This window comes from Hordeum vulgare, chromosome 4H (assembly GCF_904849725.1).
Source record: "Hordeum vulgare subsp. vulgare chromosome 4H, MorexV3_pseudomolecules_assembly, whole genome shotgun sequence".
NCBI lineage: Eukaryota > Viridiplantae > Streptophyta > Magnoliopsida > Poales > Poaceae > Hordeum > Hordeum vulgare.
Genome location: NC_058521.1, coordinates 310,285,459 through 310,357,547, shown reverse-complemented (window position 1 = coordinate 310,357,547; position 72,089 = coordinate 310,285,459).

Sequence of the window (72,089 nt, the reverse complement as noted above, 5' to 3'; positions counted from 1 at the left end):
AACCGCCTATAGCATGAGTAGCATGGAAGATATTGAGAACTCTTGGTCATTGCGTTGATAATGAAAGCATGCCGCCCAAAATTATTATGTCTGTTTTCAAAGCTTGAGCTCTGGCACCTCTGCAAATCAATGCTTCCCTTTGCGAAGGGCCTGTCTATTTATTTTCCTGTTGAGTCATCCTCTTCTTATATAAGCACCAATTAGAGAACACCTCTGTCATTTTTATACTTTGCTTTTGATTGATATTGAGTATGACTATGACTGGATCTTCATTGCTATGAATTACAGTGTTTAGTCAGCCCTTGCTCTTTGAAGGTGCTCTGCATTTGTGTTTTGCGGTCTCAGAAAAAGCAAGCGAAATACCACCTATTCATATTGCTTCATGCTTGTTTTGATTGAATTGTTGGTATTTGAAACTCATTATTATTTGCTCGTTAGCTTATTATGCCATTGATATTAGTTTACCGTGAGACCTTTGTGTCACTTGCTTATGTGGTTAACATTTGATCTTGCTGAAATTCTGGTTATGATTTAGACATAGTTGCAACAACAAGATCAAACAGAGTTTTGTCAAAGTTTTTCTTTCTCTTTCAGTTTGTCAACTGAGTTGCTTGAGGACAAGCAAGGTTTTAATCTTGGGGGAGTTGATACGTCTCCATAGTATCTACTTTTCCAAACTCTTTTGCCCTTGTTTTGGACTCTAATTTGCATGATTTGAATGGAACTAACCTGGACTGACGTTGTTTTCAGCAGAAATGCCTTGGTGTTGTTTTTGTGCAAAAATGAAAGTTCTCGGAACGTCCTGAAAATTTACGGAGAATATTTCTGGAAAATATGAAAAATACCTGCGCAAAGATCCACCGGAGGGGATGGGCCAGTGGGCCACAAGCCCTGTAGCCGCCACCCCCTGGTGGCGGCTAGCAAGCTTGTGCGGCCTACCTGGCTCTGCCGCCCCCAAACTCAGCTCTATAAATTCACTTTCGTCCCAGAAAAAATCAAGAGAGAAGATTTTGTTGCGTTTGCGATACGGAGGCGCCGCCACATCCTGTTCTTCATCTGGAGGGCAGATCTGGAGTCCGTTTTGGGCTTCGGAGAGGGCAAATCATCGCCATCGTCATCATCAACCTTCTTCCCTCTCCAATTCCATGAAGCTCTTCATCGTTCGTGAGTAACCTATGCGTAGGCTCACTGGGCGGTGATGAGTAGGATGAGATCTATCATGTAATCGAGTTAGTTTTGACGGGGATTGATCCCTAGTATCCACTATGTTCTGAGATTGATGTTGCTACTACTTTGCCATGCTTAATGCTTGTCACTAGGGCCCGAGTGCCATGATTTCAGATCTGAAATTATTATGTTGTCACCAATATATGTGTGTTTTAGATCTGATCTCGCAAGTTGTAGTTACCTGCTATGTGTTATGACCCGGCAACTCCGGAGTGACAATAACCGGAACCACTCCCGGTGATGACCATAGTTTGAGGAGTTCATGTGTTCACCAAGTGCTAATGCGTTTGTCCAATTCTTTATTAAAAGGAGAACCTTAATATCCCATAGTTACTTTTTGGACCCCGCTGCCACGGGAGGGATGGACAATAGATGTCATGCAAGTTCTTTTCCCTAAGCACGTATGACGACACAAGGAAGGCATGCCTACATCACATTGACGAACAGGAGCTAGCCACATATCTCTCCGTGTTATAACTGTTGCATAATGAATATCATCCAAACAAATCACCGACCCATTGCCTACGAGTTTGTCCCACTGCTGCTATTACTTGTTTTGCTCTGCTGCTGTTACTACTGTTGTTGCTGCTATACTTGTTTTGCTCGGCTGCTGTTACTACTGTTGTTGCTGCTGTTACTTGCTACTATTGCTACTTTCTACTGATGTCACTACTGCTGTTCCTTGCCACTGCTGCTACTCGTTACACCGCTGCTACCTGCTACAATACTTTTTCTCGCACCGTTGCCGGGAAAGAATATTTCCCGTCCACGGGCAACTTCTAGCGCCATTGATACAACCGTTAGGAATAGTCTGTTGTCAACAGATCATTTCTGGCACCGTTGTTATCATACTACTTTGTTGTTGACACTTTGCTTGCAGATACTAATCTTTCAGGTGTGGTTGAATTTGACGCATTCAGCTACTAATACTTGAGAATATACTTTCACTTCTCGTCGTGTGAACCAACAAATTTGGGTTGAATACTCTACCCTCGAAAACTGCCTCGATCCTACGCGTTGGTGGGCTATTGCAAGACAATTTCTAATAATTGAGAAATCGAGAACAACATTTTTCTAGCCATTGCCAGGGATCTGCTAACATGCCCCAAAATGGAAAGAAGCGCATATAAGCGTTTCGCAAGCACAATAACATAGCACATACATAATAAAGGAATGAAAAATAGGGAATCGTTTCCCATCTCATAGATAATATCAGAGTTTACATCACACATTTATTCATACAAGGTAGTTCCGCTACAGACTACATAACATGAGAAAAGGCTATGCTAGCCTGCATGCTTGCCCACGATCATGATCACGCCTTAGTCTTCTGGATAGTTCACGTACAGGCGGTCGTTCTCCTCATCGTACTGCCACGCCAATTGTGTGCCATTGAGATCACCTGTGTCGGACATACCTGTACCTGTTGGTGTGTTGAAGTAATCTGTGAGCCACAGGGACTCAGCAATATTTGACCTCGATACCGAAACAAGTCAAGTTATTAGGTGTGGAAGGTCCAGTGTTTAGGTTGCAGCATCCTAAGCATTTATGGTGGCTAACTTACCATGAACAGATATAGATGTGGTGGTCTACGCTAGCGATCAAAGTCTAGCTGATCACTAAGTGATCCTGAACAACTACTTATGTCAAACATAACCCCACCGTGTCCCCGATTGAAGAGAGGTCTTCGAAGGGGACAGTCACGGTTACGCACACAGTTGGCAGTTTTATTAGATTAAGTTCAAGTTATCTATAACCGGATGTTAACAAATATTCCAAGTTGCCACATAACCGCGGGCACGGCTTTTCGAAAGATTAAACCCTGCAGGGGTGCTCCAACTAGTCCATCCCAAACGGTCACGGGACGCAAAGTAATCCTCTATCACGAATCTCGTGATCTCGTCTGATTACTTAGAGGAAAACCTCAACTCTGGGGAGAACCAAAGCTTCTCCGGGATTCCTATACGCAAGATATATCGCTAAGGTAAGACAAGACTAGCAGGACCTCCCGTCGTGTCGACGACCCCGATAAGAGCCATGTATCTCATTCTTAGGACACGACGGATGAGCACAACGTACAGTGGCCTCATACACATCTCCCGAGTTGCCCCGGGTTGGCCCCGCACACGACTCTAGTTTAGGCCAAAACTAATGAAGAGCACTGGCCCGGGTTGTTGATTAATTCCTCGGGGTAGCTATTCCCTATGCTGATTATTATTAAGTGATTAGTATATTAAAACCAATGTTAGGTCATGCCGGACAAGTCTTAACACTACACGATTTATTAAGGGGGTCCCCATAACAACCCCGAATGTGTTAGGAATGATCAATATGGAATCAAACACCGGTAGCCGAAAACTATGGCGGCAATAACGGAACAAAACACCCGGAAAAAGGCTAGGCCTCCCGTTAGTACCAAGTATATAGGTGCATTTATTAAATAACAGATTTAAACATAATGATATCAAACTCATGTTATCACATGAGACAATTGCACGTGCAACTAGTAAAGCTAACATTAGAAGCTCAGCAAGCCTACTTAGCCATTCAATATTTGCTAGGGGGGGAAAGTGTTTGGGTTTCATGGCAATATCAGGAGGCAATTAATTCAGTGGTAGGCAGCGAGCATAAGATGAAGGAAACGTGAACCTAGGCACAACAAGACTAGAGATGGTATCAAGGTCATGTCATCTTGCCTGTGATGTCTTCAGCTTGGAACTGCTCTTGTTCGTCCTGCACGTACTCTCCCAAATCCACGTAATCGATCTCCGAGCCCGATGCTACCCAACATAAAAATAGCATCCAATGAACAACAGGACAACATGATGCAACAAGCACATGATGCATGAGATGGAAATGATCATGCATCTCTATTCTAATCACTTGCATATGCATGAGAAGAAACTACAAACTTCTGGACAGAACTTCACCTAAGCTATCTTGACATGCATGAAGATGACATGATCAGATGCATCATGCGAAAACGATGCAAAAACATATAAAGAACGTTACGAACGGAGCTACGGATCAACTAGAAACAACGAAACAAGAAATGGAGTCCTACGTATCAATCCAACACAAACACACTCCAATGGCATACTACTGGTATTCCCAGGTTGCCAAATCACCAAACAAACAAGTATAGATGGGGTGGTGCGAAGAAACTCACCAAACCATCAACTATGCACTCACAAGCATCAAAACAACAAAACTATACATTCTGTCCTAAACAGCATCATAGTTGTTTGAGAGCTACATGCGAAGCACCTACAGACACACAAATGTGCCAAAGAAGATATGTGGCAAAAGCTATTCAAAAGTTCTACAAGCATGAGTAAAAAGAAAATACAAAGGAGTTACACACAGAAAGATCTACAACTGCTAACTTGGACAAAAATAACAGTTTTCACGGAATTAGTGAAATTCTCAGATTCTCACTAGCTGTTTATGCTCTGAAGCATTTTGACAGCACCCAAAACAATATCTACAGGAAGCCAAATGGAATGAAAATTGACAGAGAGCTAGAAAACACAAAATCTCCAACTTCCCAATTGATTGCAGGGGCTGATTCCCAACACATGAACGTTTGCAAGCACAACTACAAGGGAAGAAAATATCAGCAGTTTCTCAAACTTAGTGAAAATCACAGGTTTTCACTAAGCTGAAATTTGAGCCACATGCCTACTTTGACTAATCATAACTTGCACATATAAATTCCTAAGCATATAACAAAACCACCATGTTGTAGAGGGGTTCACCCCCTACTGCCACAACAAGGAATTATCCTCTTAGGCTCATCACATCACATGGAACCAAGCTCTAAACATTGAACAAAACAGAACAATGACATTCCCAGAAAGTGTTCCAAAGGGGAATCTGATTCCACCATTGGATTCCTATGATGATTCTACCCCAAAACCATATATAATACCTTGGTACTTTCATAGAACAAATGGGCACAAAGCTAAGAAGAAAATCTACATGGAATCACATGATGCAAATAATGCCATATCATATGTGTTGCACACAAGATCATCACCTACTCATGCACTTGCACATCCCCACAACGCCAATGGTGACATGAGGATTTAGACCTCATGTATGTGTGCCATAGCACATCACCGAACACACCACATACATCAAGCATACAAAGCTAGCACCTACACATGCTATCATCTAAATCACACACATACTTACACCACTATCACTAACACACACATACATGCTTGCACACATGTTCTCATCAACGCAAATCATGCCTTGGCATGTGGGTGACACACACACACGCATGCACACACAAACATCACATGATCACCTACACACACACACACAAGAATCACTAGTCCTACACACAAAGTATGTGGGGGGAGGAACCCACACACACACACAAGCTCATGGGTGCTTGCACCACACAAGCACTCACCTCATACATCAACTACCCAAACTCTTGGGTGATGCACCACACACATACATCTCATGGGAGCTTTCTCACACACAGCACTTGCACTCAAATTCCTACACATGCATCACTACACATGCTAGCACAATAACTAGAGACAACCTGCTGGTAGGAGGCAAGCAAAAATACCACACATGCTGTCCTAGCACACCACAGCAACTAACATAGCAAACAAATGAAGAACGATAGAAAGGAATAGGCAAAAAAAGGTATGGCCTGGTATTCGAACCCAAGCCCTGCTGGTCTAACACACTACCACACACCACCGCACTACACTTCTCTGGCTCGACAGAACAGAGAGGGTATACAGGATAAGCTTCTTCTATGTGCTATTGTGCCACAGAAATAAATAGCAAAAGGGGGAGTGTCGCTGCAGGACTCAAACCCACGACCACCCATATGCGCAAAACACCGCCTACCACTACGTTGTTGCAATCGATCTTAACAGAGAGGGGAACTCTGCTCTTTTGAGCATCCCCTCTGGATCCAACACAACCCCGACGGTTGCCAGAACAGGGGAAGCATAACGCGGGCGATCTACTTCAAATTGAGCACGGGCTCGTCGCTGCGAGGAAGAGGGAACATCCCTGGTTCCATTCCAACACTCAACTCTCCACGAGAAGGCCTACACCTACTGCTGCAACAAGAACGGCGGCGCCGACGACAGGGAGAAGAACGGCGGCGCGGCTACGAGTTCCTACACACGATCTGCGGACAGGGAAGGGGGAGGAAGGTGCTGATTCGTCTCCATCGTATCTATAATTTTTGATTGTTTCATGCCAATATTCTACAACTTTCATATACTTTTGGCAACTTTTTATACTATTTTTGGGACTAACATATTGATGCAGTGCCCAGTGCTAGTTCCTGTTTGTTGCATGTTTTTTGTTTCTTAGAATATCCGTACCAAACGAAGTCCAAACGTAATAAAAACTTACGGGGATTTTTTTTGGAATATTTATGATTTTTGGGAAGAAGAATCAACGCGAGGTGATGCACGGAGGGCCCACAAGCCCTGTAGCCACCACCAGGAGGTACGGCGGCGGCTGGCAAGCTTGTGGCCACACCTTAAGGAGGTTGTAGCCATTCTTTCGCCACAAGAAAGATAATATCCGTAAGAAAATCCTATTAGAGTTTCAGCCCAATCAGAGTTACGGATCTACGAGAATTTATGAAACGGTGAAACACAGAATCTTGGAGCGCAGAAACAGAAGGACACAAAGAGAGAGATCCAATCTCGGAGGGGCTCTTGCCCCTCCGCCTCCATCGAGACCATGGACCACAGGGGAAACCCTTCTCCCATCTAGGGAGGTGGTCAAGGAAGAAGAAGAAGGAGGGGGTCTCTGTCCCCTCTCTCCCGGCGGCGCCGGAACGCCGCCCGGGACATCATCCTGTGACGGCGATCTACACCAACACCTCCGTCATCTTCACCAACGTCTCCATCATCTTCCCCCATCTATATTCAGCGGTTCACTCTCCCGCAACCCGCTGTACCCTCTACTTGAACATGGTGCTTTAGGCTACATATTATTATCCAATGATGTGTTGCTATCCTAGGATGTCTGAGTAGATTATCGTTGTCCTATCGGTGATTGATGAATTGCTATGATTGGTCTAATTTGCTTGTGGTTATGTTACTGTCCTTTGGTGCCCATCATATTATCGCGCGCGTGGATCACACCATAGGGTTAGTTGTATGTTGATAGGACTAAGTATTGGCAGGCTAGAGTGACAGAAGCTTCAAACCTAGCATAGAAATTGATGCATATTGGATTGAAGGGGGACCAATATATCTTATTGCTATGGTTGGGTTTTACCTTAATGAACGTTAGTAGTTGCGGACGCTTGCTAATAGTTCCAATCATAAGTGCATAGAATTCCAAGTAAGGGATGACATGATAGCAGAGGCCTCTCCCACATGATACTTGCTATCGATCTAGTAACGAGTCAATTGCTTAGGTACAATTCCACAACTCCTACCACCACTTTTCCACACTCGTTAGACTAACGAATTTGTTTCTTTTTCTAACCAGCCCCTAGTTTTATTTACGTGTTCTTTACTTTCTTGCAAGCCTTTCATGTCACTCCTACAAAGTACTTCTAGTTTCATACTTGTTCTAGGTAAAGCGAACGTAAAGTGTGCGTAGAGTTGTATCGATGGTCAATAGAACTTGAGGGAATATTTGTCCTGCCTTTAGCTCCTTGTTCGGTTCGACACTCTTACTTATCGAGAAAGGCTACAAGTGATCCCCTATACTTGTGGGTTATCAGGTGCGTGCTCACCCACTAGACGAGGACGTTGTGCCTGCCGGAGAGGAAGTAGTGGAAGAAGCCGCGGCGGAGGAGATCGTCGGCGAGGAAGAAACCCGTCATCGATGTAGGGGAAGCAGACTCGATCTGCTCCTCCTAGCCGCGGGAACGGAACCTCTTGTCGTCCTGCGTGCTCGCCGAAGGCTTAGGGAGGACGCAGGGGCACGACAATGACGGCGAGGAGCTCCTCAAGGTACGGCCATGGAGGAGGAGGGGCTTGCTGACCTGCTGCCGACGAGGGAGAGGGATGAGGAAGAAGGGGAAAGAAGTGGCGGCGGCTAGGGAGGAACCCTAGGCCACTGCACGGACGTCCAGGTTAAATAGAGGGGCGAGGGAGCCACCTCGACGTTCGTGAGACGGCGTCGCTCTCTGTCTCGCCTCTCTCTCTTTGACGAAACTGACGCAAGGAGGAGGGAGGAAGACACCGTCTAGAGGGAAGGCTGCCGCGCAAGAGGAAGAGAGTTGGGCCGGCCAAGAAGAGGGAGCCCACTTGGATGCGCCAGAAAAGAAAAAGAAAACCCACTGGCTTTTCTATTTTAAAACAAACAAAGAAAGAAAAACACAAGCAACACTGTTGACCCTAAAAATAAAACAAAAATGCTCCTAGTCATAAGGGAATTATGACCCATTTAAATAAAATGTAAAAGGAATTTTTTGGAGCCTTTAAATATTTACAAAACAGAATTAACTACACTATTTTGTGAATATTTGCCCCTCTCAAACATGGATTCAAAACACTTTAAACCTAGCATCACATCCACCACAATTCTCACTAAAACGTGAACATTTTTGAATCAGGGATGCAGCAAGTGAAACTTGAGCCTTGAGAAAATGGAGAGGGGTTTTTTAAACCTATTGCAAACTAACATAGTTGCTCCCTACTTTCAAACAACACCCCACATGACTTCACATATCATCATCACATGTCACACCACATACTTTGATCACATTAACCCCAAACACAAGAGACATGGAATGATAAGGATGCATGCATGCAAAGGGGAACAAGACATGAGCACATGAAATACCACATGGAATATAACTCTCATTGCAATGACAAGATGGACCCACATACAGAAGGTTCCAAATAAGGCAAGTTACACTCTGGGCCATTACAAACTCTCCCACACTACAAAAAGATCTCGTCCCGAGATCTAGGACTGAAAGAACTCTAGGAATTTAGAACGGAGGTGATCCTCGCGTTCCCAAGTGGCCTCTTTATCGGAATGGTGTGACCACTACACCTTGAGAAATTTGACAAACTTCTTGCGGGTCTTGCGCTCTGTCGCCTCGAGAACCGCAACTGGATGCTCATGGTAGGATAGGTCGGGTTGAAAGTCGATGTCTTTAAGATGAACAGTGCGCTCGGGAGTCTTGAAGCACCTCCGGAGCTGAGAGACATGGAACACGTCATGCACATTTGCAAAGCTTGACGGAAGCTCAAGCTGATACGCAAGGTCACCTCTCTTGCCAACAATTCTGAAAGGACCCACAAAACGAGGCGCAAGCTTGCCTTTGATGCCAAAGCGCTATGTACCCTTCATAGCGGACACCTTGAGATAGACGAAGTCATGGAGCTCATAAGACATGTCACGATGCTTTCTATCCTAATTGTCGTGCGTATAAGTCTGACAGTAGATGTATGGGGTACGAAAGGATGGGCAGAGCCTTAGCTACGTCGAGGTTGTATGAGTTCAGGCCCCTCTATGATGGAGGTAAAAGCCCTACGTATCAGTGCTCTTGGGAGTTTGATGTCGAGTGGAATATGGATTATAGTGAATTTCTAACCCCTGCACCAGTGGGGAAGGGCGACTTATATAGAGTGCGCTACCCTTCACAACGGTTCGGTGCATAGGGGTGGAGTAGTGGCGATTAAATGTCTACGTTACAGGTAACGTATGCCTTAAATACTAATAAAGGTACATGAAAACGTATGACCGTTGCTCTCCAGGGGGGTTACGATGTACAGAGTGGAATCCAGTCGGTAAGTTTGATATGCTCCGAATGCTCATCTCCGACTGGATGATGGAGGAATCGTCACCGAGTGGATGATGGGAAGTCCTTAATTCAGTCGGAACTAACTAAGGGCCTTGTCCCTTATGAAGGGTAGTCCTTGGGTAGGACCTGTAGGGCAGGCCTATGACCCTACCCTAGGGCTATAACCCCATCATTAGTCCCCGAATGGATCGGGGTTGGAACGACGAAGCGATGCTCCGAGTACGGATCCGACTGGTATGGATGCGACTTTGGCGTTGTTTGCCTCGATCCATTTTATCCTCTTGACCAGTGATCCGAGTGGATGTATCTGTGAAACGAACCGTCAGAGACCGAGTGCTTTCATGGAATCTTTTGACGTGACCGGTCAACTGACAGCAGCGGATTTTCTGGGATCCTCAAATTTCGGTTGCCGCGCGCTCAGCGGGGATGACGACATCGTCATCGAGTAGTATATGCCGCCTCAATTTCCGTGCCTTCATCTCCTCCACTAATATTGCAGCAACCGGTCGGGGGATAAGATTTCGGGGCCACCTGCTAGTGACCCAGTCGGAACCTTATTTAAACCTCTCCAGCGAGGGTTTCTCATTGCACTCGCCTGATAACTCGCACTCGCCCCGCTTCTCCCGTGGCTTCCTGCGCACCCCAAGCTCCTTCCTTCTCCTCCTCCTCCGTGGATCTGCAGCCTCCACCATGACGAAGGGACAGACGAGCAAGCTCGAGGCACGGTAGAAGAAGAAGACGGCGGCTCCCGCTCAACGGCGACAGCGGGCACTGCCGGCGGGTTGGATCCAGGGGGATTTCCTCCCCTCCACAGTGATGAAGAGTGACATGCTGGAGCTGGTGGAGGAAGGCCTGATCGAGAACAAGTCATGGAGCCTGCCGGCGGAGGGCGAGACGGAGCCGGCACCTCGGGAGGATGAGCACGTCTTGCTGCTCAGTCACGTGTACCGAGGCTTCTCTCTGTCTCCTCATCCCTTCTTCAGAGGTATAATGAACCTGTTCGGGGCGCAGCTCCACCATTTTCCTCCCAGCGCAATACCTCATCTCTCTGCCTTCGTCGTGCTTTGCGAGTGTTTTATCGGTTGCCCTCCTCATTGGGGGCTCTTTAAGCACATCTTCTCCGCTAGATCCCAAACCATCAAAAGACTTAGCCAGTCGGACGACAAAACTCATCTCCTCCAGCTCTGTGGAGGCTTAGGCTTCCAAAAGAAAAGCAAAAGTAGCTATCCCGCTCTTCGGTTGTCTGAATCCGTTAGGAACTGGCAGTCGACTTGGTTCTACTGCCAGGACGTCGCTTGTCCGAATGCCGCAACGGGACTGCCCCCTTTTAGCTTCGACCGACCGGCTCCACCTAGGCAGCTTGCGCTCACGAAGATGGAAAAGATCCAGATTCAGCCTCTGGTCGACGCGCTGGTAGATGTCGTCCGCAAGGGAGTCACCGGCATAGATTTGCTGGATATTTTTCTGGGTCGGCGTATCCAGCCTTTGCAAGCTCGACACCATGCTATGTGGCACTACACGGGGCCTGAGGACTCCACTCGGCTCACCCCGAGTGCGTGACCGAGGAGGTTGTGACGGCGTGGGTCCGCGGCATCACAGGCGCCTCCGATAACCCAGAGGAGCACGGCGAGTGAAGCCCTTCCGCGCGGACAACCCTCCTCCGAACGAGGTGAGTATAACTTGTCAAGTGCTCACAATTGTCTTAAATTTATCGCTTTTTCTTGTATCATTGTCTGACGTCTGACGTCGTCGACTGTATCTCGTGCAGGCGTGGACCAACTGGTTTTCTCCCGTCTCGAACGGGAATCCAGCTGAGGAAGAGGAAGGCAGCCAGGAGGGCAGCGTGGAGAGCGCCGAGTACGTCTCCGACAGTGGGGAGACGGAGGAGGAGTCCGAAGAGGAGGAGGGGGAAGATGAGGAGCAGGGCTCGCCACCGCCACCACCAGAGCCTCGAACAAAGCGCCACCACGAACCCGTGACTCCGTCGGCTCGTTCAGCGGCCCCGAGTGCCCCGTCAGCTCCCGTGACTCCGTCGGCCCCTCCAGCGGCCCCGAGTGCCCCGTCTGCTCCTCCCGTGGTTCTGAGCGCTTTGCCAGCTACTCCCGTGGCTCCGAGTGCTCGGAGCACAAAGAGGACCAGGGACGCTGCTGCTGAGCCTGTGGGCCACCCTTCCAAGGTGGCCAAACCGAGTGGATCCAAACCTCGGAAGGTTTGCCGCGGATGAGGATCACCGTTCCCGTTGCCTCAACGTGAGTGTATTGTTCTCCTATCTTCTTTCAGTATTTGATTGAACTCATGTTTATTGGTCGAGTGGATTTTACTCGACAGAGCTGCTACCTCCGCCACTGCTTCGCCACGCCAGGAAGACGATCCCATGGATACGGACAACGTTGCCACATGCGAGCAAGGTACGTCGTGACGACTCCGAGAGCCCAAATTATTGTTTCGCGAATTCTGTCTTTGATCTTGCCCTTTGTTCTGTGGTCTCATGTTGTTCAGTCGAGCTTCCTTCAGAGGTGATTCACGTGGAGGAGGACGACCAGAAGAGGTCCGAGCAAGCTGCAGTGCCTGTCCTTGAGGCTGTTCCATATGCTACTACTCCCGCCATGGACGCGCCTCCAGCCGAGACGATGTCGTCGACTGAAATGGCGCTCATCGCTGCTGAACCGACTGGAGCAGGACTTGGGATGCCCAAGGAGTCTCTTGTGGTGCCAGGTCCATTGACCGTCCAGTACGACGCCCAACGCCTCACGGAAGATCAGGTGGGAGCTACCAAGGGGGCCATGGTGCAAGCAGAGTTGATGGCGGGTGATGCCAAGAGAGCGTACGACTCCATCGCGTCTGTGTACAAGCGAAGCTTGGAACTCCGGGAAGATATCCGAGTAAGTGGGCTAGTAAGTATTTACTTTCCTCTTGTAACCCAGTGGGTGTTTAAGAAATATACTCGGATGCAGTATGATTATTTTGCAGTGGGTTCACTCTTAGTGAACCCAGTGGGTGTAGTCCCCGAGACTTGTGTCAAGTGCTTGCACCGGCAGTTGTCTTTATATACATTTTCTTTAACTTGATCAGATCAAAACTAATCTATTCGAATGTTACCGGTGGGGGCACTCCGAGTGCACCTACTGGAAGTAGTCCCCGAGAGTAATCTTACTCAGGTCGGGTAGTAGTGGCCTCATAGGCTTGTTTTTGTTATTTAGCTCAATAGGGCGCACCTGATTGAGCTTCATGGCAGTGGGGTCACTCTTAGTGAACCCACTAGGTGTAGTCCCCGAGGCCGCTGTCGACTGCTTGCGTCGGCAGGGGTCTGAAGAACTTCGAGCTTGTATTGTTTTCCTTCGCGCTGATTTGTAGAAGACTTGTGAGATGGGATCAGCGTACAAGGCTCTGAAGGCTGAAAAGATTCAGCTTGCTGCGCGGAACTGGAGGCAGTTGGTCATGAGTTGGCTGGTGTGAAGGGCGCTCTGGCTGAACGAGACAAATCCTTGGAGGAGTCCCGTGAGGCAAACAAGGCATTGGTGGCCGAAATGGAGAAAATGGGCAAACAAAGAACCGAGCTGATGGGACAGATGAAGGTGATGAACAGGCGGTGCATATCACAGGAGAAGTACGTCAGTGACTGGGCAAGGAAGATGATTGCGCTTCTCGGTGGTAAGTTCTGTTTTTCCGAGTGCTTGTTGACTGTGTATTTCATTCTGCGCTTACTTTCTGCTCGTCTTGTCTTTGCAGATTTTTGTATGGATGCTGAGGCTGAAGCAGCTGACGTTGAGCGGTCGGTTATTCCGAATGTTCCACTCGGTAAGGACGCCAATCGAGACATGCTCCGAGCGCACATTCGCCTGGGCAAAGTGGGACCTTTCATCGGTCGACTGAGAGAGGTCGTCGGCCGAATCGACAAGGAGCTGTGGCCCGAAGACAAGTCCCGGCAAGAGATGGAAGGGTTGATGACTCGGCTGGAGGATGTCCCGAACCGAGTGCAGGCGTGGAAGAAGTCTGCTGCTCGCTGTGGTGCGGACATGGCGCTGTCGCTGGTCCGAGAGCACTGCAAGAAGGCTCGCGAAGAGAAGCTGAGGCGCTGCAGGTTGCCAACACCAAGAAACTTCGATTCGAAGATTTCATGGAGACCTTCCTTGAGAGCGCCACTCGCATCGCACACGGGATCGACCTCGACACTTTCGTGGAGCCTGCCAGGCCCAGTGCCAGTCCTGACGACGCTTGAGAAAACTTTTACCTCGGTATGCCGAGTGTTACTTGTATCAAACTTTGGCCACTGGTGTTGGCCGTCACATTCGTGGTTCGGTGTGGATAAACTTGATCTACACCGAACCGACTATCTTTAAACCAACCTTGCATTGGAACCGAATATTTTGCTCTTCCTTTGCCAAAGAATTGTTGACACGATTTTGGCTCGTGGTTTTTGTTTGGCGTTTCTTCGTGAAGCCAATGGCAAACATGTGGAGCATGTAATTGTCAGTTGTCTTGACATCTGCATTAGCCTCAATGAGGGTCTGCAAAGCCTCCGAGTGGATCTGGAGGATACACTCGAAGTAATCTTTTTACTTAGGCGATTCTGGATCGCAGTTAGGTCTCCGAGTGCGGCGTCTCATGCGCACTGTAGCGAGTTGATACTCATGTCGTTGTCAGTTGTCTTGACATCCACATGAGTCTCAATGAGGGTCTGCAAAGCCTCCGAGAAGATCTAGAGGATACACTCGAAGTAATCTTTTTACTTAGGCGATTCTGGATCGCAGTTAGGTCTCCGAGTGCGGCGTCTCGTGCGCACTCATAGCGAGTTGATACTCATGTAGTTGTCAGTTGTCTTGACATCCACATGAGTCTCCAGGAGGGTGTGCTAAGCCTTCGAGTGGATCTGTAGGATACACTCGAAGGAAGCTTTTACTTAGGCGATTCTGGATCGCAGCTAAGTCCCCGAGTGCGGCATCTCGTGCGCACTCGAAGGGAGTTGGTACTCATGTAATTGTCAGTTGTCTTGACATCCACATGAGTCTCAATGAGGTTCTGCTAAGCCTCCGAGTGGATCTCTAGGATAGACTCGAAGGAAGCTTTTTACTTAGGCGATTCCGGATCACGGCTAAGTCCCTGAGTGCGACGTGTAGAGCACACTCGGAGAAAGTTGGTACTTAGGCGATTCTTGATCGCAGCTAAGTCCCCGAGTGCGACGGTTAGTGCACACTCGGAGAAAATTAGTACTTAGGCGATTCTTGATCGCAGCTAAGTCCCCGAGTGCGACGTTTAGTGCACACTCGGAGAAAATTAGTACTTAGGCGATTCTGCATCGCAGCTAAGCCCCCGAGTGCGATGTTTAGTGCACACTCGGAGAAAGTTTGTGCTTAAGCGACTCTGGATCGCAGCTAAGCCCCCGAGTGCGACGTTTAGTGCACACTCGGAGAAAGTTAGTACTTAGGCGATTCTGGATCGCAGCTAAGTCCCCGAGTGCGATGTTTAGTGCTCACTCGGAGAAAGTTAGTACTTAGGCGATTCTAGATCGCAGCTAAGCCCCCGAGTGCGACGTTTAGTGCACACTCAGAGAAAGTTAGTACTTAGGCGATTCTGGATCGCAACTAAGTCTTTTTTTCTAAGACCGGAGTCTGCGAACGTGGAAGAATTTTGAATCTGCAAAAACTCAATCTGCTTTGTATTACTTCAATGATACTTGTTCTTTACATTGCTTCAGTCGACGGTCATGTGTAGAAGCGCTTCAGGAGATCTCCGTTCCATGCTCACGGCTCGTCCGTTTCCCTATCAAGGTTGTAGAGTCGATATGCTCCGTTGTTCAGCACCTTGGAGATGATGAAGGGTCCTTCCCAGGCGGGAGCCAACTTGTGAGGTCTCTGCTGATCCACTCGGAGCACGTGTCGCGCGTGGAAACGCTCCAGATCTTGTTGATAAATGGTTGAGCGAGTCAGTGCCATCTCGCGCTCCTCCTCTAGAAGATCCACTCCGTCTTGCCTTGCTTGCTCTGCTTCAGCTTCGTAGAAGAGTTCAACTCGTGGAGCGTTGTGAAGCAAATCACTCGGAAGGACTGCCTCTGCTCCGTAAACGAGGAAGAAGGGGGATCGCCCTATAGATCTATTTGGGGTTGTGCGGAGACCCCACAGCACCGAAGGCAGCTCGGTGACCCATGCGCCGGCAGCATGTCCCACTTCTCGCAGGAGTCGAGGCTTCAAACCTTGCAGAATAAGTCCATTCGCCCGCTCTGCTTGCCCGTTTGTTTGGGGATGCGCCACAGATGCAAAATCCACTCGGATACCTTGGCCTGTACAGAAACCTTTGAATCTGTCCGAGTCAAAGTTTGTGCCATTGTTAGTGATTATGTTGTGCGGCACCACGAATCTAGACATGATTTCCCTGACAAACTTGATGGCTGTAAGGACGTCGAGCTTCTTGATGGGCTTGGCTTCAATCCACTTTGTGAACTTGTCGACTGCCACCAATAGATGTGTGAATCCCCCTTGGCATGTCCTGAATGAACCGACTGTATCTAATCCCCACACTGCAAACGGCCAAACAAGAGGGATTGTATTCAACGCAGATGTTGGCTTGTGGGACTTGTTAGAGTAGAACTGACAGCCTTCGCATCGGTCGACCATATCCTTTGCCATTTCATTCGCCTGCAACCAGAAGAAACCGGCTCTGAATGCTTTGGCGACGATTGCCCTTGAGGAGGCGTGATGACCGCAGGTTCCCGAGTGAATCTCTTCCAGGATTAACTGTCCCTCTTCAGGGGAGATGCATCGTTGAAGAACGCCTGAGACACTTTCCTTATACAACTGGCCATCAATGACAGTGAACGACTTTGACCTGCGGACAATCTGTCTGGCTTGGACTTCGTCTTCTCGTAATTCTTGCCTCAGGATGTATGCAATGAACGGCACAGTCCAATCGGGGGTGATAGCAAGAATCTCCATGATCAAATCAACCACAACAGGGACTTCGACTTCAGTCGGATCTGTCGAGCTCTTTGGTTGTACTGGTTCTTCTGTGAAAGGATCTTCTTTAACTGAGGGAAGGTGAAGGTGCTCGAGGCAGACGTCACTCGGGACTGGTCTCCGAGTGGATCCAAGTTTCGCCAATTCATCAGCTGCTTGTTTTTTCAGTCGCGGAACATGGTGGAGTTCCAGACCTTCAAACTTTTTCTCGAGCTTCCTCACCGCATTGCAGTATGTGGTCATGGTGGGGTTCCTTACGTCCCACTCCTTCATCACTTGATTAACTACCAAATCTGAATCGCCGTAGACCATCAGGCGACGGACGCCGAGTGCGATGGCCATGCGCAATCCATAAAGGAGAGCCTCATACTCTGCCTCATTGTTGGAGGAATCAAAGTGTATCTGCAACACATACTTGAGTTTGTAACCTTTTGGTGATATGATCACAACGCCAGCGCCGGAGCCATTCAACATCTTGGACCCATCGAAGAACATTGTCCAATGAGCCGAGTAGATGTGGGTCGGTTGTTGTTGTTCTACCCATTCTGCTATGAAGTCAGCCAAAGCTTGAGACTTTATAGCTTTCTTGGCCTCGAACTTGATGTCGCAGTATAACATCTCCCTCGCCCACTTCGCCACACGGCCTGATGCGTCCCGATTGTGGAGGATTTCTCACAACGGAGCATCAGAAACGGTAGACACCGAGTGGTCTTGGAAATAATGATCCACCTTCTTCGCAGTCATGTAAATCTCGTAGATAAGTTTTTGATAGTGGGGATACCTCTGCTTGGAAGGAGTCAGGACTTCGGAGACATAATACACTGGCCGCTGAACCTTGTATGCTTTGCCTTCTTCTTCGCGTTCGACTGTGAGAACAGTGCTGACGACTTGATTTGTAGCCGCGATGTAGAGAAGAAGAGGTTCTTTACTGAGCGGAGTAGTAAGAACCGGCTGGGTGGAAAGTAGGAGTTTGAGGTCGTCGAATGCGATTTGGGCTTCGTCTGTCCACTCGAAAGTATCTGATTTCTTCATGAGTCGGTAGAGAGGAAGTGCCTTCTCGCCGAGTCGACTGATAAACCTGCTCAAAGCCGCTAGGCAACCTGTGAGCCTTTGAACATCGTGTATTCTGACCGGCCGCTCCATTCGGACGATGGTCCCGATATTTTCGGGGTTGACATCGATTCCTCGTTCGGAAACCAAGAAACCGAGTAACTTTCCGCTGGGAACACCGAATGAACACTTGGCTGGGTTGAGATTGATATCATACCTACGAAGGTTGGCGAATGTTTCTGCCAAGTCAGTCAGCAGGTCGGAACCTTTGTGTGACTTGACTACGATATCATCCATATACGCCTCCACATTTTGACCGATCTGGTCAAGGAGGCATTTTTGGATCATGCGCATAAAGGTCGCTCTGCATTCTTCAAACCAAATGGCATAGTGATGTAGCAGAAGCACCCGAATGGGGTGATGAAGGCTGTTTTTAATTCATCGGGGCCATAAAGACAGATCTGATGATAGCCCGAGTAGGCATCAAGGAATGACAAACGCTCGCAAACCGCAGTCGAATCGACAATTTGATCGATGCGGGGGAGCGGGAAATGGTATTTCGGGCAGACCTTATTGAGATGCTTGAAGTCGATGCACATTCGGAGAGACTTGTCCTTCTTGGGCACCATGACAACATTGGCGAGCCACTCGGAGTGGTGTACCTCGCGAATGAAGTTGGCTGCCAAAAGCTTAGCCACCTCTTCTCTCATTGCCTTCCTCTTGTGCGCGGCGGACCGACGCAGGCGTTCTCGGACAGGCCGAGCAGCAGGATCCACATGCAGTCAGTGCTTAGCCAACTCCCTGGGTACACCTGGCATGTCAGCGGGCTTCCATGCAAAAATGTCCCAGTTCTCACGGAGGAATTGGATGAGCTCGGCTTCCTATTTAGGATCGAGGGTGGTGGAGATGTTCGTCGGAGCAGCGGTGTTGTCCGTCGGGTGGATGCTAACCTTCTTCTTCTCTCCCGCCGACAGGAATGCGAACTCCAAAGCTGGCTTCTTCGAACGCATCAAGTCAGTGGGGTCGACTGTCTTCTTGTACTCGTCGAGCTCGAGGGCAGCCATCTGTTGATCGGCGATCCTCGATCCCTGCTGCAGACACTCCTTGGCCCGCTGCCGATTGCCTGTGATAGTGATCACACCCTTTGGGTCTGGCATCTTCAGCCTTAGGTACACGTAACATGGACGGGCCATGAAACGCGCATACGCCGAGCGGCCCAGAATCGCGTGGTACGCACTCTGGAAGTCCACCACCTCGAACGTCAGTTTCTCCTTGCGGAAGTTCTTGTCGGAGCCGAAGACGACGTCCAACACGATCTGGCCGAGTGACTTGGCCTTTCGTCCAGGGACGACTCCATGGAACTGCATGCTGCTCTCGCTAAGTTTGGACATCGGAATGCCCATCCCCTTGAGAGTGTCAGCATACATGATGTTCAAGCCGCTGCCGCCGTCCATGAGGACTTTGCGCAGTCGGACTCCTTCCACCACCGGGTCGACGACCAGGGCCTGCCTCCCTGGGGTGGGTACGTGTGCTGGAGGATCCGACTGGTCAAAGGTGATCGTAGTCTGAGACCATTTGAGGAACGTGGGATTGGTCGGGGTGGCCATGTTCACCTCCCTGTTCACCAACTTCAGTCGACTCTTGCTTTCAACGTCAGCAAAAATCATCAGTGTGGCATGGACTTGGGGGAACGGATCCTCCTTGTCCTCCTCATCCTGTTCATTGTCATTTTCACTCGGCTGCCCTTCGCCGAACCCCTGGATCAGGAGGCGACATTGCCGAGTGGTATGCTTCGGAAATATGGCGTTGCCCTCTTCATCCATCTTCGTGTGGATTGGACATGGCTGGTCCAGGATGTGGTTTCCGAACTGCTTCTTCTTGGGGGTCAACTGAGCCTTCCCCTTGCCCTTCAACTTGGCATTGGTAATGACTGTGGCCTCTGCATGCGGAATGGACGGAGCTTTCTGCTTCTGCTTCCGAGTGTTGTTCCCATCTCCATCGGCAACTGCTTTGTGCTTGCCGCTACGAATGTGGTCCTCTTCTTCGCCATTTGCATAGCGTGCCGCTATCTCCATCATCTTTCTCATGGAGATGTTGCCTGTTCGATCGAACTTCAGGTACAGATCTCTGTACCGCACGCCTGCCTTGAAGGCGCAGACTGCTTGGTGCTGTGTGACGCTCTCCACCGTGTGGTAGAGGGTTGTCCAACGCTGGATGAAATTGCGCAGGGGCTCATTCTGCTTCTCAACATAGTGCTGGAGCTCCACGAGACCAGCAGGGCGTTTGCACGTCCCCTCGAAGGTCCTGATGAAGACTCGGGCCAGATCTGCCCAGCTATAGATGCTTGAAGAAGCCAACTGGTTCAGCCACACTCGTGCCGAGCCGTCGAGCATCAGGGGGAGATGTTTCATGGTGACCTGGTCGTCTCCACCGCCGATCTGGACTGCCACTCGGTAGTCGTCCAGCCACGTTTCTGGCTTGGATTCTCGTGTAAACTTGCTGATCCCCGTCGCCAATCGGAAGTTGGGAGGGGTGTGAGCCGAACGGATGGCTCGACTGAAACACTCGGGGCCAGAGACGATGGTCCTGCTTCCACTCGGACGGTCTATATCGTGACCATCGTGGTGGGCCCGGCCCCTGTCGACCCTCCTCTGGGCGATATATCCTCTTGCGTCAGGACTTGGATCATAAGTGTCACCGACCGAACGCCGATCATCACGATGTCGGGGCCCGTAGGGCCCATCGCGCGGAGGGGTGCATGAACGGCGACGATCTTCGGGATTCATGGAACGGCTGCCTCCCCTGTATCGCTGATGAGAACCGGGGCTGTGAACTGACCGATGCGTGTTCGTGCGAACAAAACTATTGTGGATCCTGTTGTGCGATTGGGAGACCGCCAAATTTTGCTGTTGCGCCGTATGCAACAGGGCACGGATCTGCTCGATCCCTCTGCCAGCCTCAGAATCAGTCGGCTGGAGGGAATTGGCTATCTTGGTGGCGGCAGCCAAGTTGAGGATGGGTGTGCGGAACACCTCCACGTTGCTCTGACGAGTGCGTCGACTGGCAGAACGGCGGGGCTGATGGCGAGCGCCGGATGTTTCGCCGACCTCGTGCTCGTTCCGGCCGGTTTGGCAGGGACCTTCATGGGAGTTGGCCATGTGCACTTCGGCTGTAGGCCCACGACCCACGTACTCGGAAGGAAACTCGGTCGGAACTGAGTCCAAGCGCTGGGACGGCGGCGCAACTACAACCGACTCGAGGACCGCCACTTGTGAAGACGCGCTCTGGCGCGCCTGGGCGTGTTGCACCCAACGCTGGAGCCCCGGATGGCGAGACCGCTTGTTGTGGCGCGTGACGGGGGCGAAGGTCGACACCGGAGCCGACTGCTGGAGAAGAAGGATGCCGCGGGCGCCGGCACGGAAATGCGTAGCCCCGCGACTGGGGAGCGCCTCGACGTCGAGAGGAGCATCCCGAAGCCTTGCCGAATCGTCGACGATGAAGGAGAGAGCGCCGAAGAGGATCTCGTGACCCATGCACAAATCTCCACCAGACGACATGATGAAAAGATGTAGTCGCAAACTCGCCGAAAGTCGCTTAGACGCCTGCCCCAAGGTGGGCGCCAACTGTCGTGGGTATAAGTCTGACAGTAGATGTATGGGGTACGAAAGGATGGGCAGAGCCTTAGCTACGGCGAGGTTGTATGAGTTCAGGCCCCTCTACGGTGGAGGTAAAAGCCCTACGTCTCAGTGCTCTTGGGAGCTTGATGTCGAGTGGAATATGGATTACAGTGAATTGCTAACCCTTGCACCAGTTGGGAAGGGTGACTTATATAGAGTGCGCTGCCCTTCACAATGGTTCGGTGCACAGGGGTGGAGTAGTGGTGATTAAATGTCTACGTTACAGGTAACGTATGCCTTAAATGCTAATAAAGGTACATGAAAACGTATGACCGTTGCCCTCCACAGGGGTTACGATGTACAGAGTGGAATCCAGTCGGTAAGTTTGATACGCTCCAAATGCTCATCTCCGACTGGATGATGGAGGAATCGTCACCGACTGGATGATGGGAAGTCCTTAATTCAGTCGAAACTGACTAAGGGCCTTGTCCCTTATGAAGGGTAGTCCTTGGGTAGGACCTGTAGGGCAGTCCTATGACCCTACCCTAGGGCTATAACCCCATCACTAATAGCTCTTCTAACGGGACTACACTGCTCTGAGATTATCCCGAATGACCCGACACATCTCTTCAGCTTCTTCTATCAAGTCATTCCCAAGAACCTGACGCTCGCCGGTCTCGGACCAGTTGAGCGGGGTACGACACTTCCTGCCATAGAGAATCTCAAATGGAGCTTTGCCTGAACTAGCTTGATAACTGTTGTTATACGAGAACTCGATGAAAGGCAGGCAGTCTTCCCACTTCATGCCAAAAGAGATAACACAGGCTCTCAACATATCCTCAAGGACCTGATTGACTCTCTCCACTTGACCACAAGTCTGAGGATGAAAAGTTGTGCTGAAGCGTATCTTCATGCCCATCGCAGACTGAAAAGAGTCCCAGAACTTGGAAGTGAAGATACTTCCGCGATCCGAAGAAATCATCATAGGCACTCCGTGCAAAGACACTATCCTGGAAGTGTACAGCTCTGCAAGCTGAGTTGCGGAGATGGATTCCTTGACTGGAGGAAAATGAGACACTTTACTCAACTTGTCGATGACGACGAAGATGGCATCGTTACCCTTCTTAGATTTCGGAAACCCGATGACGAAATCCATCTCAATATGGTCGAACTTCCACTCGGGAATGGGAAATGGATGCAAAATACCTGCTGGACGTTGATGCTCTGCTTTCACCCTTCGACATACCTCACATTCATTTACGAACTGAGCAATCTCACGCTTCATGCGAGTCCACCAGAATGTCTGCTTCAAGTCCCGATACATCTTGGAGCTTCCTGGATGTATTGAGAGCAGAGAGTTATGAGCTTCTTCCATGATTACCTTTCTGAGATCACCTTTCGGAACGACAAGACGATCCTCAAAGAATAACGTGTCGCTGGCATCAACACTGAAGCACTTATATTTGGGAAGTCCCTTTGCCAAGCCAATCTTAACTTTCTTCACCATTGCATCAAGAAGTTGTGCTACTCGGACCTGATCTTCCAAGGTAGGAGAGATATGAAGATTTGCAAGAAATCCGTGAGGTACTAACTGAAGGTTGAGATTTCTGAAAGATTCACAAAGGTCAGGCTAGAGAGGCTTCAGAATGAGACTGTTGCAGTAAGCCTTCCTGCTCAAAGCATCTGCCATGACATTAGCTTTGCCTAGAGTATACTCAAAGCTCGGATTAAAATCTTGGAGCATTTCCACCCAACGAGTTTGCCGGAGATTCAGGTTAGGTGGGTGAATATGTACTTGAGACTCTTGTGATCGGTGAACACTTCAACCTTTCGTTCCAACAAGAGGTATCTCCAAGTCATCAGAGCATCTACCACTTTTGTCAGCTCAAGATCATGCACAGGATAATTCTTCTCAGTTGGCTTCAACTGCCTCGAGGTATAAGAAACCACTTTCTTCTCTTGCATCAGAACTGCACCAAGACCTTGAAGAGAGGCGTCGCAAAACACTTGGTAAGGTTTGGAGTCATCAGGAGGAACCAATACTGGAGTGGAGGTGAGCTTATCTTTGAGTGTGTCGAAGGCCAACTGACACTCTGGAGACCAGGCATACTTCACACCCTTCTGAAGAAGACTTGAGAGAGGCTTAGCAATCTTGGAGAAGTTCTCAACGAACCTTCTACAATAGCTTGCAAGCCCGAGAAAGCTTCGAAGCTGCTTCACATTCTGCGGAGGCTCCCACTCAACAATAGCATGCACCTTCGACAGATCAACTTTGATGCCCTCGGCAGAGATGATGTGCCCAAGATAGACGACTTCTTTCAACCAGAACTCACATTTGGAAAACTTGGCATAGAACTTATGCTCTCTCAGCTTATCAAGCACCAGCCTGAGATGTTTTTCATGTTCTTCCTCAGTTTCCGAAAAGACCAGAATATCGTCGAGATACACCAAGACGAACTCATTCTTGAACGGAGAGAATATGTAGTTCATCATGCGACAAAATGTCGGTGGAGCATTTGCCAGACCAAAATACATGACCGTATACTCATACGAGCCAAAACTTGTCCTGAAAGTAGTCTTCGGAATATCCTCCTCGCGAATGCGAATTTGATGATAGCCCATTCTGAGATCGAGCTTGGAGAAGATCTTAGCACCTTTCAACTGCTCGAACAACTCATTTATGTTCGGAAGTGGATACTTGTTCCTGATTGTCTTCTTGTTCAATGGACGGTAATCGACACACAATCGGACCGTGCCATCCTTCTTCTTGACAAACAAAACTTCACAGCCCCAAGGAGACGAGCTTGGTCTGATCAGACCCAAACGCTCCTGCTCATCGAGTTGCCTCTTAAGTTCCTTCAGTTCTTCTGGACCCAATTTGTACGACTGTTTGCACATAGGCTCAGTACCTGGTTCAAGCTCAATAACAAATTCAACTTCTCGGTGCGGAGGCATTCCTGGCAGCTCTTCTGGAAACTCATCTTCATATTTGCAGACCACTAGGACTTGCGAAATAGGATTAATCTCACCCTTTTCATTCAAAGAGAACAAATGGATTATGTCATCGCGCGCCGCGAAGATAATCATGTCCCCCAAAGAGTGAGTAACCTTCACTTCTTTAGCTTCACAAGCAATCGATGCCTTGTTCATGGCCAACCAGTCCATACCAAGGATCAAATCAATGTCAGAATTGCCCAAGACAATAGGAGACGCCAGAAAAGAATAACTACACATCTTGACAGAAACATCCGGAATCAAACAATTGGAATTCATCAATCTCCCAGGAGAAACTACTGAGACCGGCTTAAGCAAATCTTGACAAACAAACTCGTGCTTTGCAAAGAATGGACGGGACATGAAGCAATGCGATGCACCAGAATCAAATAACACTTTAGCAGGAATATCATTAACGAGGAGGTTACCTATAATCACATCTGACGAGTTTTCTGCCTCAGCCGCATTCACCATGTTGACTCGAGCAGACCTGGGGTTGAACTTCACGATAGCATTGCTTGGAGGTTTGCGTGGATGAGGAGGCGGAAGACGGAGCTAAGAAGTGCAATTGTTGGCATAGTGACCCTTCTGCCCACACTTGTGACAAGTAACATCTGCCGGATGACGGTACTGTGTCTGAGGAGGCCATTGCTTCTGCTGCTGGAATCTGTTCTGAAAAGTTGGGTTGGGTGGGTGGGAGGAATCACGGCCACCTGAAAGCTTGAACTGCTGCGTGTGCCAAGGAGGAGGAGGAGGAGAAACCCAATATTTTTGTTTCTTCTGAACCACCTGAGTTGAGGAAGACAAGCTGGAATCTCTGAAGCGCTTCTTAGAATTCTCCACCCTGAGCAAAGCTGCCTCAGCCCTCAGAGCCAAGTTGTAGAACTTATCGAACACCTCAGGATCGTGCAAAGCGAGAGCTTACAGCAAATCTTCTTTCAAGCCACCTCTGAACTGATAAATCTTGATCCTCGGATCAGGGATATCCTACAAGGCGTATCGTGCCAGCTCGTGGAACTCGACGTTGTACTTGTACACGGAGTTACCACCTTGCTTCAAGCGCCTGAACTTCTCACACATTTCCTCCACAAAGCTGGACGGAATGTAGTGGGACCTAAAGTCTCAGCAGAACTCATCCCAAGTGATCACTCTAGCACCCATGGAATCCTTCAACTATTGCCACCACATAGATGCTTGCCCCTTCAGCTGGAATGTTGCAAACTTGACGAAATCCTTTGGACGAACATTTCTACATTCAAAGTGCTTGTTCATGTCACGGATCCAATCCTCGGCATCTAACGGCTGATCACACGACGTGAAAGTCTTGGGCTGATTTGACAGGAACTGACTCATATTAGCAAACTGATTGCCACCGTGATTGAAGTTGCCTTGCTACTGATTAGTCCTCTCTTGCAACAACTGTATCAACATCTGAGTGTTTGCATTTGTAGCAGCCATCACCGCTTGCCAAGCCTCTGCAGGAGGAGGCGCCGGCGGAGGAGGATTCTTCGGAGGAGGAGGTGGTGGCGGCACATCCTCACGACCTGGATTCTGACGAGTTGGTGGAGCCATCCTGAAGCCGGACAACACATTAGCCCACAGAATAAATTGAAGGTATAGCTGAATCAAGAAGGCAGGAATAACTGAACAGGAATATTAGCAATTGCACTCGAACAAAATAGTAAGAATGCTTCCTCAAAGTGATTGTCGACAAAATTCTGATTAAGACCACTTGCAAACAAGTATGAGCTAGAACTGCTCGGAACAAACATATGATCAAGATTTCATCCGATATCTTCGTGGATAAGATCGCACGGGCTCGAATTTACAGTAGCCATCCTGTGCAAGGTAGTGTACACGACTTACGAAGTATCCCCGAGTCGTAGCAAGCTACAAGGACTCTTTAAGACACAACGAGAACCGATGTAAGACGCCCGTGAACAAACGTACCCACTGAACGTAAAATCCCTACCTCACATCATGCATCTGTAAGAAGATTGTCCTATAAGTCGCTACTTGATATCCCACCTATGAATTCCCGAAATATCTGGTCGTGCAATCTAATACACGGATACAAGGAGTAATATTCACACAACTCCTATACTAACCCGTCCAATGTATCACATCCGTCAACACATAACCAGAATCTCGGACCTTCATCTACTACAGACCCTCGTGATCACAATGATACAAAGTATGGTAGTACTCCCGAAAAATCTGCACCAGTACTGTGGACATCAGGGTTATCTCGCCACCACTAGTATTGAAGCAATTACGAACATCCTTCGTTATGAGATACTCAGAAACCTGAATTATTGCGATGTGCACAAGAATCCCGTGGAGCTCAACTCCCAGGAAGAAATCGAGGCAGACAGGAGGCACCAAGGCAGAACTCCGTCACATCGATATCATATAGATTTCAAAATACCCGCGTGATCCTAATTTATTTTTGAGCGAGAAGAGGAGTAGAATTAAGATTTCCTAAGTCGGGGACCTCACCAGAGCATGGAAGAGGAGAAAAAAGAATCCTACTCTCCGATATAACTAAGACTCAAAACATTTTACTAGACTCGACTCGGCCAAGTATGATCACACAAAGGCTCCTATGGTCGTAAGGCTCTGATACCAACTTCTAACGACTAAGATGCGGTCCTTTTCGATTTAGGGTACGAGGCCCCCAAATGGAAAGAAGCGCATCTAAGCCTTTCGCAAGCACGATAACATAGCACATACATAATAAAGGAATGACAAATAGGGAACCATTTGCCATCTCATAGATAATATCAGAGTTTACATCACACATTTATTCTGACAAGGTAGTTCCGCTACGGACTACATAACATAAGAAAAGGCTATGCTACCCTACATGCTTGCCCACGATCACGACCACGCCTCAGTCTTCTGGATAGTTCACGTACAGGCGGTCGTTCTCCTCATCGTACTACCACGCCAGCTGCGTGCCATCGGGATCACCTCTGTCGGGCATACCTGTACCTGTTGGTGTGTTGAAGTAATCTGTAAGCCATAGGGACTCAGCAATATTTGACCTCGGTACCGAAAATAGTCAAGTTATTAGGTGAGGAAGGTCCAGTCTATAGGTTTCAGCATCCTAAGCATTTATGGTGGCTAACTTACGATGAACAGATATAGATGTGGTGGTCTATGCTAGCGATCGAAGTCTAACTGATCACTAAGTGATCCTGAACACCTACTTACGTCAAACATAACCCCACCATGTTCCCGATTCGAAGGGGACAATCATGGTTACGCACACAGTTGGTAGTTTTATTAGATTAAGTTCAAGTTATCTATAACCGGATGTTAACAAATATTCCAAGGTGCCACATAACCGCGGGCACGGCTTTCCGAAAGATTAAACCCTGCAGGGGTGCTCAACTAGTCCATCACAAACGGTCACAGGCCGCAAAGTAATCCTCTATCACGAATCTCGTGATCTCGTCGGATTCCTTAGAGGAAAACCTCAAATCTAGGGAGAACCAACACTTCATCGAGATTCCTATATGCAAGATATATCGCTAAGGTAAGACAAGACTAGCAGGACCTCCCGTCGTGTCGACGACCCCGATAAGAGCCTCGTATCTCAGTCTCAGGACACGATGGATGAGCATAGCGTACAGTGCCCTGATAGACATCTTCCGAGTTGCCCCGGGTTGGCCCCGCATACGACTCTAGTTTGGACCAACACTCATGAGGAGCACTCGCCCGGGTTGTTGATTAATTCCTCGGGGTAGCTATTCCCTATGCAGATTATTATTAAGTGATTCGCAGATTAAAACCAATGTTGGGTCCTGCCGGACAAGTCTTAACACTACACGATTTATCAAGGGGGTCCCCACAACAACCCTGAACGTGTTAGGAGCGACCAATATGGAATCAAACAACGGTAGCCGGAAACTATGGTGGCAATAAGGGAACAAAACACCCGGCAAAAGGCTAGGCCTCCCGTCAGTACCAAGTATATAGGTGCATTTATTAAATAACAGATTTAAACATAACTATATCAAACTCATGTTATCACATGATACAATTGCACCTGCAACTAGCAACGCTAACATTAAAAGTTGAGCAAGCCTACTTAGCCATTCATTATTTGCTAGGAGGGGAAAGTGTTTGGGTTTCATGGCAATATCAGGAGGCAATTAATTCAGTGGTAGGCAGCAAGCATAAGACGAAGGAAACGTTAATCTAGGCACAACAAGACTAGAGATGGTATCAAGGTCATGTCATCTTGCCTGTGATGTCTTCAGCTTGGAACTGCTTTTGTTCGTCCTGCACGTACTCTCCCGAATCCACGTAATCGCTCTCCGATCCCGGTTCTACCCAACATAAAAATAGCATCCAATGAACAACAACACAACATGATGCGAAAAGCACGTGATGCATGAGATGGAAATGATCAGGCATCTCTATTCTAATCAGTTGCATATGCATGACAAGAAACTACAAACTTCTGGACAGAACTTCACCCTAAGATATCTTGACATGCATGAAGATGACATGATCAGATGCATCACGCAAAAACGAGGCAAAAGCATATAAAAAACCTTACGAACGGAGCTACGGATCAACCAGAAACAATGAAACAAGAAATGGAGTCCTACGGATCAATCCAACACAAACACACTCCAATGGCATACTACTGGTATTCCCAGGTTGCCAAATCACGAAACAAACAAGTATAGATGGTGTGGTGCAAAGAAACTCACCACGTCATCAACTATGCACTCACAAGCATCAAAACAACAAAACTATACATTCTGTCCTAAACAACATCATAGCAGTTTGAGAGCTACATGCAAAGCACCTACAGCCACACAAATGTGCCAAAGAAGATATGTGGCAAAAGCTATTCAAAAGTTCTACAAGCATGAGCAAAAATAAAATACAACGGAGTTACACACAGAAAGATCTACAACTGCTAACTTGGACAAAAATAACCATTTTCAGGGACTTGGTGAAATTCTCAGATTCTCACTAGCTGTATATGCTCTGAAGCATTTTGACAGCACCCAAAACAATATCTAGAGGAAGTCAAATGGAATGAAAATTGACATAGATCTAGACAAACACAAAAGCTCCAACTTCCCAGTTGATTGCAAGGGCTGATTCCCAACACATGAACTTTTGCAAGCACAACTACAAGGGAAAAAATATCAGCAGTTTCTCAGACTCACTAAGCTGAAATTTCAGCCACATGCCCACTTTGACTTAGCACAACTTGCACATATAAACTCCTAAGCATAAAACAAAACCACCAAGCTGTAGAGGGGTTCACCCCCTACTGCCACAACAAGGAATCATCCTCTTAGGCTCATCACATCACATGGAACCAAGCTCTAAACATTGAACAAAACAGAAATATGACATTCCCAAAAAGTGTTCCAAAGGGGAATCTGATTCCACCATTGTATTCCTGGGATGATTCTACCCCAAAAACATATATAATACCTAGGTACTTGCCTAGAAAAAATGGGCACAAAACTAAGAAGAAAATCTATATGGAATCACATGATGCAAATAGTGCCATATCATATGTGTTGCACACAAGATCATCACCTACTCATGCACTTTCACATCCCCACAACACCAATGGTGACATGAGGGTTTAGACCTCATGTATGTGTGCCATAGCACATCACTATACAGACCACATACATCCAGCATACAAAGCTAGCACCTACACATGCTATCATCTAAATCACACACATACTTACACCACTATCACTAACACACACACATACATGCTTGCACACATGTGCTCATCAAGGCAAATCATACCTTGGCATGTGGGTGACACACACACACATGCACACACAAACATCACATGATCACCTACACACACACAAGAATCACTACTCCTACACACAAAGTATGTGGGGGGAGGAACCCACACGCACACACAAGCTCATGGGTGCTTGCACCACACAAGCGCTCACCTCATACATCAACTACACAAACTCTTGGGTGATGCACCACACACATACATCTCATGGGAGCTTGCTCACACACACCACTTGCACTCAAATTCCTATACATGCATCACTACACATGCTAGCACAATAACTAGAGACAACCTGCTGGTAGGAGGCAAGCAAAAATACCACACATGCTGTCCTAGCACACCGCAGCAACTAACGTAGCAAATAAATGAAGAACAGCAAAAGGAATAGGCAAAAATAAAATAAAAGGTATGGCCTAGGATTCGAACCCAAGCCTTGCTGGTATAACACACCACCACACACCACTGCACTACACTTCTCTGGCTCGACAGAACGGAGAGGGTATAGAGGATAAGCATCTTCTATGTGCTACTGTGCCACAGAAATAAATAGCAAAAGGGGGGGTGTCGCTACGGGACTCAAACCCACGACCACCCACATGCACAAAACACCACCTACCACTACGCTGCTGCAATCGATCTTAACAGACATGGGACCTCTGCTCTTTTGAGCAACCCCTCTGGATCCAACACAACCCCGACGGTGGCCGAAACAGGGGAAGCACAATGCCAGCGATCTACTTCAAATCGAGCATGGGCTCGTCGCTGGGAGGAAGAGGGAACATCCCTGGTTCCATTCCAACACTCAACTCTCCACGAGAAGGCCTACACCTACTGCTGCAACAAGCACGACGGCGTCGGCGACAGGGAGAAGAACGGTGGCGCGGCTACGGGTTCCTACACACGATCTGCCGACACGGAAGGGGGCGGAAGGTGCTTGCTCACTCACTGGACGAGGACACCGTGCCTGCCGGATAGGAAGTAGAGGAAGTAGTGCAAGAAGTCGTGGCGGAGGAGATCGTCGGCGAGGAAGAAGCCCGTCATCAAAGTAGGGGAAGCAGACCCGATCTGCTCCTCCTAGCGGCGGGAACGGAACCTCCTGTCGTCCCGCGTGCTCACTGAAGGCTTGGGGAGGACGCAGGGGCATGGTAATGACGGTGAGGAGATCCTCAAGATAGGGCCATGGCAGAGGAGGGGCTCGCTTACCTGCTGCCGATGAGAGAGAGGGAGGAGGAAGAAGGGGAAAGAACTGGCGGCGGCTAGGGAGGAACCCTAGGCCACTTCACGGACGCCCAGGTAAAATAGAGGGGCGCGGGAGCCACCTCGACGTCCGTGAGACGGCGTCGCTCTCTATCTCGCCTCTCTCTCTGAAGAAACTGACAGAAGGAGGAGGGAGGAAGACGCCGTCTACAGGGAAGGCTGCCGCGCGAGAGGAAGAGAGTTGGGCCGGCCAAGGAGAGGGAGCCCACTTGGATGCACCAAAAAAGAAAAAGAAAACCCACTAGGGTTTTCTATTTTAAAACAAACAGAGAAAAAAATAAAACACAGGCAACACTGTTGACCCTACAAATAAAACAAAAATGCTCCTGGTCATAAGGGAATTATGACCCATTTAAATAAAATGTAAAAGGAATTTTTTGGGGCCTTTAAATATTTACAAAACGGAATTAATTACACTATTTTGTGAATATTTTCCCCTCTCAAACATGGATTCAAAACACTTTAAACCTAGCATCACATCCACCACAATTCTCACTAAAACATGAAGATTTTTGAATCAGGGATGGAGCAAGTGAAACTTGAGCCTTGAGCAAATGCAGAGGGGGTTTTCTAAAACCTATTGCAAACTAACATAGTTGCTCCCTACTTTCAAACAACACCCCACATGACTTCACATATCATCATCACATGTCACACCACATATTTTGATCACATTAACACCAAACACAAGATACATGGAATGCTAAGGATGCATGCATGCAAAGGGGAACAAGACATGAGCACATGAAATACCACATGGAATATAACTCTCATTGCAATGACAAGATGGACCCACATACAGAAGGTTGCAAATATGGCAAGTTACACTCTGGGACATTACATGAGGTCTCTCCAATTCCTCAAGTCCAAGTGGTCTGCGAGTATGAAGATGTTTTTCCGGAAGAACTACCAGGAATGCCTCGGCACCGAGCAGTTGAGTTCGTAATTGAGCTTGAACCGGGTACTGAACCAGTGTGCAAGCGGTCGTACAAACTGGGTCCAGAAGAGCTGAAGGAGCTGAAGAAACAACTTGATGAGCAAGAGCGTCTGGCTCTGATCAGACCAAGCTCATCTCCTTGGGGTTGTGGAGTTCTTTTCGTCAACAAGAAGGTTGGCACGGAATGACTCTGTGTCGATTACCGTGCATTGAATAAGAAGATGATCAAAAACAACTATCCACTTCCCAACATCAATGAGTTGTTTGAGAAATTGAAAGGGGCTAAGATCTTTTCGAAGCATGCTCTCAGGATGGGTTATCATCAGATTCTCATTCGCGAAGAGGACATTCCAAAGACTGCTTTCAGGACAAGCTTTGGCTCATATGGGTACACGGTGATGTCTTCCGGTCTGGCCAATGCTCCACCGACCTTCTATCGGATGATGAATTATATCTTCTCCCCATTCAAGAATGAATTTGTCTTGTTGTATTTGTTGACATTCTGGTCTTTTCAGAAACTGAGGAAGAGCATGAAGAACATCTCAGGCTTGTGCTTGATAAGCTAAGAGAGCATAAGTTTATGCTAAGTTTTCCAAATGTGAATTCTGGTAGAAGGAAGTTGTGTATCTTTGACACATCATCTCTGCCAAGGGCATCAAAGTTGATCCGTCAAAGGTGCAAGCCATTGTTGAGTGGGAACCTCCACAGAATGTGAATCCGCTTCGAAGCTTTCTCGGGCTTGCAAGCTATTGAAGAAGATTCGTTGAGAATTTCTCCAAGATTGCTAAGCCTCTCTCAAGTCTTCTTCAAAAGGGTGTGAAGTATGTCTGGTCTCTAGAGTATCAGTTGGCCTTCGACACGCTCAAGGAGAAGCTCACTTCTACTCCAGTCTTTGTTCCTCCTGACGATTCCAAACATTATCATGTATTCTATGATGCCTCTCTTCAAGGTCTTGGTACAGTTCTGAAGCGAGACAAGAAAGTGGTAGCTTATACCTCGAGGCAGTTGAAGCCAAGTGAGAAGAATTAACCCACTCATGATCTTGAGTTGGCCGCAGTGGTACATGCGCTGATGACTTGGAGCCACCTCTTGTTAGAAAGAAATGTTGAAGTATTCACCGATCACAAGAGTCTCAAATACATCTTCACCCAGCCTAACCTCAATCTTCGGCAAACTCGTTGGGTGCAAATGCTCCAATATTTTAATCCGAGCGTCGAATACAACCCAGGCAAAGCTAATGTCATTGCAGATGCTTTGAGCAGAAAGGCTTACTGCAACAGTCTCATTCTGAAGCCTATCCAGCCTGATCTTTGTGATTCTTTCAGAAAACTCAACCTTCAGTTAGTACCTCAGGGATTTCTTGCTAATCTTCATATTTCTCCGACCTTGGAAGACCAAGTCCGACAAGCTCAACTTCTTGATGCAATGGTGAAGAAAGTTAAGATTGGCTTGGCAAAGAGCATCCACAAATATAAGTGCTTCAGTTTGGATGACAGAGATACATTGTTCTTTAAGGATCGCCTTGTCATTTCGAAAGGGGATCTCAGAAAGGTTATCATGGAAGAAGCTCATAACTCTCTTCTTTCGATACATCCAGGAAGTTCCAAGATGTATCACGATCTGAAACAGACCTTCTGGTGGACTCGCATGAAGATTGAAATTGCTCAGTTTGTAAATGAATGTGATGTCTGTCAAAGAGTGAAAGCAGAGCATCAACGTCCAGCAGGCCTTTTGCATCCCTTGCCCATTCCCGAGTGGAAATTCGACCATGTTGAGATGGATTTTGTCACCGGGTTTCCGAAGTCCAAGAAAGGTAACGATGCCATCTTTGTCGTTATCAACAAGTTGAGCAAAGTAGCTCATTTCCTTCCAGTCAAGGAATCTATCTCGGCAGCTCAAGTTGCAGAGCTCTATACGTCAAGGATAGTCTCATTGCATGGTGTTCCAATGAAGATTTCTTCAGATCAAGGAAGCATCTTTACTTCCAAGTTCTGGGATTCATTTTAGTCTGTGATGGGTACTAAGATTCGATTCAGTACAACCTTCCATCCTCAGACTAGTGGGCAAGTTGAGAGAGTCAATCAGGCCCGCGAGGATATGCTAAGAGCCTGTGTCATTTCCTTTGGCATGAAGTGGGAAGACTGCCTACCTTTTGCTGAGTTTTCATATAACAACAGCTATCAAGCAAGTTGCACCATAGCCCAAAACCCCCTCTCCTCTTATATTTCTTAGAGGACAGAATTTAGTTGTTGTTTTGGGTTTTAAAAAATGTTCCACCTCTTCGGCAATTCTTCCACATATTTGTGGATGCAAAACCTCCCTGATTTGAAATTTTTTCTTTGTTGTTTAATTTAAAACAGGGGCTGTTTTAGGAAAAATCAATTAATTTTCTTTGCTCTAAAATGCCTCCTCCATTTTTATAAATAGGAGCAGCATTTTAGAGACTTGCAACCATTTTCCTTTACTCCTTATTTCTAGTTTTACTTCTCTCTTTATTTTTTTTCAAAATATGTTTGAATTATCAAAAGAGAGAAGGCCTGATTGTTTTAGAAATAGAGATAGGGGCGTTGGATGGGGTCTTGGCCCATGGCTTACTCCCTGGCGCTAGAGCCCACCCGTTTTCCCTTGTTCCTCCTCATCACGCCATTCGTTCCTCTATGTGCTTTCCGTCAGAGCGTGTGAGAGAGAGGCCGACGCCGTGGCTCACGGACGTCGAGGAATTGCCCTATCCGCGCCTATTTAACCCCCCCCCCCCCCTCGACATGCGTGCCTTCTAGGTTTCCCTATCCCCGCCGCCACATCGTTCCCGTCTGCTTTCCTCTCTCTCACGTAAGATTCAGACAGGTAGCAGGTTTAGTCTGAGTGCTTCGGTCCGTCGATCCCCACCGTTCCCTCATCGCCGGAAGACTTCCGGGGAGGCTGTGGTGATAGGGAGGATGCTGGATCCTCCCTCAACCCGTTCACGTTACTAGGGGGCCGGATCCCCTCCTCTGCTTCACTCCCCGTGTCAGCCACGTCGCCGCCAGAGCAGAGCATGCTCGTCAGCGTCGCCTCGCCCCTTCTTCCTCTTCGCGGAAACATGCGCGTAACCGAGTCCCTCAAGGTGAGCCTCGCGACATCCTCCTCCCTCTCCTTCTCCGTATCATCGTCGATGCCTCGCGGTAGGCCTCTGCCGTCGCCGCCGTACCAGCATGTAGCCATGCCGTCGAGCCGTCGCAGTGGGGCTCCTCCTAGGGATCTAGCCCCGGGAATGGAACCCCTCGGGTTCCCTCTTCCCCCGCAAGTACCGCGTGGTAGTCGTCGTAGAAGGTTCGTCGCTGGAGAGCCGCCGGTGTTGTCCTCTGTTTCGGCCGCCTGGTTCCAGGTAGAGCAAAGGGGGCTGCTCAAAAGAGGAACACACCCCTCTCTGTTAAGTGTCTATCGGCTAGCTTAGTGGTGTTGGACTCGGGGTTGCAACCAGTAAGTTGTGGGTTCGAATCCCACATCCCCCCTTTTTTATTTTTTTCCTTTTCCTCTTAATTTGTTTCGTTTTATTTTCTACCATAGTTTTCCTTGTTGTTTTTCTTTTTCTCCTGATGCACTAGGGTTTGTAGTATGTGTGTGTGTTGTAGATGTAGGTGTGGAGTGTATGTGTGCATGTGTTTGCACATACACTTGAGCTAGTAGGCATAAACATGTATGTGTGCATACCCACATATAGTGTGATGGGTGTTTCTACTATGTGAGTGTGTGTGTGAGTAGTTCCTTGTGTGTGGATGCATGTGTAGATGTAGGTGTGTGTGGTGTGAGTCCACATATACATGTGCATGTGTGGGCACATATATACTTGGGCATGTGTGTGGTCATGTGTGTGTGTGTGGATGAACACTTCTCTCCATGATAGCACAACCTTGTTGATGATTCTATGCTATGCCTAGTTAGTTTAAATCTTTTCCTAGTGAGTGTCCATATGAAGATATTGCCAAATATGGAAGCTTCTACATGTGATAATAAGTCACTTGTAGCTTATAGGAATCCTTGTGCTATTTTTTGAGCTAGCTTTGTGCATTGTTGTTACATGCAAGTACCTATGTATGAATATGAGTTTTTGGCGTAGAATCATCCCAGGAATCCATTGGTGCCATCAGATTTCACTTTGGAGTAACTTCATAAAACTGTTATTTCCTGATGCGATGCCATGTTTAGTGCTTTACATTACGTGGTGATTTGATCCTTTGTGGATGAGTCCTTGATGGAATGGTAGTGGGTGAACCCCTCTACAGCATGGGACATTCATTTTGTTCTTAGGTTTTTGTATGCACCTATTGTGCCCTGTCAAAGTGGACACTTGGCTGAATCTGTCAGATTTGTGAAACCCTGAGAATTTCACTAAGTCTGGGAATCTGGAGTTATTTTCTCCCCCTGTTGTCTTGTGTGAATTAGCTCCTGTGTTGAGAATTAGCCCATGCAATGAACTAATGTTTGTTAGCTGTTATGTTTGTCTAGCTCCCTGTAAATTTTCATGCTTATACACCTCTTGTAGATATCATTTTGGAGGCTGCCAAAATGCTTCAGAGCATAAGCAGCTGGTGAAAATCCGTAATTTTCACTAAGTCCCAATCTGTGATATTTTGTCCAAGTTAGTGGCTATAGATCTGCTCATGGATGATTCATTTGCCTTAGCTTTTTGTCCAGGGTTGTGATTCTTTTGGAGGGCTTCAGTTTCATGCCTTGTTTGATTTATTTAGAGGGTTGTAGATATTGTAGATCTTGTAGACAAACTGTTATGTTGCTGTTGAAAACAGATTGTATGCTTATGTGGTTTTAGAGCTTGTGTAGGTATTGGTTGTTGGTGTGTGTGATTCGAAGCAACATTCCACTTGTATTTTTTTGCTTGATCATGTGGCAACCTGGTTACACCAGGGAGTGCCCATATGTTTGTGTTTGTGTCTATTTCGAACCGTAGACTTATAACTTGTTTTGTAGTTTCTGGTTGATCCGTGACTCCGTTCATTACGTTCTTTATATGTTTTTGCATCATTTTCTCGTGATGCACATTTTTGTGCCATATTCATGCATGTCAAGATAACTTAATTGGAGGTATTGTCCAGATATCAATTAACTCAACTAATGCATATGAAAGTGACTATAATAGTGATGCATGCTTACTTCTTCACACATGCATCATATTGGTTGTTGCATTATGTTTTGCCAGTGTTCATTGGCTGTTATCTTATACTGGGTAGCATCGGGAACGGAGAGCGAGCACATGGATTCCGGAGAATACGTGCCGGAAGAACAAGAGCAGTTCCACGCTGAAGAAATTACACGAAAGATGACCGTGACCTTGACACCGTTTCTAGCTTTGTTATGCTTAGAATCACGTTTCCTTCGTTACATGCTCACTGTCTACCACATAATATTAATGTGAATTGTCTTTGCCATGAACCCCAAACACTTCCCTGTCCTAACAAATATTGTTTGGCTAAGTAGGCTTGCTCGACCTCTAATGAATAGCTTTGCTAGTTGCAGGCGACAGCTGGTCCATGTGATAACATGGGCATTTTGATATCATTATGTTTAAATGTTACTTAATTAATGCACCTATATACTTGGTAAATAACGTAAGGCCTAGCCTTTTTCCGGGTGATTTCTTCCGTTGTTGCCGCCTTAGTTTCAGCTACGGGTGTTTGAATCCAAAACTGAGTGCTCCTAACACGTTCGGGGTTGTTATGGGGACCCCATGATAAATCGTGTAGTGTTAAGGCTTGTCTGGCAGGACCCAACTTTGGTTTTAATCTGCTAATAACCTAATAATAATATGCGTAGGGAATAGCTCCCGAGGAATTAATAAACAACCCGGGCCAGTGCTCCTCATGAGTGTTGGTCCAAATTAGAGCCACTTGCGGGTCCACCCGGGGCAACTCGGGGATTTCTATCAGGCAACTATACGTAGTGCTCATCCGACGTGTCCTGAGAACGAGATACGCGGCTCCTATCAGGTTTGTCAACATGTCGGGAGATCTTGCCAGTTTTGTCTTACCTTAGCGATATATCTTGCTCATTTGAATTCCTGTGAAACTTTGGGTCTCCTCAAAGTTGAGGTTTTCCTCTAAGGAAGCCGACGAGATCACGAGTGTCGTGATAGAGGATTACTTTGCGTCCTGTGGCAGTTTGTGATGGACTAGTTGGAGCACCCCTGCAGGGTTTAATCTTTCAGAAACCCGTGCCCGCGGTTATGTGGCAAATGTAGATATTTTGTTCACATTCGGTTTTAGACAACTTAAAGTAGCTCTAACAAAACTGCCAACTATGTGCGAAACCGTGACTGTCTCCTTCGGAGATCGTTCTCTAATCGAGAACACGGTGGGGTTATGTCTGACGTACGTAGGTGTTCAGGATCACTTAGTGATAACCTAGTCTTTGACCGCCTTGCGGAGACCACCATATGTTACTCTGATCACCGTAAGGTAGCCACCATATATACATAGGTTGATGCAAAATCATACACTTAACCTTCCTCACCCAATAACTTGGCTAGATTTGATACCAAGGTCATTCGATTGCTGAGTCCCCGTGGCTCACAGGTTACTCCAAACACCAAAAGTTACAGGTACGCCTGACGCAGGAGATCCTGATGACAGCCAGCTGAAGTGGGAGTTCGATGAGGACTCTGGCAGACTGTACGTGAATTACCTAGAGGACGGAGGCCGTGGTCGTGATCGTGGGGCCAGCATGCGGGATTTCATAATTTTACTTGTTTCATGTTGTCCTTAGCGGGACTAAACTATGCTCTGAATAATGTGTGTCTGTAAGCTTTGTGCTATACTCTTATCAGATGGCAAGTGTATGCCCTACTTGTCACTCTTTCAGTTATGTAATGTTATGATTTTCTCGCTTCCGAAACGTTTAGATGCGCCCCTTTCCCCTTTTGAGACCTTGCCCCCAAAATAGGAAAGGGCCACATCATAGTTGTTCCAAGATGGCGTCCTTAGAGTTTGCCAAACATAAGAAACAACTCAATTAGATCTTGAATAAGGTTTTCCTTCGTCCTACCTCTTCTCCTTAGGCTTGTCTTGTCCTCTTCGTCAAGAAGGATGGAACGGATCGGATGGTTGTAGATTATCGACCAGTTAACCTAGTTGCCATAAAGAACAAGTATCCACTCCCCAGGATCAACGACATGCATGATCAACTCGTTGGATCCTCAATCTTTTCCAAAATTGATTTGAGGTTGGGCTACCATCAAATTAAAATCAAGAACGGGGACATTCCAAAAATGGCCTTTGTCACTCTTTATGGCCAATACGAGTACACCATCATGTCCTTCGGTTTAACCAATGCCCCAATCACCTTCTCTCGCTTGATGAATTCGATCTTCATGGACTACTTGGATAAACTCGTCGTGGTTTACCTCGATGACATACTCATTTACTCGAAAAACGAACAACAACATGCTGAGCATCAAAAGCTGGTATTGATGAAACTTCAAGGGCACCGCCTTTATGCCAAGTTCTCTAAAGGTGAATTCTAGTTGCCACAAGTGACCTATCTAGGCCACGTAATCTCTGGTAAGGGTATTGTTGTCAATCCCGAGAAAGTTCAAACTATCCTTGATTGGACTCAACCTGAATCTGTTAAGCAAGTTAGGAGCTTTCTTGGTCTAGCGAGCAAGTCTAGCCACTTTATCTAGAACATCTCCAAAATTGCAAAGCCTCTAACTGTACTCCTCAAGAAAGATAAACATTTCGAGTGGACCCCACATTGCGAGCACAGTTTTCAGGAATTGAAAAGACGCGTGACTTCAGCACCCTTATTGGTACCACTAGATTTTATAAGGACTTTGTTATCTATTGCAATGCCTCGCGACAAGAATTAGGTTACATTCTCACGCAGGATCGTCCTATGATTGCGTACGCATCTTGACAGTTGCGTCCACATGAGGATAATTATCCAACACATGATCTAGATTTTGGAGCTGTAGTCCATGCACTGAAAACCTGGCGACACTAACTTCGGGGTAATCATTGCAAAATTTACAGTGATCACCAAAGTTTTAAATATATCTTCACCCAATCGGATTTGAATCTCACGCAAATACAGTGGGTTGAGTTGATCATAGATTACGACTTAGGGATAACTTACACCCCGGGAAAGCCAATGTCATAGACAATGCACTATGTCGTAGGTCTTATTGTAACAATCTGATGTTACAACAAGGTCAACCACTTCTCTATGAGAAATTTCAGAAGCTAAACCTTCACATTGTTCCTCAAGGATTCCTTTCCACTTTGGTGGTGAAACCTATGCTTAAGTATCAAATCATAGCTGTCAAGCATTACGACAAGGGAATATCCCGGATCAAGGAGAATACCGCTAACGGAAACGCTAAAGATTTCTCCATGGGTGCTCAAGGTGTTGTATTCTTTCAGAACCGTTTGGTGGTTCGTAAGAGCAAACGTGTGCGATAGTTGATCCTTAAGGATTCTCGCGATTCTCCTCTCATGATTCATCCTGGTAGTACCAAGATGTATCAGGACCTAAGCCAGAGGTTCTTGCGGACTAGGATGAAGAGAGAAACTGCTGAGTTCCTTGCAAACTGTGATGTTTGTCGTCGTGTTAAAGAAGAGCATCAAAGGCCTGCTGGCACCCTTCAACCTTTAGCTATTCCTGAGTGGAAATGGGATAAAGTCGGTCTGGATTTCTTGACCGGTTTTTTGAAGACCAAGAAAGGGAATAATGCTATCTTTGTGATCATTGACCGTCTTTCCAAATTGGCTCATTATCTTCCTGTTTGAGAGAGTATAACTGCTATCCCGCTAGTGGTGTTATATATTTCCTGAATAGTGTCTCTTCATGGTATTCCTTTGGAGAATAACTCAGACCATGGAAGTATATTTACTTCTCATTTCTGGGAAAGCTTCCAAAATGCTATGGGGACTCATCTCTCCTTTAGCATTGCTTTCCATCCCAAGTCAACTGGTCAAGTAGAATGAGTCAATCAAATTCTGGAAGACGTGCTTAGTGCTTGTCTTATATCTTTCGACATGAATTGGGAGAAATGTGTTCCATTCGCCAAAATTTCTTATAACAATAGTTACCAATCAAGTTTGGGCAAGGATCATTTTGAAGTTCTCTAAGGACGAAGGTGTCGGACACCTCTTAACTCGTCAGAAACCAGAGAGAGGCAACTCTTCGGTCCGGATATGATTCAGTAGGCAGAAGAGCAACTTCGCATTATTCGTGAAAAGTTGAAAACAACCCAATCTCATCAAAAGAGCCAATATGTTCGCCATCATAAGCTATGAACTTTGAAGTGGACGAGAAGGCTTACCTACGGGTTAGACCTCTCAAGGGTACCCATCGATTCGGTATCAAGAAAAAATTGGCTCCTCATTACATTGGCCCCTTTGACATTCTTGCCAAACGAGGAGAGGTTGCCAACGATTCGTAACTTCCTCTGCATCTTTCCAAGGTTCATGATGTCTTTCACGTCTCGCAACTCAGGCGTTTCTTCTGAGATCCTATCCATGAAGTGGACCACGAAATTCTTATCGATAATACCCTATTCGTATTCTTGATCAAGCTGAGCATAGCACTCGATGTCGAAACATCAAGTTTCTCAAAGTTCAGTGGTCAAATCATTCTGAAAAGGAAGCAATCTAGGAAACGGAGGACCGTCTCTGACTAGACTACCCCGTGCTCTTAACGACTTCTAAAATTCGGGATGAGATTCTTTTGAGTGGGGGTGAGTTGTCACATCCCTAGTCTTTCCACTTGCATTGTGCTAGCATGAGTGTTGCGTCATGTTTAATTTTTTGCTAAACTTGAAATGGGGACTAACCAACCCTAGCACTTCATTGAATAAAATAATCCCAAATAGTTGTGATTTCCAATGAATCAAAAAAATATTTCAAAAATGTTCACCATGTCACATAAATGTTAGCAACAACATATAAGAGGTGAATTATATTTTCATAACAACTTAAGTATTTTAAATAATCCGGAGAAGCTACTAAAAATGTCAAATAAAAGGACTATAATTATTTTAGTTGTTTCAAAAATGTTGAAACTTTTTGTGGAGCTTTGAAATATTCCAATTATACTCCATAATTATTTTCAGGATATTTGACTTTAGGGTTTTTCCCAAATAAAGTAAAACATAAGCTATTTAATAGAAAACAAACTAAAATTGAAAAGAGAGAGAAGAAACTTACCTGAGGCCTAGCACTGTAGCCGACCCAGCCCACCATCGGCTCTCTCCCTCTCATCTGCTTCATGTGCTAGTAGGCAAAGAAGAGCGAGCGGCAAGCAAGGGCGAGGCGCCATGCCAACACCAGGTAGCCTGCCCCCTCTCATTCGACGTCTTCTCTCATTCGCTGTCTTCTCTCTCCTTCCCCCTCTCCTCGCCATGGACGCCCTCAGCTGAAGCTCGCTGCCATTGCCAGCGTAGCTCAGCCTCTCCCCCTCGCCCGCGTCTAGCCAAACGCCCCTAGTTATCAACCCCGAGCTCTTCTCTAACTCCGACCGCTCTAGACTGACGTCGTCAATTTGTCGCCTTCAGGCCGTCCCCGAGCCAGTTACCATTGCCATCATCACCATTGTGAGGCCCTGGATTCATTCCCCCTCTCCCCGAGGTCGATCTCGATCTGTAGACTTAGATTGCTCCGAGATCCAAGGAGCTCCGCCAGGGGAGCTCATCGCCGGCGATGTTCCGGTGCTCCTCAGGTCGACCCAAGGCCACTGTTAGCTTCGCGAGAATCTCTAGATTGTGTAAATGACTAACTTTAGCTTGTTTGTGCCTTGCTTGATCGATCCCAACGATGCCCGAGCTCCCATGTCTGCCAAGGTCGTCGTCGACAATGCTTCCGGCCACCTCAGCCCCCGAGGCTTATTCCATTGGATGCCTGTGTGTGTACTCGTTCTGTGGATGCCCTCCACCGTTGATTTGGTCACGGTAGAAGATTTACGAGCTACTCCGTCGTGTCTGTGGTCGCCGGCGGATCAATACCGGTGAGCCAGCCCTGTTTGACCACGAGTTTGACCCCCTAGGTCACTTACATGCGGGGCTAGGCTGTCGTTAAAGTTTAGTTAGCCACTAATTAAACTAACCTAACTAATTAACCTAATGGGTCGCCCACTAGTGGGCCAGCCCTGCTAATTAGTATTAGGAGTTAATTTAACTATGTTTACTCCGTGGGCACTGACATGGGGACCCCACATGTCAAGTTTGACCTGGCAACGACCAGCTGACTTCCTGAGGGCGAGCTGACGTCATGCTAATGCATTAATCTATTTTTCTATTTAGAAATAATTCTTGAAATCCAAGAATATTTTCAAAACTTTGAAAATCATATAAAATAAACTATAAGTTAGATTGAAATAAATTATATATGAAAAATTATCAGAAAAACCAAGGAATCCATTGGTGCTATTATCATGCATGTTAGAACAAGTTATACCTGATCATGAGGTCAAATCATTTAAATGTTTTTTGATAATGCCTTATTTGAAGTGGAAATTGAATCTTTGATTCAAACCGACTTCAACCAATCTGTTGATAGGTGCACTAGCTCATACATCATATTTATGTCATGATCGTACATTATATTGACGCAACTGTTCTGTATTGATTGTTATATTGTTTGTATTGCAGTTGTGGGGACCCCAACTTACGAGTCGAGATCGCCGAATGAACGTGCTCAGTGGTCCCAGATATCGATGCTCACCGAACACACAAATACTGAATAAAAGAGTCTTAGCTCCAAGTACCAAATTATTACATCACATGACCGAATGGTCAAGCTCACATGGTTGGGCCTAAGGTCAAATCATACTTATACAACTAATAGCGGAAATCATAGGGCTAAGCGGGTTACCATGCCATCAAGCCTACACCGACAGGCATTCTGACTCGGAAGCGTCCTAGTTCGCAGGGGCGTCTCCAAAGACGTACTCATCTCCAAACTCCGGTTCTTCCATGTCTGGTCAATAATATAACCAGTGGCAAGCCAATGAGTACTTTTGAATGTACTCGCAAACAGCCTATGATATGAACATTGAAAGTGAAGGATAACAAGAACATGCATCTTTGGTGGAATTCATCTTGGTGGAATGATCATGAATATGCATCAAGTTAAAGAATTACGTTTGAAGAACAGGTTACATATATCAATATATCTGTCGAGAGCTGAACCATCCGGGTTCACCCTATATGCCAAGTCAACAAACTTGGTCATATCATTACTTCATAATAACTCCTTTTTATCACAACTCACACACACTTGGTTTACGCGGAAACAACTGGACGTAGTTTAAGCAGCACCACCCAACTGTCCTTGACCATGGACATGGCTATTCGAATAGTTTTACACTCTGCAGAGGTAATACGCTGGACAGAGGAGATTCGCGAAACTTCCGTGTCATCCACGACTCGCGGTATATAACATACCCAATGTAAGTACCCGATCAATGTCTTTCCCCTGACGATACTAGACAAAGAGGTCCACTCGATTGGTACCCAGCCCACATGTTGTACGTCTTATGAGCACCGACTCTGGACAGTATCAACCATGCGGGGACCAACGGTGTGCCTAGAACTCATAAAAATTGCATAGTCGTCCTACCTGGCACGACCCCATCACAAGAGTAACCACACATCACTCCCGCCACTAGTAATGTGGATCTTTGCTAGCACCGACCAGAGTAATCAACATATCCCCGTCCCATAAGGGGTAACATGGTCGTACTGGTAAGGTTGGGACGGTCGACACATCATAAATCTAATGCCATTTCCGAAACCGTACTCACACAAATACCCGGTGCACCACTTCACCAAAAGTGGCCACCTAACTCATCATCACCCTCAAGCATTAGTGGCACCCGACGGGGTTTTCAGAAGTCTGTGGTTATACCAACAACATGCTCATGCTATTTATTCTAGAATTACTTGTCAATATGATAATAGCATGATCTTCAAGAGGGTAAGATCAAGCTCAATGCATGTGCTCCAGAGGAGCCATCGGTAACATCACCTTAGTCATGTACCGGCACTTATGATCGTATGAAACAGAAATACTTGCTATCTTAATCATGCAATATAACATATGCTCAGTCGTGGTCAAAGGGCTGCTTGCCTTGGTCAGCTAGGTATCCGGGGTCTTTGAAGTCTTCCGCTCTGATTCCCTCGTCACACGGATTTTCTATCATCGTCAAAAGAATAAATAAGAAATAGCTCACTCAAAAGCAGATCACAAAGTCATTTAAAAAATGTTCTTTATTATTGATAAATCTAAGTTGTCATTTTGAAAAATATTTGCCTTAGATTGTAATGAAGGAACATTTTTAAAATCAATCAAACGGAAGCAAAACTATTCCAATTTAGTCATTTTTATTATTGAAAAACAGAATAGTTGTTGAAGAATTCATCCAATGGTCTCATTAAATACTACACATTTTTAGAAGAATATCAGTGGAAAAATTATATTTTTACACTGGTTAAATATTTTTATAAAAATATTTGAAATCATATTCTTAAAAATAAAAAAAATGGGCTAAGTCCTTGGCCTGGCTCGGCCTAGAACTGGGCTGGCCAAGGCCAGCCGACAGCCTGCCCAGGCACGTGCGCCGTCAGGTTTGAACCTGACGTGCGGGGACCTTCGGTCAGCGGCTGCACGCAGAGCGGGGGAGGAGGCTAGGCCACCGACAGGTGGGGCACACCTATCAGGGCCATCTCCTACCTCTGGCCAGAGAAGACGAGGACCACGCCGGCGTGGCTGCCGACGTTCTCAAGCCCCGATGAGGATAGAAATGGGTTCGGCATGGCGCCGCCCACCTGCTGGTGGTCGGAACAACGACAGAGAGGCACGGGTTTGCCGGCGACTAGGAGGCCGCGACGGAGGAGTTTCGGGAGGTGGTCGAGGGGGTAGCTAGGGGCACGGAAATGCTTGGGAAAGTTGGGAGACAGCTTCCTGAGGTCAACGGGATCAGTTTGGTGGGTCGAGGAACACAAGAGCCGTCGTGTAGCCGGAGATCGACCGGAGCCTGAGGCGGAGGGCTCTCGGTCGATCTCGAGCACCGGGGCTCTGCTTACTTGCTGGGGTTGCTAGAGAGGTGCTAATGGTTGTGGTGAAGCTGTCTAAGGGGTGTTGGAGCGAAGGGGAGGGCAATAAATAGGCCCGCGACGGTGAGCCGATTCGGGAGCGCTGGTGACTCACTGTGGCGTGCATGGGGGTGCAAAGAGCAGCTGGGGTCAAAACGACGGTCTCAGGACATGGTTTTGGACTGCTAGAACCATCTGCAACAGAGGGAGAGAGGGAGTAGTCAAGCATTCGTGGCCGCGCAACCTTGGCCGGTTCAGGTGCACACAGGCACGTGTCGCACGAGCTCTAGAGCAGGAGAGGAGGGGCCCTGATGGTTGCTAGACGCAGAGGGGTTGTCAGGAAAGAGGTTGGACACCTTGGGGGAGGCTGGCCAAGAGTGTCGTCCCCACCTCGGGGGCTTCCTATAGCGTGCCCAGAGCGCAGTTTTGGCATGCCACGGCATCCTGGTGCATCTGAGGCACTTTGGACGTGTCTAGCATGTGGCACTGGCTGGGAGTGAGGCTAGCCGTTGGGGTCCCGTGGGACCTTCGGCTGGTCAAGGGAGACAAGGAATACTGGTGCTGTCAGCTTTGAACTGAAGCTTAGATTGGGGGTTTTGGCATTTCCACTTTGAACCAGTGAGGGGCCAGTTGACTAGGGTTGGGCATTGATACTGGCCACCTAATCTATGAGTTTGGAGCAAAGGGGTTGGGTTAAGCTGTGGCTAAGAGGGCTTTTACCCATTTGTCAGAAGGTGCTCGACAGTGGTTTGAGGGGGTTGCACCCCACCACTCGTGTTGCAACTTAACAGGTTCGGGTTTGGTGATAAAACATGGGGTTTCACCAAGTTTGCGCTCCATTGGACAAGTTTAGCTTTGTAAACTTGAAAACACCACTATTTGACCACATATGTCCCTTTCAAAGAGGGTGTGGGCAAACTAAGTCCCACAAATCCCATTTTTGGTGTGGAACCCTCATTTGAGGTATTAGGCACTCCTGCAAAGTTTCAGCATCATTGGACAAACTTTGCTATGTAGAGTTGCTCTAACTTCAATCTAGACAGAACGGGTTTTAGGGTTATTTGGGGTCCTTAGTCACCCTGGATCAAGGTGAAACTTTATGTGGACACCAAATATGGCTTAGGGATACCACTGGATTTTCTAGGATTTTATTGAGAATATTTCCTTTGGAAATATTTCAAAAGGTCAAAACAGACAGAAATGGTTTCTAGGGTTTTACTAAAATAATAATAATATAAAATAGGGTTAAAAATCTTCTGTATGGAGAATATATGCCCTTTTGATCATCTCCAAATTTAATCAGAATTTTATAAGGCAGAAAAGTATTTTTCCATGTAGGAATACCATTTCTGGCCTCACAAATGGACATGCAATTAAATTAGGAAAACAATTCTCAAAATAATTATTTTGTGGTTTTGGAGCACAAAAATAAAGTGAAAATCAGATCTCCAACTTTGGTAGAAACCAACCTTGCCATCAAGGGCAAGTTGTGGAACTCAAACTAGGGTTTTACCCTGATCAGAAACAAGAAGAAGGTTTTGAAAATAATTCAATATTGTGAAATGGGGTTTTATGATCACATGATCATCACACAAGCATTCAATGACAAACATGGCCCTCACATCATTAGTTTTGAAGAAGTTTTAACAAGCTCAGATTTTTACATTATATAGAAGTGGTAGTAAAAACAAGGTGTGACAGCAGTAGGCTCTCCTTCGAACGATACTTATGAGTATCAGAACAAAGAAGATGTTCCCACTATTGATCAACAAGGCAAGCACCCCTTTTGAACATTCCGATACAATCCCATGTTCTCGCTCCTGCTCTCATTTATTTCATTTGGACACAACGTTTCAAATGATACTTGTTTTGGTATGTGAACCCATTCCTCTACGTAACCTGTCATTGTCATAGTAAATAGCTAAACCAAGCAACCTAGCATACCTGGTAATGCTTGAGCCAGGATGTGCCTTACTTTGCTAAGTTTGCTATGCTTACAATTGTGTCAGGCTTGATTCATCTCGATGATGAACTAGAGTGCATGAATTTGTTCTGGTGACAAAACATAAATGATTGAACCTGATTTGGTAAAGGTATCGATGAGAGGCTATGTAGTAGTACATGGCTGGTTGTCTCACTGGAACTACACTTAGGAACTGAGTTCCATGTATGTGATCCTAGACTAACAACTACCACACGTTGGGATACTTAATTGACCCTCTCGGCTTATTAATCGCCTAGTACTTTGTCCAAGAGTTGCAAGTAGTTTTTGGTGTTTGTAGCTTATGTTGGGCGTCGTGCATAGTGCTGACCGTAGGGATGGGCTATGACGTGGTAGGCAGTGGCACAATGTACCAAGTGGCATCCAAACGATGGGCTTGGGAACCGTGGGCACATCGTTTGAGGCCATAGAAGAAACTTCAGCCAGACTCCCGTGCGGGTTCAGTCTCAAATAGGCGATAAACCTGGACTAATGTTAGTGTGGTTAAGGGTCGTGGATGACTCCCTTTTTGGGCTTCCGCTTGAAGGTTGCCGAGGTACATGAGGTGCACATGGCGATAAGTGGCGAGAGCGTGTGTGAAGAAGTACACCCCTTTAGGGTTATGATCTGTTTGGATAGTCGCGTCCTAGGATGTGGTTTACTTGGAAATATATGTTGTTTATAGATAACTTTAATGGTTACTCATAAAAGTATCAAGTCTTGTGTGAGTACCGTGGATCACATTCTCGTAGGAAGAAGAGAAAGGATCCATAGTAGTGTGTTGTTGTGGTGTTAGTGGACTCGTATACGCTTTCTCAAACTATCGGCGTTCTGGGAACGGGGGTACCCAGACTTGCATGCATGTGGCCCAGGGCGGGACCACTTCATCGACCAATCACAACCAGGCATGGCACCACTCAGGGCAAGGCTCTCGCGAGGGCCTGAGCCTCGTGAGGAGGAGCAGCACCAAGGCCCGCAGGGGGCCTCAAGAGGACCCCTCCGTAGCGGCAGAGATTCCGAGGCAAGACCCGGCATCACGAGTCAAGGATGACGCGGGAAAAGGACAGGCGAGCAGTGGATTGCAGGATGGTGCAGTTTCCCCTTTCATGCAAAGGAGGGAAGGACATATGTGGGTTCCCAAGGAATCTTCCAATGGTTTCCTTTCTGGTGCAACAAGGCCATCGCCGCCTTCCAGCAGGACACACGTCATCCCTGGACCCGTCCCTACAGCGCTGGCAGCCACTTCGCAGGCGAAGTCACCTTTGGACAAGGAGAGCATGTTCCCTTGTTCCCCTTAAAAATTGGCCGTTGTGAGATCCCTTCCCGCCCTTTCCTTAAGGAAGAGGACCCGGGCCCTCGCTATATATAGAGAACGAGTTATATTATAGAGGGGGCGGCCCATCTGATTCATTCACTCACCCACTGGCACCACACAAAGGCCACCCAGCCTCCAGAATCCCTCGAACATAGTACTAGTTCATTAATCAACCTCCACGAGAGGCAATCCACCAAAGGAGGAGAAGGGTATTACGCTTCTCAGCGGCCCGAACCTGGGTAAACTACCGTGTTATGTGTCTTCCTCACCATCGAGTGAGTTCTTTGCCATTCCCAACGAGTAGCAAGTTATGTGAGGCGAGCCCGCGAGAGATCTTCGTACACGCCCGTGAGTACGAATCTTTAGGGTTTTGCGGAGCCCGAAATCTGACATTTGGTGCGCCGGGTAGGGGGCTTGTCAAGGTCTCCTCCAAGCTCCGCCTTCACCAAGCTTCGCCGATCCGATGGCTGATGCTCGCCGGGCTCGCACCGAGCGCCGCGCCACCCGTGTTTCTCAGATGACTCCCGCGGAGAACGCCGCCATGGGCCCCGACGGGCAGTGTTGAACTCCGCCATCGTCCCCAACGCTCAAGAACAACAAGGTTCCTCCGAGCCGGCTACCGAGCAGCCCGACGGCTGCACCACCACTCCGTCGCTCGTCCGGGTTCCGGGTCGGCCTCGCGCTCCCGACCGGAGATACCACATGGCCAGGACGCGCTTGCCATGGCCGCCTAGGTGCTCCGCTACGGGCTCGCCCCTGACCGCCACAACGACTGGCTCCAGCGTGTCGAGGAGCTCGTCGCCACTGCCGGTGATCCCGCGGTGCTCCCCTACTCGTTTCGGCCCCGACCGTCCCTGGCGAACAACGAGGAGCAAGACGCGCCACCCCACCTCGGCAACGTGGCACGCGCCCCTAGCCTAGGCAGGAAGCACGTCCCCGTGACCAGCCTCGCGAACCCAGGGTAAGGCCAGGACATGAAGCAAGTTGTTAGGTGGTTCATCGACCACGCGCCGACGCGCGGGCGCTCTCGGCGCTCCAAATCATGTGCCGCGAGCATGCCCCGCTCGAAGTAGACCCATTGGAGCAAGAGGACCAGGTCACCTCCGCGTGTGCTGCACCAGTCAAGACGGTGGGGTGTCTCGCCATCGCCCCTGAGCTCTACCCAACTGAGTGGCCCTGCAAGTTCGAGCCCGACCTACCCCGCGCTACGACGGCACCCTGGACCCGACCGAGTTCCTACAACTCTACACGCTGAGTAGCAGGGCGGCAAGAGGGGCGACAAGGTTCCCCATGGCGCTCAATGGCGGCGCACTCTCTTGGCTCCTTAACCTCCCAAGGGCATCCATCTCCTCCTGGGATGATCTACGTGAATGCTTCATCGCCAACTTTCTGTGGGGATCCGCACTTACGAGTGGAGATCACCTAATGAACGTGCTCAATGATCCCAGATATCAATGCTCACCGAACACACATATACTGAATATTAAGAGTCTTACATCCAAATACCGAATTATTACATCACGTGGCTGAATGGTCAAGTTCACAAGGTAGGGCCTATAAGGCCAAATCACACGAATACAACTAGTAGCGGAAATCTTATGGCTAAGCGGGTGCCCATGCCATCAACCTACACCAACAGGCATTCTGACAGGGAAGCGTCCTAGTTCGCAGGGGTGTCTCCGAAGACGTACTCATCTCCAAACTCCGGTCCTTCCATGTATGGTCAATAAGATAACCAGTGGCAAGCCAGTGAGTACTTTTGAATGTGAAGTAAAGGATAACAATAATATGCATCTTTGGAGGACAACAACTTGTTGTGATAAACATGTTCATGGGTATGCAACATAAGTTAAATGCTATTTGAGAAACAGGTTACAGATACCAATATATCTATCAAGGGCTGAACACTCCGGTTCACCCTATATGACAAGTCACCAAACATGGTCATATCAACTCTTTCATATTAACACAATTTACCACATACTCACACACACTTGGTTTATGCAGAAACGACTAGATGTACTTTAAGCAGCACCACCCAACTGTCCTTGACCGTGGACACGGCTATTCGAATAGTTTTACACTCTGCAGAGGTAGTACACTAGAACCACGAGATCCGGGAAACTTACGTGTCATCCATGACTCGCTGTATGTAACATACCCGAGGTAAGTACCCGATCGATGCCTTTCCCCTGACAATACTAGACAAAGAGGTCCACTCGATTGGTACCCAACCCACATGTTGTACGTCTTACGAGCACCCACTCTGGACAATATCAACCATGCAGGGACCAACGATGTGCCTGGAACACATAAAAACGACATAGTCGCCCTACCTGGCATGACCCCATGACGACAGTGACCACACATCACTCCCGCCACTAGAAATGTGGCTCTTTGCTAGCACCGAACAGAGTAATCAACACAGCCCCGTCCCATAAAGGGGTAACGTGGTCGTACATGTAAGGTTGGGACGGTCGACACACCATAAATCTAATCCCATTTCCAAAACCATACACACACAAATACCCGGTGCACCACTTCATCAAAAGTGGCCACCTAACTCATCATCACCCTCGGGCATTAGTGGCACCGGACGGGGTTTTCATAAACCTATGATTTATGTCATCATCGTGCTCATGATAATACTATTCTAATTTTACTTGTCAACATGATATTAGCATGATCCTCATAGGTGGTAGGATCAAGCTCAATGCATGTGCTTCGGAGGAGCCATCGGTAACATCACTTTAATGATTTAGAGGCACTTATGATTATATACAACGAAATATTTGCTACACTAGCATGCATCATAACATATGCTCAGACATGGTTAAAGGGCTGCTTGCCTTGGTCAGCTAGGTATCCAGGGTCTTCGAGGTCTTCCGCTCCGACTTCTTCGTCACACGGGTTTTCTATCATCGTATAAAGATAAAATAATAAGTAGCTCACTCCAAAACAGATCACAAAGTCATTTTATAAATGTTGGTTATTTTTGATAAATCTAGGTTGTTTTTTCAAAAATATTTGCTTCTGGTTTTAGTGAATGAATATTTTTAAAATCAACTTAACAGAAGCAAAACTATTCCAATTTCATCCTTTTTATTATTATAAAAAGAATAGTTGTTGCAAAAAGTACTCTAAAGGTTCTGATAAATACTACATGTTCTTAGAAGAATAACACTGGAAAAAATATTTTTTACACTGGTTAAATCTTTTTATAAAAATCATTGAAAATCAGGTTTTAAAATAAAAGAAAAAGGGTTACAGCCCCTGGCCTGACTTGGCGTGGGACTAGGCCGGCCCAAAGGCCACCCATCTAGCGTGCCCAGGCTCGCGTGCCGTCAGTTTAAACCTAACGTGTGGGCCCCTGCGGTCAGTGGCTGTGGGTAGCGAGGGAGAGAGATATGGGCCACCGACAGGTGGGGCACACCTGTTGGGGTTGTCTCCTACCTCTGGCCAAAGACGACGAGGAGCATGCCGGCGTGGCTACCGACGTTCTCAATCCCTGACAAAGACGGGAATGGGTCCGGCTCATAGTCGCCTATCTGATGGTGGTCGAGATAATGACGGAGGGGCTCAGGTTCACCATCGACGAGGAAGCCATGGCGGAGGAGTTTCGGACGAAGGTGGAGGTGGTAGCTAGGGGCACGGGGAGTGTTTTGGGGGGCAGAGGGACGTAGGAGCCGACGTGTAGTCGGAGATCTACCGGAGCTCCGAGGCAGAGCGGCCTCGGTCGATCTCGAGCACCGGGGCTCTGCTGGCTTGCTGGGGTGGCTAGGGAGGTGCTAGAGGTTGCTGCAATCAGGTTTGAGGGGTGCTGGAGCGAGGGGGAAGGCTATAAATAGGCCCGCGACGGTTAGCCGACTTGGGAGCGCTAGTGATTCACCATGGCGCGCATGGGTGTGCACAGAGGAGCTGGGGTCGAAACCACGGTCTCAGGACGTGGTTTTGGACTACCAAGGCTCACTGCGGGGAAGGGAGAGAGAGGAGAGAGGAGCATCCATGGTCGTGCATATCTGGCCAATTTTGGTGCGCACGGGCACGCATCGCACCAGCTCTTAGCGCGGGAGAGGAAGGGCCCTGATGGTCGTCTGATGCAGAGGGGCTGTCGGGGAGGAGGTTAGACATTTCGGGGGAGGCTGGAACTGGCTGAGAGCATCGCCCCCACCTCGGTGGCTTCCTGTAGCGCGCCCATAGCGCAGCTTTGGCATGCCACGGCATGCTGGCGTGCCCTAGGTTGCCTTGGGCGTGTCTAGCATGTCCTGGGCACTGGCTCGGATGTGGCTAGATGGTGAGGACCCGTGGGAGCCTCGACTGGTCAAGGGGGACAAGAAAAACAGGTGCTGCCAGCCTTGAGCTGAAGCTTAGAATGGGGATTTTGTCATTTCTACTTTGAACCAGAGAGGTGCGAGTTGACTGGGGCTGGGCATTGATGCTAGCCACCTAATCTGAGAGTTTGGGGAAAAGGGTTGGGGTTTAGCTAGGGTTAGGGGGCTTTTACCCATCTGTCAGAAGGTGCTCGACAGTGGTTTGGGGTGGTTGCACCCCACCACTGGTTCTGCAACTTTACAGCATTGGGTTTGGTGCTAAAACAAGGGGTTTCACCAAGTTTGAGCTTCATTGGAGAAGTTTAGCTTTGTGAACTTGAAAACATCACCAAATGACAAGATCTGATCCTTCCAAAGAGAGTGTGGGAAAATTAAGTCCCACAAATCCCATTTTTTGTATGGAACCCTCATTTGAAGTATTAGGTACTCCTGCAAAGTTTCAACTCCATTGGACAAACTTTGCTATGTAGAGTTGCTCTAACTTCAATCTGGACAGAAGGGGTTTTGCAGTTATTTGGTGTCCTTATTCACCTTGAATCAAGGTGAAACTTTATATGGACACCAAATATGGATTAGGGATACCACTGGAATTTTCTAGGAATTTACTGAGAATATTTCCTTTGGAAATATTTCAAAAGGTCAAAATAGACAGAAATGGTTTCAGGGTTTTATTCCAATAATAATAATATAAATAGGGGTTAAAGATCTTATATATGGAAAATATATGTCCTTCTGATCATCTCCAAATGTTATCAGATTTTTCTAAAGCAGAAAAGTATTTTTCCATATAGAAATACCATTTTTGTCCTCAGAACTAGACATGCTAATAAATTAGAAAAATAATTCATAAACTAATTATATCATGGTTTTGGTGCTCTAAAATGGTGCTAGAACCAGATCACCAACTTTGGGTGTTAACACTCCTTGCCATCAAGGGCGTGTAGTGCAACTCAAAGCAGGGTTTTGCTTTAACCAAAAATAAGAAATAGGGTTTTGAAAATAATTTGATCGTGAGGAATGTAGTTTTTATCATCACATGATCAAGCATACAAGCATACAATGACAATCATGGCACTCACATGATTGGTTTGAAAAAGTTTTTAATAAACTCAGTTTTTTGAGTTATAGAGAAAGTGGTGGTAAAAATAGGGTGTGACACTTCCACGGCACCCGCGACAGCACTCCCACCGTGAACGACCTGCGGCGCATGAAGCAGCAGGAGGGGAGACCCTGCACAAGTTCATAGAGCGCTTCACGGCCATGCGCCTCAAGATCCCCAAGGCGTCGGACGAGGCCGTCATCTTGGCCTTCTCCGACGGAGTCACCAACCTCAAGATGAAGGAGGAGCTCGCCATGAGTGACGAAATGAGCACTCGACTAGAGATGTTCAACCCGACAAACCAGTGCACGAGGGCTGAAGAACGTCGTGTGTTCCTCCTCGGGCCTCAGGCGACGGAACCAGAAGTGAAGAATACCAACGCCAAGGAGATGAAGCGCAAGGCTTCAGCGGAGCTCGCAACTGATCCTGAGGCGAAGCACGACCATGGGGGAGCGTCCGTCAGGAGTGGGGCCAACGTGCATCTTCCACGGCACCAGCGGCCATCACTACAGGAATCACCTTCTTTGTCGTCTGCCATCACAGACGGCAAAGACAAAATCCTGGACGGCAAAGACAAAACAACAGACGGAAAAGAATCTCACGGCCGGCAAAATTTCTGCGTCAGCCTACGACGGCATAGGACCTTCTTTGCCGTCTATCCCCCCAAAGCGGACGGCAAAGCTCTTTGTCGTCAGCTTCCCTTAGGAGCAGTCGGCAAAGTGCTCAAGACGGCAGCCGACAGGCATTGCCTCCGTTAGGGGCTAACGGAGGCTTTACCGTCTGCCTCCCCCTTAATCTTTGCCGTCTGCCTCCCCCTTTGTCTTTGCCGTCTGCCTCCTCCTGCTCCCCCCCCCTCCACTCTTTGCCTTCTGCCTCCCCCTTTATCTTTGTCGTCTGCCTCCTCCTCCTCCCCCCTTCCACTCTTTGTCGTCTGCCTCCTCCTCCCCCCCTCCTCTGTGCCCTCTTCTTTGCCATCTGCCCACCCTGGAGGCAGACGGCAAAGAGCCTATATAGACACCCCAAGATGCACAGTTGGGTGCCATGTGGCATCTTTGCCATCTGCCAGCTGATGGCACAGGTCTTTGCCATCAGCTGGCAGACGGCAAAGAGCCCATATAGTACCTTTTTTTTGTTTTATAGTATTTCACAGCACATATATATATATATATATATATATATATATATATATTTGACATCACATTTATATAATTCACCACACATATACTTTCCAACACATATATATAATTCACCACACATATATGATATACATATAAATCAATGTACATCCCCATATATCGAAAGAACCAACATACAAAGTATTGCACTGTTTATCCATATATACATATACATATAGTTCGACATTGTTCATCAACTCAAATGAAAACTAGACGATATACATATAAAGTTCATCCATCGACATTGTTCAACTCCATGAATGCCAGCTTCCATGCTTGTAGTATATCCAGTCTACAAAAATGTGAATAAGAAAGTTAGAAGAAGAACAAAATATGTTGTTTTTTAGCTAATTAGTTCATTTTTAGCGGAAAACAAGCTAAGAATATAATATCCATGAGCTAACCAAGGTTCTTATGCCATTTTTAGCTTATTATGGCATTTTCGAGCTAAATGGGTTAATTAAACAAGGATAATATGAAAGAGGAGAAGAAAGAGGAGGAGGAGGAGAAGAAGAAGAAATCAAGAAGAAGGAGGAGAAGGAGGAGAAGGACTAGAAGGTCCTTGGCCTTCTCCTTCTCCTCCTCCTCCTCCTCCTTCTCCTTCTTCTCTTCTTCTTCTTCTTCTTCTTCTTCTTTCTTTTCATTTTGCCTATTTATTCTCCTCTTCTCCTCTTGTTGGAGCTAAATTACCTAATTATGTCTTTTTGGAGCTAAATGGGTTAATTATCCCATTTTAGAGGAAAACAAGCTTAGTGTATAATATTCATGAGCTAACCAAGGTTCTTATGCCATTTTGAGCTTCTTATGGTATTTTGGAGCTAAATGGGCCAATTATGTCATTGTTGAGGAAATTAAAGCAAGGATAATATGAAAGAGGAGAAGAAAGAGTAGGAGGAGGAGAAGAAGAAGAAATAAATAAGAAGGAGAGGAAGGAGGAGAAGGAGGACGAGGAGAAGTACTAGAAGGTCCTTGGCCTTCTCCTTATCCTCCTCCTCCTTCTCCTTCTTCTCTTCTTCTTCTTCTTCTTCTTCTTCTTCTTTCTTTTCATTTTGCCTATTTCTTCTCCTCTTCTCCTCTTGTTGGAGCTAAATTACCTAATTATGTCTTTTTCGAGCTAAATGGGTTAATTATCCCATTTTAGAGGAAAACAAGCTAAGTATATAATATTCATGAGCTAACCAAGGTTCTTATGCCATTTTGAGCTTATTATGGTATTTTGGAGCTAAATGGGCTAATTATGTCATTGTTGGCGAAATTAAAGCTAGGATAATATGAAAGAGGAGAAGAAAGAGGAGGAGGAGGAGGAGAAGAAGAAGAAATCAAGAAGAAGGAGGAGAAGGACTAGAAGGTCCTTGGCCTTCTCCTTCTCCTCCTCCTCCTCCTCCTCCTTCTCCTTCTTCTCTTCTTCTTCTTCTTCTTCTTCTTATTTCTTTTCATTTTCCCTATTTCTTCTCCTCTTCTCCTCTTGTTGGAGCTAAATTACCTAATTATGTCTTTTTGGAGCTAAATGGGCTAATTATCCCATTTTAGAGGAAAACAAGCTAAGTATATAATATTCATGAGCTAACCAAGGTTCTTATGCAATTTTGAGCTCAATATGGTATTTTGGAGCTAAATGGGCTAATTATGTAATTGTTGGGGAAATTAAAACAAGGATAATATGATAGAGGATAATAAAGAGGAGGAGGAGGAGAAGAAGAAGAAATCAAGAAGAAGGAGGAGAAGGACTAGAAGGTCCTTGGCCTTCTCCTTCTCCTCCTCCTCCTCCTCCTTATCCTTCTTCTCTTCTTCTTCTTCTTCTTCTTTATTTTCATTTTTACTATTTCTTCTCCTCTTCTCCTCTTGTTGGAGCTCAATTACTTAATTATGTCTTTTTGGAGATAAATGGGCTAATTATCCCATTTTAGAGGAAAACAAGCTAAGTATATAATATTCATGAGCTAACCAAGGTTCTTATGCCATTTTGAGCCCATTATGGTATTTTGGAGCTAAATGGGCTAATTATGTCATTTTTGGGGAAATTTAAGCAAGGATAATATTAAAGAGGAGAAGAAAGAGGAGGAGGAGGAGAAGAATAAGAAATCAAGAAGGAGGAGGAGGAGGAGAAGGACTAGAAGGTCCTTGGCCTTCTCCTTCTCCTCCTCCTCCTCCTTCTCCTTCTTCTCTTCTTCTTCTTATTCTTCTTCTTCTTCTTTCCTTTCGTTTTTCCTATTTCTTCTCCTCTTCTCCTCTTGTTGGAGCTAAATTACCTAATTATGTATTTTTGGAGCTAAATGGGCTAATTATCTCATTTTAGAGGAAAACAAGCTAAGTATATAATATTCATGAGCTAACCAAGGTTCTTATGCCATTTTGATCTTATTATGGTATTTTGGAGCTAAATGGGATAATTATGTCATTGTTGGGGAAATTAAAGCAAGGATAATATGAAAGAGGAGAAGAAAGAGGAGGAGGAGGCGAAGAAGAAGAAATCAAGAAGAAGGAGGGGAAGGAGGAGGAGGAGAAGGACTAGAAGGTCCTTGGCCATCTCCTTCTCCTCCTCCGCCTCCTCCTTCTCCTTCTTCTCTTCTTCTTCTTCTTCTTCTTTCATTTCATTTTGCCTATTTCTTCTCCTCTTCTCCTCTTGTTGAAGCTAAATTACCTAATTATGTCTTTTTGGATCTAAATGTGTTAATTATCCCATTTTAGAGGAAAACAAGCTTGGTATATAATATTCATGAGCTAACCAAGGTTCTTATGCCATTTTGATCTTATTATGGTATTTTGGAGCTAAACGGGCTAATTAGGTCATTGTTGGGGAAATTAAAGCAAGGATAATATGAAAGAGGAGAACAAAGAGGAAGAGGAGGAGAAGAAGAAGAAATCAAGAAGAAGGAGGGGAAGGAGGAGAAGGACTAGAAGGTCCTTGGCCTTCTCCTTCTCCTCCTCCTCCTCCTCCTCCTTCTCCTTCTTCTCTTCTTCTTCTTCTTCTTCTTTCTTTTCATTTTTCCTATTTCTTCTCCTCTTCTCCTCTTGTTCGAGCTAAATTACCTAACTATGTATTTTTGGAGCTAAATGGGCTAATTATCCCATTTTAGAGGAATACAAGCTAAGTATATAACATTCATGAGCTAACCAAGGTTCTTATGCCATTTGGAGCTTATTATGGTATTTTGGAGCTAAATGGGCTAATTATGTCATTGTTGGGGAAATTAAAGCAAGGATAATATGAAAGAGGAGAATAAATAGGAGGAGGAGGAGAAGAAGAATAAATCAAGAAGAAGGAGGAGAAGGAGGAGAAGGAGGAGGAGAAGAAGGACTAGAAGGTCCTTGGCCTTCTCCTTCTCCTCCTCCTCCTCCTCCTTCTCTTTCTTCTCTTCTTCTTCTTCTTCTTATTCTTTCTTTTCATTTATCCTAATTCTTCTCTTCTTCTCCTCTTGTTGGAGCTAAATTACCTAATTATGTCTTTTTGGAGCTAAATGGGCTAATTATCCCATTTTAGAGGAAAACAAGCTAAGTATATAATATTCAGGAACTAACCAAGGTTCTTATGCCATTTTGAGCTTATTATGGTATTTTGGAGCTAAATGGGCTAATTACGTCATTGTTGGGGAAATTAAAGCAAGAATAATATGAAAGAGGAGAATAAAGAGGAGGAGGAGGAGAAGAAGAAGAAATCAAGAGGAAGGAGGCGAAGGAGGAGGAGGAGAAGGACTAGAAGGTCCTTGGCCTTCTCCTTCTCCTCCTCCTCCTCCTCCTTCTCCTTCTTCTCTTCTTCTTCTTCTTCTTCTTTCTTTTCATTTTTCCTATTTCTTCTCCTCTTCTCCTCTTGTTAGAGCTAAATTACCTAATTATGTATTTTTGGAGCTAAATGGGCTAATTATCCCATTTTAGAGGAAAACAAGCTAAGTATATAATATTCATGAGCTAACCAAGGTTCTTATGCCATTTTGAGCTTATTATGGTATTTTGGAGCTAAATGGGCTTATTATGTCATTGTTGGGGAAATTAAAGCAAGGATAATACGAAAGAGGAGAAGAAAGAGGAGGAGGAGGAGAAGAAGAAGAAATCAAGAAGAAGGAGGAGAAGGAGGAGGAGGAGAAGGACTAGAAGGTCCTTGGCCTTCTCCTTCTCCTCCTCCTCCTCCTCCTTCTCCTTCTTCTCTTGTTCTTCTTCTTCTTCTTCTTCTTTCTTTTCATTTTTCCTATTTCTTCTCCTCTTCTCCTCTTGTTGGAGCTAAATTACCTAATTATGTCTTTTTGGAGCTAAATGGGCTAATTATCCCATTTTAGAGGAAACCAAGCTAAGTATATAATATTCATGAGCTAACCAAGGTTCTTATGCCATTTTGAGGTTATTATGGTATTTTTGAGCTAAATGGGCTAATTTTGTCATTGTTGGGGAAATTAAAGCAAGGATAATATGAAAGAGGATAAGAAAGAGCAGGAGGAGGATAAGAAGAATAAATCAAGAAGAAGGAGGATAAGGAGGAGGAGGAGAAGGACTAGAAGGTCCTTGGCCTTTTCATTCTGCTCCTCCTTCTCCTCCTTCTCCTTCTTCTCTTCTTCTTCTTCTTCTTCTTCTTTCTTTTCATTTTTCCTATTTCTTCTCCTCTTCTCCTCTTCTCCTCTTGTTGGAGCTAAATTATCTAATTATGTCTTTTTGGAGCTAAATGGGCTAATTATCCCATTTTAGTGGAAAACAAGCTAAGTATATAATATTCATGAGCTAACCAAGGTTCGTATGCCATTTTGAGGTTATTATGGCATTTTTGTGCTAAATGGGCTAATTATGTCATTGTTGGGGAAATTAAAGCAAGGAGAATATGAAATAGGAGAATAACGAGGAGGAGGAGGAGAATAATAAGAAATCAAGAAGAAAGAGGAGAAGGACTAGAAGGTTCTTGGCCTTCTCCTCCTTCTCCTCCTCCTCCTCCTTCTCCTTCTTCTCTTCTTCTTCTTCTTCTTTCTTTTCATTTTTCCTATTTCTTCTCCTCTTCTCCTCTTCTCCTCTTCTTGGAGCTAAAGTACCTAATTATGTCTTTTTGGAGCTAAATGGGGTAATTATCCCATTTTAGAGGAAAACAAACTAAGTATATAATATTCATGAGCTAACCAAGGTTCTTATGCCATTTTGAGGTTATTATGGCATTTTGGAGCTAAATGGGCTAATTATGTCTTTTTGGGGAATTAAAGCAAGGATAATATGAAAGAGGAGAAGAAAGAGGAGGAGAAGGAGAAGAATAAGAAATCAAGAAGAAGGAGGAGAAGGAGGAGAAGGAGGAGGAGGCTAAGGACTAGAAGGTCCTTTGCCTTCTCCTCCTCCTCCTCCTCCTCCTCCTTCTTCTCTTCTTCTTCTTCTTCTTCTTCTTTCTTTTCATTTTTCCTATTTCTTCTCCTCTTCTCCTCTTCTTGGAGCTAAATTACCTAATTATGGCATTTTGGAGCTAAATGGACTAATTATGTCTTTTTGGGGAAATTAAACCAAGGATAATATGAAAGAGGAGAAGAGAAACTTCCCGTAGTGGTCATCAAGGAGGAGAAACACCACGGTTGCTTGCGGCGGCTTCGTTTGGAGACGGTTGCCTTGGAGAAGGGCCGTGCGATGCCGCTCGGGAGTTATTCTGCAGAAAAGATATTTCGCAATGTCTCGGTTAGGATGATGACACTCAATTATTAATACTAGTTTATAATGAAACTCACCATGCCAATCGAAGAGAAGACGGGCATCGGTGGACGGACTTGACCGCTCTTCTCGCACAGACCCTGAAGAGTGGGTCGTATGAGTTAGTAATGAAACAGACATTACACACATGATTTGGCTAATGTGAAAAAAAACATACCACAAAAAACTCGTACATGGCCCGTTGACCCGCCTCATTCCGGCCCTCTCCTCCTCAAGCAATCGTGTCGTGGTCTGGTCCCTCTCATCAAGAGCAGCCTGAAGAGCAGCCTGGCTTGCCAATCTCTCTTTCGCAAAAGCAGCCTGGTTTGCCGCTCTCTCTTTCTGAAGAGCATCCTGAAACACCATTCCTTGTTACCACAGTAATGATCTATGGTGACACACATAATGAAATGGATGAAAGTGTTCTTAGTCCGTACAACTAACCTCGATGGCAAGTTCGATTGACCGTGGACGACACGTTATCTCAGGACAGCTGCTCGACTGGCGCGCCTTGATCTCCGCAAGAGTGAGTGGACAACGTATTATCCCATCTCCAATGGCTATCGAGCCATGGGGCCTCCCGCCACTAGATATCATCACCAGCTCTGGATCCAAAGGTTCCTGGCTAGGGTTAAAGTCATCCCCTTTCGTAGCCTTCCACGCGTCCCTGTATGCCACGAGCTTCTGGTGGGATGATATGTTGGTGAAGTTATTGGGATCATCCAGGTCAGACTCAGAGAATGCCTTCACCTTCTTGTACGAGGCAGTATGGGCCATGCCATAAAGGTCGTACAAGTGTGGCATCTCAGTCTTATTATGATGCGCCTAAAAGAGAGGAACAAAATATTAGCATCAAGAATGAATTGCATGAATCATGAAGCAAATCACATACCCAGTTTTGTCCAAACTGAAGTAAGTTGGCGCTGCCTTGATGGTGTGGCACACCAACCATTTGGCTGCGCCGATCCTTCGCATTCTCGTGGACGGCTCGCCAGCTGCCTGTGCACCACTCATCAACCAACCCCTCCCAACAATCCATCTTATCCGTACACCATCTCGGGGGCACCTGTAAGTTATTAGAAAGAATTTTAAGCGCTACGCCTATGAATGAAATCAAGAAAACTACGTAGAAGGACTTAAGAATAGGTAATTACCTTCATGTATTGCTCCTTCTTCAGAAACTTTCCGCGGCATCCTTCTTCTTCTTCTTAATGCCACGCGTGGCGTAGTAATCTCGAATAGCCTGCGGCTGAGCCTCGTGGCGCAAGTTCTTAGTAACCGCCTACACTCGTCCTCGAGAACCCTGGCCGCCTCCTCCTCATATCCATCCTCACACCTATAGAAGGTCTACAATCAAACGTGAAAACACCGATTAGTACAATAATTAGCTATATTGTTAATTTTAGATTCTGTAAAAGGATAATTTACCCAAAAGCTCTTGATCACCATCTCGGCCCTCGTGTGTCACAAGACACCATCTATAATCTCCTCCGGCGGGGCCTGCGCAGCCTGGTAGTGCTCCCAGGAAAATCCTAGTGTAGGAACCTGACCCTCACCACGCAACGTGACAAACCCCGGGAAATTTGTCCGGCAAAGCACACCAAGGACGGAGTTCGGCCTGCGGACTCCAAGAGGGTGTACCCATCCCCTGCAGTATGATAAGGTCAACGCATTAGATATTTGAACAAACTTGAAGGCAAAAGCTAAAAAAAGGGTAAATGTACTTACCTATCTCCTTCAGGTTTAATCACCGGCCTCTGCTCGCGGGTAGCCGGGGCGACCGGGAAAAGTGTACTACCACGCTTGTACACGGTGGCCCCGTCCACCTGCACATCGCCCTCTCTATCTGTAAGCTCATCCCCGCCATACCCGCCCCCTGAGCCACCCGGACCCTCGGTCCAATCCGGCAACTCGGTACAATCCGGCCAGGTCTCCCATCCGGGCCTCTCCACATCGGGTGAAGCCTCCGGAACCGTAGTCTCCTCCGGCTGCTCCTGGGCCGAATGCACCTCGACCCGAGGCTGCTCCTGGACCGGAGTCTCATGGGACGAATGCCCGTCAACAACAGGCTCCTGAAACGGAGTCCCCGTAGCCTCCTCCGCAAACGGGTCGACCATACTAGGCCTATGCTCGGGTGAATGAGCTGGTGGTGGTGGCGAGGACGGCTCAACAGTCCTCATGGATCTTCCGCGGCCACCACCTCTCCCAGTACCCTTCCCCTTCTTCCCTACCCGACCAGCACCTCTCCCAGTGGGCAATGCCGCCGACAAAGAAGAACCCACGGGTGGTATCGACAGACTGTCTGCCAAGGCTTTACGGAGAGATAGGGGTGAAAGGGAAGTACCACCCCTCATGCGGGGCGCCTGGGAAGAACGTGTCGAGCGATCTGGACCAGCGCCCACCATCTTTCCACACCTGGTGACCTGCCATGATAAAGATTAAAATAAATTAGTACAACATAAAAAAATTGAATAACTGACATGAATAATAATATGTACATGAATAATAAAGATTAAAATATATATAATTTAAGTTGTGAATCTTACAAACTAATAATCATCATCAATAAATGCATCATCATCATCACTATCACGCATGTCTTCATGAATGACGTGCTCGTCAGGTTCAACGGCGTGAAGTTGTGAAAGGCCTTCCTTTAATCGTTGAAGCATTGACAGGTCATCTGCATCAGTAACCTCTACGAGTTCCAGGTCTTCTGGTTCCGGCTCAGGGGTGCAGTCGGATTCATTGTCGCTGTCTACTTCGATGTTCTTGGGTGAAGCACCACGGTTCTTGAAATGTTTCTTGGAAAGACGTGTTTCTTGGAAAATTTCTCCATCATTTGTGTCTGGGTTAATGTGAGGTTCATAATCCTGTTCATTTGGGAGAGGTGGTCTGACATGTGGCGGCACTTCATAAACAACATACCAACCTTTTGGCATGCCCACGTAGATAGAAAAGTTGGGTCGCCTGTTGAGCCATAATATAGACATCGGGAACATCTAAATGGGTGTTTGGATTGATTTCGACTAGTCCTATATGTTCATGAGTCCTTCTAGTCTTTTTCGGCTGGAAACAATAACATTTGAAGACTACGACGTTCGGTGGGTTTTCACCATAGAATGAAGTTCATAAATTGCTTCAACTCTTCCATAATACTCGATAACACCTTCGCCGATAGCAGAGACACCACAATTTGTAGATTTCCGGTCGGGCATAGATAGCTCTTTGCCAAAGGTACGAAAGAGATACCCGTTGATATTGTATTTCTCAAATGAACGGACCTTATAGTCAAAACCATTAGCGACTTGTCTCAATTCGGCGTCCATAGACTCTGAATTAGCCTACAAGTTTAATATGAAACTGTTGTTGCATTAGCCGCAAGTTAGACAAAGAATGAAATGGTCCATTATTGATAATTACCGTTTGTTTGAACCAAGAGATGAAACCGGGATAGCCGCCTCCTGTCTTTGACAGAAGCTCATACTCTTCGATGGAATCATTTTCGATCACCGCTCCATCCGAGAATTTGACGACGTAATGGCTGTTTGAAATATCCGGGAATAAGAGCAGTTCAAATGAATTAGAAGTTACGGGAAAATGTGCCGAGAACTCACTCGATGTACGGCCGCACTTCTGTTAGGTTGTTGAAGATATACAACGAAATGTTCCGCCATTCTTCATCATCCAACGTTATTGGTTTCGAAGCACCGGCTGGTGCAAGCTTCCCTTTGAATAGGCTGAGGTTGGACCCACCTTTTTTAGGGTCTGCATCATTGTGTCGAGGCTTCGGATTATGCAAATGATGATTTTTGGCTTCGTAGTGTGCTGTCACAAAGTTTGCCACCTCCTCAGTAATGAATGCCTCAGCCATCGATGCTTCAATTCTATGCTTATTTTTACATTTCGCTCGAAGGGTCTTCTGCATCCTCTCAGTTGCATAGCACCAACGATCTTGCACGGGCCCACCCAATCTTGCCTCGGTCGGTAGAAGTAAAATCAAATGCTGCATTGGATTAAAGAAGCCCGGTGGAAAGATCTTCTCTAACTTGCACAACAACTCCGGTGCAAACTCCTCCATGTCTTCTACCACGCCAGGGGACAATACTTTCGCACAAAGAACACGGAAGAAATAGCTCAGCTCCGCCAGTACTAGCCATTCATCCTCAGGAATAAAGCCACGTAACATCACCGGCATTACCCGCTCTAGCCATATGTGCCAATCATGACTCTTGAGACCAAAGATTTTTAATTTTTCAAGACTCGCTCCCCTCTTTATATTCGCTGCATACCCATCGGGGACCATCAAGTGCATTTTGACCCACAAGATAATTTCCCTCATAGCTGGCCTTCCAAGATTGAACCAGGCCTTTGGCTTCGACCATTTCTGCTTTCATTTGCTTCTCGCATGTTTTGTAATGGTCTATGACATAGTGTCTCTTGATCGACTCTAGCCTTAATATTATCCTTTGTCTTCCCATCTATGTCGAACAATGTACCAAAAATAGCCTCTCCGATATTCTTTTCAGTGTGCATCATGTCGATATTGTGTGGAAGAAGGAGGTCTTTGAAGTAAGGCAGATCCCAGAAGCATGGCTTGTGTGTCCACGCGTGTTTTGAATTATACCCCTTGAAATACCCTGGACGCTCTGGATCAGGCTCGAGGGTGTTTAACTGATCCAGGATCTTTTGGCCTGTGAACGCAGGTGGTGCCAAGTTTTTGACAACTTTACCTTTCGTAAAGTTCTTCTTGTCTTTTCTGAACTGATGGTCAGGATCCAGGAACTGTCTATGCAAGTCAAAGCAAGAATACTTCCGACCCTCCTGCAACAAATGAAACTGAAGAGCTGCCTTGCATTGGGGGCACGGGAACCTTCCATGCACACACCACCCAGAGAATAGTGCATACGCTGGCAAGTCATGCATAGAGTACATGTACCACACATGCATTTTGAAGTTTTCTTTTCTAGCGGCATCGTATGTCTTGACCCCATTATCCCAAGCTTCTTCCAATTCATCCTTAAGTGGTTGCAGGTACACATTCATATTCTTCCCCGGATAATTGGGCCCTGGAATTATCAACGTCAGAAATATGTTCTTTCTTTGCATAATCTGCCCGGGGGGAGATTGAGTGGAATGACAAATATAGGCCAACAACTGTATTGGGTTGCCGTCATGCCGAAGGGATTAAAACCATCTGTGGCGGCGTAGACTCGAGGATTCCTTGGATCTGCCGCTTTATCCTGATGCAATCCATCGAAATGTTTCCACGCTTCCCCATCCGATGTGTGTACCATCATCTTATTCCCATCCGCATCTAGTTCGGTTCTTTTGCCCAATTTGTGCCATCTCATCTGTCTGGTTGTTTGTTCGACCATGAAAAGACGTTGAACTCTTGGTACGATTGGCATATACCGAAGAACACTAACTGCGATTTTGGTCTGCCTCTTCTCACCCATACCGTTGTCTACCACAAGATACCTGCAAGACTCTCAATTGGGACAATAGTCCAAGTGTGCATACTCCTTCCTAAATAAGACACATCCTTTCTCACATGCATCTATCTTCTCATAGGGCATCTTAAGTACACGAAGTATTTTGTCCGACTGGAACAGGTTTGCAGGCATGACATGGCCTTTGGGTAGGAAACGTCCAAATAGTGTCATCATCGCGTCGTAGCATTCTCTTCCCAAATTGAACTGAGCCTTCAGAGCCATTACTTGTGCAATTGCATCCAGCTGACACAGCTCAGTGTGCTCATGGAGAGGATGTTTTGAAGACTCCAACATGTCATAAAAGGCCTTTACGGATTCCTCCATCTCATCTTCCGAATCCCGAGCATCATCAAAGTCTTGCACCATGTCTTCGATCCCGGTACCATGCTCGTCCGTGCGACGACGGACCACCTTGGCTCTTGTTCGTTGTATAGACTCACCATGAAATGTCCACACCGTATAATTAAGCTTAAAACCCCTCCTTTGAAGGTGTTTAATCATTACAGCCTCTGTCCTCTTTTTATAGTTGTCGCATCCAGGACAGGGGCAATAGTTTCTTTCCTGGCCATTTGCGAATGTGGCTTTCACAAATTCCTATGTTTTTACAAACCATTCTTTCGTCATCTCTTTCTGACTAGGGTGACCGGTATACATCCACGCACGATCACTCATCTTGCGTAGCTACTAAAGACAAAATAAATATATTTATATATAATTTAGCATTTATATTCATCGGTTAATCAGGTTCGCCATTTTTCTTATGTCCACGCAACCTACACGCTAATAGGTAAAGATAGGTCCTAATCCCACCCGAGTATGTGTAGATTAGGTTCATTTTCCCATGCTCTCCTCCGGATCCAACGAAAAATTTCGGCAGCACCTCCCCGCTGTTCTCGTGATACACGTCTCCGCAATAAACAGAGAGGATGTGCATCCGAAGAACAACGGGGGAGGCACTGACGAAATTTTGCATCGGGTCCACAGCACAGCATACGGGAAACCGAACCCAATCTACACATACTCGGGTTGTCCATGGATAATGTTGGACAATTCGAAAGAATGGCGGTTATAAATATGCAAAGACATGCATATTTATAGATGTCGCCCTTTCGAATGGGAGACGCATACTGGTCACGCATACTCGTGATTGAAGAAACCTATATATATATATATATATATATATATATATATATATATATATATATATAAAACAAGTTTCATTGGCACGAAGACCGGGACAGAGCAAATTAAGGGGGTAGGAGGAGAAGTCATTTGTGCTCACCAACAAACGTAGGGGCGGAGCTCGTCCAACGCACGTGGAGGTCGTCGAACAACTGCACATTGAAATTCACCTGATCAACACAAATATGATGTTTTTATAAGATAATCAAAAAATATGTGACCTAACTCTTATTTTCTTTTTTCTTTTTTCCTCTTATTCTTATTCTTATTATTATTATTCTTATTTTCTTTTTTCTTTTTTCCTCTTATTCTTCTTCTCCTTCTTCTTCTTTTCTTCTCTTCTTCTTCTTCTTCTTATTATTATTATTCTTATTCTTATTTTCATTTTTCTTTTTTCCTCTTATTCTTCTTCTCCTTCTTCTTATTTTCTTCTTGTCTTCTTCTTCTTCTTCTTCTTCTTCTTCTTCTTCTTCTTCTTCGTATTCTTCTTCTTCTTATTCTTATTTTCTTATTTTCTTTTTTCCTCTTATTCTTCTTCTCCTTCTTCTTGTTTTCTTCTTCTCTTCTTATTCTTCTTCTTCTTATTATTATTATTATTATTATTATTATTATTATTATTATTATTATTATTTTCTTTTTTCCTCTTATTCTTCTCTTCCTCTCCTATTTTTCTTCTTCTTTCTTCTCCTTCCCTTCCTTTTCCTTCTTCTTCTTATTTTTATCTTCTCCTATCTCCTTCTTCTTCTTCTTCTTCTGTCTCCTTCTTCTTCTTCTCCTTCTTCTTTCTTCTCCTTCCCTTCCTTTTCCTTCTTCTTCTTCTTCTTCTTCTCCTTCCCTTCCTTTTCCTTCTTCTTCTTCTTCTTCTTCTTCTTCTTCTTCTTTCTTCTCCTTCCCTTCCTTTTCCTTCTTCTTCTTTTCCTTCTTCTTCTTTTTGTTTCTTCTCCTTTCTCCTTCTTCTTCTTCTCCTTTCTCCTTCTTCTTCTCCTCCTTTCTCCTTCTTCTTCTCCTCCTTTCTCCTTCTTCTTCTTCTCCTTTCTCCTTCTTCTTCTTCTCCTTTTCTCCTTTACTAAACAGGAAACTAACCTAACTAAACCTAAACTAAAATTGAACCTAAACTAAACTAATTTAACAACCTAACTAACTAGCCTAACTAACCTAATAAACTCAAAAACTAACCTAACTAATTTAACAGAAATAAAAATAAGGAAAAACAAAAAAATGGGGGGACTCACCGGCGGGGGCGGCTGGGGCGTCGGGGCGGCGAGGAGGACGGGTGCGACGGGGCAGTGGGGCGTCGCCGGGGGCAGTGCGGCGGCGGGGGGAAGTGGTGGCGGTGGGGGCCTGTGGTGGCGGCGGTGGGGTGCTGTGCGGCGGCTGGGGGCAGTGGTGGCGGCGGTGGGGGCAGTGGGGGCGGCAGTGGGGTGCGGGTGAGGGGGCGGCGCAGGGGGTGGCGCAGGGGTCGGCGTAGGGGGCAGCGCATGGGTGGCTGACCATCGGTGTGCAGGAGGGAGGCGCACACGATAGTTTGAAGGAGAGACAGAGCGGGGAGTGGAGTAGTGGAGCGAGGGGCTAGGGGATAACGGGCGTCAGCTTTGCCGTCTGCCCCCGGACGGCAAAGGCCCAACGGCGGATGGCAAAGGCCAGGCTGACGGCAATGAGCCCGTACGTTGGACCTGGCCAGGCCCAAGGTCTAGTGGGACCCATCTGCCCTCTTTGCCGTCTACCCTAGGTCTCTTTGCCATCCGCACGCAGACGGCAAAGCCCTGGCCGATGGCAAATATTCTTTTTACCATCAGTCAGCCCTTTACCGTCCGCTTTAGGTCAGCTGACGGCAAAGAGGTTCTTTGCCATCAGCCAGTAGACATCAAAGAACTGGCTGATGGCTAATTACTGTTTTCCAGTACTGCATGATACCTCCGAGTGCCAAGGGCTCTAACTGGTACATTCCGAGTACTTCAGCATGCGCCCCGTGCGGGGAGACATAGGCCCCGCACGCGGCAGTCGTCGTAGTGGAGGCCGTTGGGATAACCGAGAGCCGCCTCATGGGTGGCATGAAGAGCCTCGTGAAGACCGTTGGCGCGGCCAGCCTCAGGAGGACCGCTGGCGTGACCAGGCTCCGTACGACCACTAGCGCGATGACCTTCAGGAGGGGCAACGACGCGGTCAACCTCGTGAGGCTCACCCTGGTGAGGCTGGGCTGCCTCCGCCACCAAGAAGGAGGGATGTAGACAGGTAGAATGATGGTGCTAGGGGCTTCTAGGAGGTCAGGGTGGTGGTCTCCATCCTGGGTGGCGTCCAGACCCCGGCCTCAAACCGCGCCTTCAAGAAGTTCGCCCGAGAGGTGAATGTCGTTCTCCCGAAGCCTGAAGCAATGCGCCCCCTCAACTGGTCCCAGGCCACCATCACCTTCGATCCAAGTGACTAGCTCAGGTGCTCGTTCATGGCCGGCAAGCTCCCCATGATGTGCACCCCGACCATCAGCAATGTCCTCGTCACCAAGACCGTTATCCATAGTGGAGTGGGGTTTAACGTGCATTCGGTCAAGACCTTCGAGACACTCTAGCTGCCGTACGAACAACTCATGCCGACCAATCCCTTCTCAGGAGTCATGGAAGGGTCCACCATGCCCATCGGGAAGGTGCGTCTGTCAGTCACCTTTAGCGAGCGCAAGAACTACCAGAATGAGATCATCGTCTTCGACGTCGCGCACATCCACCTACCGTACAACGCGGTCCTTTAGTACCCGACTCTTGCCAAATTCATGGCCGTGACCCACCATGGATACAACGTCCTCAAGATGCCAGGGAGCGGTGGCTTCATCACCATTGCCTGCGACGAGAAGGATGCCATCTGTACACTCGAGTGTGCCTACCGTGCGGCAGCAGTGGAACGCTCAGACGACAAAGAAGACGAGACACCTCGCGAGGACCCACGAAAGAAGAAGAAGCAACTCCTCCCCATGGAGCGCCCTGGGACTTCGAGCGTCGTGCCCGGGGGCGGGGTCATGCCTCCCATCGCATAGGAAGGCGCGCTCGGCGCCCCCCTTGGGTCAGGCCTGGGGGCTCCCACCGGGGAGGTTCCCGTCCTGACCAGTGAGGTGAGGGTGGCACTCGATCACAACCCGAGGGCGCACACCAGCGCGCGTCTGCCCAGCTCCCGTGAGTCCATCATCACAGCAATCCAAGA